This window comes from Salvia miltiorrhiza, chromosome 1, assembly GCF_028751815.1.
Source record: "Salvia miltiorrhiza cultivar Shanhuang (shh) chromosome 1, IMPLAD_Smil_shh, whole genome shotgun sequence".
NCBI lineage: Eukaryota > Viridiplantae > Streptophyta > Magnoliopsida > Lamiales > Lamiaceae > Salvia > Salvia miltiorrhiza.
Window position 1 is genome coordinate 37179614 of NC_080387.1, and position 69146 is coordinate 37248759.

Genomic DNA, 69146 nt, shown 5'->3' on the forward strand with positions numbered 1-69146 from the left:
TCTATTAAACTCCACAACGAATACACCCCCCTTAATTAGCGAATTCGACAAAGCTAGCTTGAGAAAACAAAATTTATTAGTAATAAACTTAATTTATCTTATTTGTTATAAGAAAATAATTAGGTTTTTTTTTTGTTAGAACAATAATTTAGATTTTAACAAGAAAAACAAATATCTAAATTTAAATCTATATTCAAAAGCCTCGATTAAACTAGTCTCGATTACAATGCAAATTAAGAGTAGTCGACTTTCCCCAGCCTTCAAGTGGGGGGGAAGGCTAAGTATATGCAAACATCTACTTGAATATCACAGGATCCACTTGACAAACATTAAGCAACAAATGACCAACTCACCATCCAAAAAGGTCCCATTTTATATGATTTATATTTCAATTACAATGATAAGTTCATTCAAGCCACGCATTCATCAACAGAAACTTGAAACTACCATAGAAAAACTACATGAAAGTTGTAATAACACAAAAAGAGAAACCCTGATTAGGGTTCACCAACAATTGATACGACCCCCACATCCACGAACGCAAAACGGACTTACCCCACTCAGTCATCACGCTTAGACTCCAACTCCAGAAGTATCTTTTTTCTTGGACCCTGAAACGTTGATAGCAGAACTTGAGATGAGCAGACAAACTCTAGGGACAAAACATCTCAGAATGCAAAATGGCAGCATAACAAAACAGTATGTAGTGAACATAGCATCTCATGTAATGACCCCAACAGATATTTTCTCACGCATAGGTAGTCAACGTCGACCGAAGAAAGAAGGATCAGAAAACGTATATGATGGTGGCCCTACCCTCCTTTTGAAATGAGTTACTATACCGTCAAATACCTATGGCTTCTAAACTCTAGATTTACAAAGTCATTTAGCTTTTTCTTTCCTTCTAGTTAACTAAACCTTACATAGTTGCAATTCTTACTTCAGCAATGAAGTTTAGACAGATCATGTTATATCATTGTTATGAAAAAAGAACCCAGCAGTGAAGGAATCCTCCTCTGATTCTATCTCATTGATATAGTTATGGCAGCAATATGAAATAATATCTGAAACACACAGAGGGGTGGAAATAAGGAAGTGCGAAGCAATAAGAAAAGCTTAATAGGAAATAATCACCATTGGAATTCCCATAGCTTTAAGATCTTCATCACTCATGTGTACTAGCGCCGCCATATCAACCTGTGAAAATCAAAGCACAATAGCTATCTGAACAAACAAAAAACAGAACCGATAATTACAAAGAAACAGAAATTAAATAATCATACTTCTTCAGCCTGAAAGGTAATCGAATATTTATCAAGACCCAGCGACTGCAGGAAACTTTCCACAGAATCGACCTGCATATAAATAAATAATCGTACTTCTTCAGCCTTGAACAATAATATTCATGTCAAGTTACTAGAAGACGCTATGTGACATACAATCCCTCACACCCTCAGACAGTCAAACGGATAAGATGGTAGTTTTTTACCTTCTGCTGAACCTTTTTCTTTGATACAGAGCTAGAAACCTTGGCTTCTGAGGCAGGGGCTTGCGCTACAACACTCTTCCTGGGTGGTCTACTGGTTTCGGTTGCAGGCTTTGGCCGCACTGCTGGAGGCTTGTACTCAACAGGACGAGAATAGAGTGCACCAGAGAGCTTCTCACGTAAATCCCTTCCACCTCCAGGTCCCCGCCCACTTTGTGAAGCTTGCTCGATACTCTTTCTTTGGAGCTTCAGGCGAAGATCTCTGACACCAACCTTTCGACCTTTACAGGTCATAGATAAAACCACAGCAATATCAGCCAAATCATGACAACACTACAAATATTAACGGGGCTTCAATTAGAATAAGACTCTATACCTGAGACTTGGGGTTCGCTGCCCTCGAAAAGGTCATGTTCCCATTTGTCATCGTCTTCTCTTTGTCTGCATGAAATAATTGAATTTGCTAAATAAAGGGCCTCATTTGCTCCAGGAAAGGAAAAACAGTGATCTTCTAGATACTTCTTCCACAAGAAAAAATGCCCTGCTTCATTCCAATTAAACAGACATTTCACACTTAATCTTACAACATATTATCATGGGCTCTCTACATGCTACCAAATTCACCAATAGATCTGCAGCCTCAAATGTCCTCTACAAGAAAGTGACAATTATATCCAAAAACACCAACCTCAACTCTTAATTTACCAAGAAAACAAGGAAGTTTGGCATCTGAACTTATTAAAATCTACAAACAATTTTTTACACACAAACCCATCAACCTCCCCTAAATTAGTACATAGCATTTTCCAGAACCTAAAGATTCGGCCATTCATAGCCACAAATCATGACGCTTCATACTGCTTCCAATTAAAACTAAAACAGTTGCCCTACCACTGCAACAAACGAGACTTAAATCTGCTCACCACGCAAAACTCAAAAATTCCCCCCGGATACATAAAGGAACGGTAATAAAACCTAACTCGGACGAACTTAGAGGGAGAGTAAGTGGAAGTTAACCTCTTGCCGGAGATAGTTCTGCGGCGGCCGGGACCGGCGGCGGAATTTCCTTCAAGGCGATCCTTGACCGACCTATTAGCTTGAGCCTCAATTTGATCAGCGTACATTGTGTACTAAAATCGCCAAAAAATTTCCAGCTCAAAAACCCTAAGTCCCAACCCAAAATCCCGAATTGGCAAATCAAAAGGGAGAAGGGGGGAAAAAATGTTGCTGCGTGGTTGTGAGAGAAGGAGCGAATGCAATTTTAGGGAAAATGCAGAAAACCCGATACGCCAGCCCTTTTCGGAGTTTTATGGAGTATATGTATATATATATATTTATTGTATTTATTTACAAAATTCTCCAATAAAATATAATGAGCTGATTAAGATTCCATAATATGGAATAAGCATCTTGAATATGAGATATATATTGGTAAAAATTGAATGTGAAATATTAATATCTGTATATTTTTCGAGTAAACAATACAATGAATATTAGTATTTTCTAAAAAAAATATTGAATATTAGTACGGATGTTTTTTTCCCCCTTTGATTGAATATTAGAACGGATTTTATAAGGTGGGTATAATATAAAATACTCTATCTGTCTCATTGATAATGATTTATATTATTGTTCGAAACGAAACTAAGAATATTAATAATGAAAAGATAAAAATTATAGAAAATGATGAGTTCATAATTTTTTTATGAGAGAATTTAATTTTTTTTTCTAAAAAATATTATTTTTAATGGAACAAATAGAAAAGGAAAGTAAATTTTTATCAATACGACGGAATGAGTACTATTTTAAGGTAAATAGTTAATTGCAAGAGGGATTTTCTTTTCTTTTTTGTGAATTGGTAGCAAGTAAAAAAGGTTAGTTGGCAATAACTCATGCGTACGGTCTAGTACTCTTATTCCAAAGTTCACACCTTGATCTAATTCTTTGCTGCTCAAATTTTAAATACCTATTTATTTTTAATTTAAATGTCGTATGATAGTGGATTTAAATTCAAAACTTTAAAAATTTAAAATTAATCATTTTATTATTAGACCAACTCATTACCTTTTCACCACTTAATTACGTTACTATTAGTCATTGTGAAACTGGAATGCTTTGGTTTATATTGTAAAGGGGTCATGGTAAAAAAATACACGAATTTAAAAAAAAATTATAATTTTTACGTGAACTTTCAATTAAGTCAAAATATACATAAATTTATATTTTAGTTGCAATTTTCACTTAAATTTGACTTCCAACCAATTTAGAGCTTAGTTGACCGTCGAAATTAAGTCAAATATATTAATTTTTGTCTTCTTAGACCTTAGAGCTTCTAAATACTCCTCATCATCAGAAGTTAGACCAACATCAGGTGAACTTTTGGCTGCCAACTAAGCTCTAATTTCGTCGGAAGTCGAACTCAGGTGAAAATTGCAACCAAAATATAAATTCATGTATTTTTTTACTTAAGTACATATGAAATTGCATTTTTTAAAAAAAATTATGTATTTTTTTGCCATAACTCCTATTGTAAATTGTTACCTAAGTTTGTATATTTCTTCCATTTTCTTTTTTCTGAAAGAGTAGTTTCTAGGGGTGAGCATTCGGGCGGGTTGGGTTGAAACCGAACCGAAATACCCAACCCGAAACCCAAACCGCCTAAAAAATTTCGAACCAAACCAAACCGTTTGACTGGTCAAAACCGAACCATAAATTTTCGGTTCGGTTTGGCCAAAACCGTTTTTTTTTTTTTTTAAAAAAAAGTTATAAGCAAAAATTAAAGTATTATGAATATGCAAAAATTACCACGTCTAGATAAATCCATTTACTTCTACAATTAAGAGTTTGTAAAAATTAAAGAACAAGCACATAATAAAAATCTTATGTACTTTTGAATTTAATGTAAAGTGTAAAATTCTAAATTTAATTTTTAAATATTTATTAATTAATTATTTAAAAATAAATATTTATTAATTATATTTAAATCGGGCGGGTTCGGTTTATAAACCAAATCGTTTTTCTCAAACCGAACCCGAACCGTTTTCTGGCGGTTTGAAATTTTTCAAACCAAACCGAACCGTTTTCTCTACATAAACCGAACCAAACCGCCCGGTTTGGCGGTTCCGGTTTGGTTTTGCTCAGCCCTAGTAGTTTCTGATGTTTGTGATAAATGGATAATAAATACTCTTACATTTGGGAATTCAAAGAATGCAATTGAAACAATTTAATGCATTTTGCATTAAAAGTTGATACTGCCTATTCAGATTCCGGTTTCATTTTCATCGCTCGGATTTTTGTCTTATTTTCAATTGTATAAGAAGTATTTAAATTTCGAGTGAAAAACAAGGCAAATGTCACATGCATTATTCTAAAATCATTATGTTACTATACACCTATTTATAGCACAATCTGTTCAAATTGGGGAAAAACACTAGAAAATAAAAGAGATTTTAAGCCCAATTTATGCTGAGAAGAGTCCAAAGAAAGGATTTGTCAATGCATTATGCAACTCTGCAGCAGCAGACTTCAACAAGCTTCTGTCAACTCTTTCTCTAGGTAGAAACAGAAAGTTGCCTCCCTCAACTCTCTCAAACCCACAGAGCTCAAGAAACTTCACACCTTCCTCGAATCTGCCGACTCTGTCCTGTTGAATGTCCGGGAAACACAAATCAACGACGTGGGAACTGTTGTCCCTTCTGAAGAGAGGGAAAGGGAAGCATCTCTCATCAAGGGAAAGAGCGTGTTACCTGGAATACAGGATTGCTGATGCGGATCTTTCTGAACTTCCCCTCGTTGGGATCCTTAAAGACGTTTTTAACATAGATCAAGAGAGTTTGAAAAGCTCTTGTGGCTCGGGTATTGTCATCCTAACACATCAGATGCCAATGATGTCACAACAGATACTGGAACAATTCTTTATTGGAAAAGAAAAAACAAGAAATAATGGATATATGGTAAGATTCGAGCTTTTTCTATATTAGGAGAGACTATTACTTCAGACATTTGAAAAAATGAAATAGTTCATATGGGTTGAGATCAGCTACCTTGTTTTGATGTTTGAGATTTCTTAAACATTCTCTCATGTGCTCTCTTGCTGAAGCAGGCGTTTCAGGCAAAACAGCAGGATCGACTGGCTCTGGGTTCTGCACTAGAAATAAATATGTAAGGAGCCACGAGTCCTGCTAAGTAGTAACGAAGGGAGAGTGACGAATTTTGAGGATTTCATACATTTGTTTCTTGTGGCAATCCAGTATTCACAGGTGCAGGAACTTCCCTAGGCAATCCAAGCATCCCGCGTCTTTCTAACTACCATATGAAAGAAAATATGGTATAAGAAATTAGAACGTTCAAAAAGGTAGGAAATGCATAATTTCATAATCTCAGAGGTCAGCCATTTTGTCAGATGACTGATGCAAAGAACACAGAAGTGTTAAGTGAAAATCACAAAGCAAAATCACCACACAATTTAGTACAGTGAGGAGTAGAATTTCTGTGCTAGTGTTCAACATCCCTTTACTTTTTGCCCTTATATTTCTAGCTTCGACAGTATTCAATTATAATGCAACAAACTAGCAGAAGCGAGACATTATTAATTGCAGGGAGCCTGGCATGCAATGATTCAGGTGTACCTTATCCTGCTGCAGTTTCTGACGAATTCTTTCCCGTGCTCTTTTCTCTTCCTCTTTATCTGCTTTCTGTTGTGCTATAAATCTGAAACCGAGTCCAAGAAAATGAAAGAAATATGATAAGCACCAACAGCACAAAAGACAAACGACTAAAGACTGAACGTTTAACAAAATGCAAACCTTTTCCTTTCACTTTCTTCCGCCATCCGTTTAGCCTCTAACAGTTCTTTCCCCATTCGAATTCTTCCCTGCATGTAGCAAAAGTATCTGATGAAAGAATGACAAATAGATTATCTGAACCTGCAAGTCTATACTGGTGATCAGACACGCCAAACATTATAAACTGGCTAAGAATTAAGAAATATGCTAGCAAATTGAACTCAGAGAACATAAGCTAAAAATCAGGACTTCAACTGAAGCAACACGGCATACAATATAGTGCAGATATTACTCAAGAAACACATGAATAAGAACAAATGCAGTATTTATGAGTTCCTTCTATTTTATTGCCTATCTTCCTAGGCATTTCAACAACCGATAAAGGACTCTTGGACCAACAACTTATAATGTTCCAGTACAACATTGAAGGTGACATAAACTAGTCAATGTGCAAGTGCTAAAATTTAGCACCGATGTAAGATATAAAGATAAGTAGTTTGTAGTACCGTCTCCCTTTCTCTATCTAGTTTCTTCTCTTGCTCTGCTCTCCTTTTACGTGCTTGACCCCTAAATTTAGATGGATTCAGAAGATGTGAGATATCAGAAAAGGAAAAACCAATCTTCAAGTAAGAATGTATATATATAATAGTTTTATCAATTTAGATTTGAGCGCATAAAACGAACCTCAGCTCCTGTGCTCTCAACTTAACTTGTTCCGAAATCTGAATGGGGCAAGATGCTTCAATGTTTATGTCTTCGAGAAGCTCAGGTTCCTTGTAATATAAGAAGAAAGAGATGTGAAAATTGAAATGATGCGATAGTGCGCAACATGAAGCGCAGTTCTATAGCAGACAGATTACAGGAATATGTAAAACCACAAGAAGGCAAACTAATCAAGCTCATACAACAACGAACAAAGTCGGCAAAGAAATCTACCACTGAAGGTTCACTTGTAGCATCATCCCCATGATCAACAAGCCAATTAATAGCATCCTCGATACTCGAATTACCTGCAGAAGTTTGAGAGTTACTTTATGATTCAATCATATCCATCCTTCACAAAGAAAATGATAAGTCTGTTAAGAAAGATTCAACATATACGCTTCCATTGATATATTTAGGGTCTCGGTGAAACTGAAAACAAATATACCAGAAGAAGAAAGTGCCTTTGCGGCCAGTTTCTTGGAGAATCCCATTGCTTCGAGTTCGCCCAGCATTCTCTCATCTACTTCCATTTCTAATATACAGAACTACTCCCAAAAACCAAGAAATAAATAAACAACAAATTTTCCATAAACAAAAATGACAACTAACACACAATCAACGCATTGCAAACACACACACACACACACACACACACACACACACAGAGAGATAGAGAGAGATTACTTTTTCCGAATTGCAAGCTCGAGGAAACAATTTTCCGCAGCTCAAAAAAATAGGCGGCAATGGATGGTTTGTGAATAAGGTTTCTGAGAAGTGGCGAATGTTGGAGAAGAGAAGAGTCCGCCATTGGAAGCATTGAGATTCCGATTCCTTGCCCTTAATTCCTAACCCAATTCAACTGCTTTCAGCTTCTTGATTTCTCCGGTCTCTATATTTTTAATTCGAAAATTTGAATTCTTTGCTTTTTATACTTACTTTTGTGAGAGTAACGTGATGCAATAAATCTAAAAATTTTATGATAAAATTGTAGAAGAAGACAAAGATAAATCATTGATTTTATTTTCGCAATTATAATTCTAACCTTAATGATCTTAAAAATTAAAAATTAGTAGCCTTGATATATTAGATTTTTACGTGGAATCACTGTCCCATTTTTGAGTTAGACTTGGGTGCGGGCGCCCGCATGCCATGCGGACCCGCGCCCCAACCCTGACCCAGATCCGCGCCCATTTAATTCGTCGACGCCCTAAATTATTACATTTGCTTATAGTAAATGTTACTTTTAATAAGCATAACATATACATTTATTCACACAAATATATACTTTTGTAAATATAAGTATTTTTCTTCATTTAATATAAAGTATTATATTTTTAAACCCTAAATCCTATAAATTAAATCCTAAACCTTGTAAACTAAACCCTAAAACCTGAACACTAAACCCTAATAGGAGTATTTACTTTTAATAAGCATAGATATACATTTTGTCGCACAAATGTATACTTATGGAAATATAAATATTTACCTTCATTCAATATAAAACATTATACATATCAATAATTACTTTTTCTTAAGATAATAATTATTTGATCAAATAATAATATTATTATTTATATAATATTATTTTTATTTTTTAGCAATAAATAATTATAAATTAATAAAAATTATGGGAAATAAGTTTCCGTCCATCACTAGTTGAATTCGTTGGTAAGTTTTATTAAGATTAAAGTAGTCAGAAAAATTCTCAAAAAAAAAAAAAGTAGTCTGAAAAAACTCTTTTATAGACAGTTCGAGAATCAATTGGAAGTTGTAAGCCAGAGTAGCTCTTACTAAAGCAAAAAAAACTCTCACAAAAATCCAGAAACCAAACTGAAATTCGTGGCGTTTCTCTCAGTAGAAGTCGAAGATGGAAAGAGGAGAGATGATGATAGAGGTGGTGTGCCCGTCCCTATCCAAAGCAATCCAAATAGTTGCAGTAGATGACCAGAAAGTAGACCTCGGCTCCATAGCCCGGCCATTAGGGCTCGACCCGAATACCCTCAAGCTCAACGGCTACTTCATCGCTAGAGGGCCCCATCACATCGCTTCTTCCCTCACCTGGAAATCTATTATTGCCTTCTTCTCCGCCCGTCGCCTGCCCACCGGCGCCGCCGCTTCCGCCGCTCTCCTTGTCGACGGCAAGATTGCCTCCAAAAGTATACCTCTCTCTCTCCTTCGTGTTCATGTAGTAGGGACACAAGATGGAAACTTTTTCTTTTTTAGAGTTAATGAGGGAAACTCAAGTAAAATTTTCGAGGTATAGATTCTTGATAGATTAATTTTGATGTAATTGCACTTAAAGTTAAATATATGCATTTTCATCAAATTTTAATTTTATACATGAAAACATAAAAAAATAATAAAAATTAATTACTTTATTTTTTCACACGAGTATTAATTTTTGGCAAATCTATGCTATCTCACCCACGGAGGTGACAAGGTAATGTCATCATAAGTTCATAACTAGTTAAAATAGCATAGATATCCAGTTATATAAAGATATTTCGACTATTCACATCAACATTAATTTAAGGCAATTAATAACCTGTGAGTTCAGAATAATTAAAATTTTATGTATTTGAAGGTAAAAAATTTAATTTATATGTAAAATCAAATTTATTTTGTTAGATCCATTAATTTATGTGAATTTTTTTATTAGGATGGCCTTGTATAAATTGTGCTATTTATACTGATGCTTATTAGTAACTAAGGAAGTGATGGTATTTTGTTCCTTTTACTGCACTCACAATTACAAATGTTTAGGATCCCACGACGTAGCAAATGTGACCGGAGAAATAGGGTGCTTTAGAGATAGTAAAAGGCCACAGCACGACCACTGCAGTCGCATTCCAGGTAATCTCCACAAATTGATGCTCATGTCGTGTTTCAGTCTCGTATTTCAGTTTGTGACAAGGATTTTTTTGAACATAGTAGGTTTGCACAAAGCTAGTTGGTTGTGTCTGAAGAGAAAGTGTTGGTTAGAAGACGAAGGTCGTGTGAAGAGAGCAAGATTGGATGAAGGCCGGTTTTCCTGCAGTATTATCAGCAAAAACTTGAAACGAATGAGAATTGATGAGATCGTTGCTGCTATGCCTTTGAAGAAACTAAGATAAGTAGAACCTCACACATCTTCCTCACTGTAAAAATGCCTATTGTTTGGTTCTGCTGTAAACTGATGTGTTTGTGTGTGTGTGAGAGAGAGAGAGAGTGCGTGTTATGAAACTATCAGCTTTTCATATGTGACAAAAAATCTGTGGTGCTGGAATACGAATAAATCAAGGATACAAAACTGATCACTAACTGAATTTAGATAAATGTATGAAGTTCAAACCTATCTAGTCCCTCTCTTCATGATACATAATCATACATGGGAGATTGCTTGCTGCTGTCATTGAAAATAGAACTGCCATGCGGCAGCTACACCGGCTACCAACGCAACTTTTGCTATCAGCTTATACTTCGTGGAGGACCTCCCCGGCTCTGATGATGGTTTCGGAGGCTCCCACGGCTTCCCTCGCAACTTAGCAGAGAGTTTAGATATCATCAGCGTTAACGGGCCTGCCTTCCTTGCACCTGCAAGGACAATAGCTCAAGCATGTCGGAAGTGTGCTAAAATGCCAAGAGACTCGAGCAGCAACATATAAGAATAGAACAACATAAGTAGAAGGAAGAATAGAGAACAGCAGAAGTAGACTGTGTCAATGTTGAAGGAAGTAACATGTAATAATTATCCTATGAATTCAAGGGGGTGTTTATTTTGCATGATTAAGTATTTTTTATCTTCAAGACTTGGATTTCTCCAATCTCACCCTTTCAATGGTATATGAATCAAACAAAAATTATCAAAGGCTTTGGGATATCCCAAAGTTCCAATTCAACATAGTAGACAAAGGATTAGCCTTATTATTTTTATAGTGAACTGCATTTTGATCAGGATAACTTTTCACCGTTATTCAATATTACTAGGAGCCTAATTTTTCGAAAAATCTAAACTTAGAAAGGTGACTAGTTACTTGAACAGATCCAGAAGGTGAGTGCACCATTACCTTTTCCGCTGAGAAGCCTTTCTTCCTCGCCCACGCGCCTTCTTAGTGCATTCAGAAGTGATCCAAAGTATAAGGCGAAAACCGTGCATGTAATTGTTATCACATTGTAAGGCATGCTAAAATCTGGAGTTGTCAAAGGCACGAGGAGTACTTCTGTGTACGAGAAGACAGGGACTTCTTCCTAAGAGAAGAAGAAATAAATTATAATAGTGAATCGAAACTAAGTAGAAACACCCTGAATGCATCTAATTGTTTGTATCAGTACCTGTAACTTGGACAATATAGGTACTTGTTTTAAGGAATTATCATGAAAACTCATGTTTGCTACGAAATCAGCAAAGTGTATCACTGCTGATGGAATGTCGAAGCCTTGATTTGCATCTGGAGGATATTCATCGATATGAAGAAACCCCTGTTGGAACAGCAACAAGAATCAAACACTGGAAAAACAAAACTGAAAAAGAGTATCACCAGAGAGAGAGAGCTAAATAAACCCAAATTAAGAAATTAATAGTGGAAATGAGTTTTCACACTTCCAAGGTTCGAAAATAATGAGCCAACACAATTATCTTTGCAATTAGAATTAATTCAAGAGATTGATTGCATTAGAAACTAGTATGAGCATAAAACAAAGAACGGCAAATAGAAGGCACTGCTGCTCCATCCTTCAATGTCTTCAAAAAATTAGATCTCATGCACAAAAAAAGGTAATCTTTACATACAAAATGATTTCTTTAAACTGAGTAGTTAAACTTATATACCTTATCAAACTCCAAAGTCAATGCCGCTGTATTAACACTACAGGGTAATCTCAAGATCATTTCCATCACTCCAGTGGACACCTTGTCTTCAGAAGGCGAAACGAGTATTTTCTCTATGTTTCCCATAGAAGATTGAGGTTCTCCATCTAAAAACAATTTCAACGTATGATAGTAGACCTTGACGTACCAAGGTACCATTTGGAAAACTCCCACTCTGAGCCAGCATTCATTCTCACTATAACCACCAGTTTTTTCTACATTGTTGCTCCTAGTAGATTTCATTGAGATAGCGATAGCTCCCCTTTCGTTCCCACTTCCTAATAAAAACCGGCTAGCCTGTAAGGGTGCCTGCAGACATGACCAGGCTACAGGCACCTTCCAGTTCAATCCCAAATCAAATGGTTTGAGATCATTGGAATCCTCAACTGAGAACTCGTAAAGGATAGAGCCCGCTTTCTGCAAGTTCCCGGATTCTCTTATAACCCTATTTGGAGGCAGTGATAATTCAAATAGAGGAGGGCCCTCCTCACCAACAGAAACAGCATTCTCCGATGCCTCACTATCTACCCTTAATTTATCCCCCTCAGATATTAAATTCTGCTCAAATTGCACATACACATTACTAGAACTAGAAAGAGAGCATTTTCCGCTAACTGACCTGCCAAATAACGAGCTCAAGGACCAACTTGGCTGCAATGTTTTTCCAGAAAAGGTGTCTGGTCGAAGAACAACTGTAAGGGTTTGTTCAAGCACTATTCCAATACTCATCTCAGATGCATCAAATTCATCAGATTTCAAATGGAGCCTCTGGGAATGATAATACCCCCGGTATATTGAAGGCCGGTCCATCAACGAAGAAAGCCCAGCTTTGTCTCTGCAGGGAAGCAACTTCAACCACGGTGTGAGATTCTCTGTGCAAACAGCTTCACGAGGCAATGTGCCATACCGTAATTTGCCTGAAGCCGATCCAAAACTCCACTGAGGTGCAGAGTAGCTAGTCGAATGCTCCAAGAAATTGATTGAGGCACAGAAGAGCCCCGAGAGAGCATGCGTTAGATTCTTCCAGGAATCATCAACTTGATCTTGAGGAACATCAAACTCAGCCCATAGTTCTACACCAGGAGGCTTTGCATTGCTGCTCGAAATCGGGTCAAATCCTCCCCATCTTTCGTAATTCCAACGCCCTTGCGTGAAGGACAGCTCCATCTCTCGAACTTGGAATTTATGAACCTGTTTGTGCAAAAGAATACATCAAACTTCTGCGCTTTTTTTATTCACAACTGATAAAATGGCCAGATTTCGCCAGTTCAAACGATTCAGTGCATCTATGTCTAAGTTTAAGCATTAATGAAACCAAATAATCCAAGACTCCAACACGCACAAAACAAACTCAACTAGGGATAGGTATGACATGATAAACGAACCAACAACACAAACAATTGTCCAGATATTGAATCTAATGCTGAATTAGAAAAAATAGCCTTAACCTAACATTTTTACCAGCTGGTAAATAGATTTAGGGAAGATGTGATGGTGGCGGCCATATCTTTGAGACGGCGGCGCACTGCTTCGGAAGTGGAAATGAGCTAAAACTTTTCGATCGGGAAGCGGCCTCAGCAGCAACGCCTCCGTGAACTCTTCATTCAGTTCTTCTACTTTAATCGATTCAGTGGCCGAAAACAATGCAAGAAACAGCAACAAGCACAATTTCAAAAGCCTCATAATTTGATCCGCGACTCATCAAACTGTTACCGTATAATAAGAATCAATAGATTGTTAATTTGAATGAGGAAGGTATGGTGACAGAGCACTTTCCGCCATGGGAGCTTCGATCATAGCTCGACGAAATTCTCTTTTAACCCGATTTCAAATTGGGAGATCCGGATCTATAGACCCGGTTTATTGCTTGGGCCGGATCCAACCAAATTGGGTTAAGCTTTTTGGGCTTTGATGGTTGTCAAATCCAGCTTATCATGGGCTCGCATCTCTCTAAAGTACTTTTAATTTTTAATTATAATGATATTTACGATAATCAGAAATCTATATAGTCCATATCCATAATATAAAATAGGAATTATTTTACCTCCAAATTTTATCACTCCTTTTAATTTTCCCCACCAAATTTTCTATTTTTTTTTTTGTATTGAATTCTTTTCAAAAAAAAAATCATTAACTTTGAAGCATGAAAACATATTCAATATCAATCTTAAATTAAAGATTACGAAAAGATTTTTAATTCAATGTAAAAATGAAAACGAATAAGTTGATTGTTTAAAGTGTCAACATGATTATTTAATAAGTAGATGTCATTTTTATTCTCTCTAATTCATACTCGATCTTTTTCATACTCGATCTTTTGAAAACGAATAATTTTTTTGAGGCTTCTGAAAACGAATAATTTTTATTCTCTCTTATTCATACTCGATCTTTTTCATTTTGTTTTTGTTTGTTGGTGAAAAAATAAGTAGATGTCATTTTTTTTCCTTTCAAAAAATTTACATGATTATTTAATTATAATTATTTTAAATTTACATATTTTTAAATTATAGTAGTTTTAATGTAATTAAGGAGAAGAAAATTTGTATTAATTTAATATGAATTTGTAAATAAAAAATTAATTATATATCTAAAAATTAGAATTTAAAATATTATATATATTTATTTAATTATGTCTACGGATTATTTACTTATTTATTTATATAAATATATTTGTTGTTATGTTTCTTTTCTATATTATTCTTGCTTTTCTGATTTTTTAATTAATTTTGGGCTACTTAAATATGAACTTTTAATAATAATATAATTTGAACTTTTAAGAGCCCAAAATTGTAATTCAATAACAACTATTAATTTTGTTATATTGGTAGTTTATTGTTATTTGCTCAAAATGAGATTAATTTAAATAATTTACTTTACAATTTATAAATAAATTATTATTATTATTATACAATACTTATTAAATTTAATATTATGCTCATTAAGTAAATATAATATTTATACACTATTTTAAATAAAATATTAATGTTTAAATTATATAATATTTTTGTTACCAATTAATCTAACACATAAATATGACATTTTAACATTTTATATAATTTTTTTTTACATAATCTAACTCATGTATGCAAAAAACTGCATATATATAGATAAACGTTATCATACTTTTTAATTATTATTGTAAGTTTTGAAATGACACAACTCACATGACAAATTGACAATTACAAACCATTTGTGTTGATGAAAATGCCTACGTGGGATATATATAGATAGGGATGTTTTCGTAAAAGTTATACTGTCTCCGTTCTATAAAAGACGGTACAAATTTTAAAAAATTATATAAAATATATTATGAGTGAAAAAAGGATTTCACATTATTAAAATAATAAATAGGATAATTATTATTATAAATAGGTAGGTTGAATTTTAAATTTTATTAAAAAGACGAAAAGATAAAAATCAAAAAACTCATTGAAAACACAAAAATGCTAACAAATGAGCCTGACCTCATCAAACCTTTTCTGAAGAAAATCCAGAAGAAAAAATATCACCAAAGAAAAAAGAGTACCAATTTATAACAAACAAAAGCAGAAAAACAAGAGCCAAAAAACGAACAAGAAACCGAAAGAACAACCCAACCAAAACAGATAAACACTCCAACGGAGCCCAACCAAACTCGAACACGCCAGGACCAAGTATACTAGGAAGTCGGGAACCTCCATCCACTCCAAAAACAACCCGTCAAAGCTCATGTTCGAGAAAAGGCCATGGACACCCAATCAAGCACCACGTGTTCGAAGATCAAACAGCTCCGGCCAACAATCCGTCAAAGCTCCTATAAATGAGGTAGGCATATTTTTATTAGACGAACGAAAAATGAAAGTTATGCATGTTTTTATGGGATATAGGGAGTATTTTATAGTAAAATATAAAAACATTAGTCAACGTGTAAAGTAACTGTATTTGCCCTAAAATCAATTACACGTAGAAAAATAGAATTTTCATCTATTATGAGATTCACATCTCAAGTGATGTTTCATCTATCAAAGTGATGTATTCGCCATAAATTTTAATGATTAAATAGCTGAAGATGCATGGTTCTCACATCTCAATTGAAACAATAGTTATCTTGAACCTCCTTCTATAATATATATATCTATATATAATATAAAATATCAGTACAACGGTAATTTTTTACCGCCAAATTTTCTCTCTCTCATTTTCACTAAATTTAACCAATTTCTCTCACTTCTAACCAACTACCCGTCGCTCACTTTCTCTCTCTCTCTCTCTCTCTCCCTCTATTTTTCTTTTTCTTTGCAAGTTTTCAATTTTTGTTTTCTTTTCTTTAATTTTTTTTACATTTAGAATTTTTGTTTTTCCAAAAATTTATACATTTAAATTAATTAAAAAATTTAATACGCATACCAAATTATATATCATGAAATGAGCTTTAATTTAATTTAATTTATAATACTATATAAAAAAAACTTTAAACTAAAAAGAAGATATTCAAATTAATTTTTTTAAAATTAATCTCTTTCTCTCTCTTATTTTATAAATGAAGTTAGTTTTTCATCTTTTTTGTTATTTGCATAAAATATTTTATGAAATCATGAAAATTACATACATTTTATTATGCAAGACTGCAATTGTTTTTATTACTCTTTTATTTCAAGTTTTTATTTATTTTTTCACTATATCGACGTTTTAAACTTGCATGAGTTTTTCATAATTTCTTTTTGCGTTATACTTATAGGGTTTTTTTTTATTGTTATTAGTGTAGAGAGATAAGGACCATAGTGCATTTAATTATTTTCATATGTTTTGTCGTATGTTTGGATTGCTTCAATAGATTATTTCGTATTGGTTATATATACAAATATGAAATTTAATGATATACAATTGAATTTTACATGAGTTTTAATTATAGTAATATTTTTTTAAAATCCAACTTGGTGTAGGAGTTTATATTGGTTTATTTTAGAATTCTTTAATCTAATAGAAAAAAAAGATAAATTCATAGATTTGTAATTTATTTTTCCTGTAAAAAAAAGTAGAATTGAACATATGATTTATATTTATTTAACTTAACAATAATGTTTTTGGTACTATATATATTTTTAAATGCATTTACTTTATAAATTCAATACAGTATTCTCACATTCTTACAAAAAAAAATATTTTTCACAATAACCAATCCATATATAAACTAGGCATGTGAATAATTTTTCATATAATTTGTGAATCCCCTACTTTATGAAGAATGTGTATTAAAATATTTTTCATAAAATTTAAGGATATTTTTATTTAAAATTTACCAAGCTCCTTAAATCTTTTAGTCTGAATACCTCTTAATTTCGATGTCCGTCGTGCATCGCACGAATGGGCGTGTACTAGTTAACAATAAAAATATAAATAACTACAAAGTTAGGGATGATGTTAGCATACACCTAAAGTTGGTGGAAACATATGTATTTCAGGTAAACTGCCTTCGCAGGAGTAATATTTTATTAGTTTCGAATCATGAGGTACAAATAATAATTCAAGTGCATAATAACTAAGTTATCCATAAAGTAGATTATTGATATTTGATAGTACCTACTTCAAACATTTAGAACACACACACACACACACAATCTATATTTATACTACTATTTTGTATGTACAACAAAGTGTAAATTAACCTTGTCACCGTGAGATTTTGTCTTTTTTTTTTTTTTTTTTTAACGAAACTCGTGATACTTAGATTGATAGCCCTAATATTTGAGGTGAGGCATCCCTTTAATGTGGGAAAGTAGTTATCGGTGAACAAATGTATGATTGATCTTTTTCATATTTTTTGAGGAGTTGTCATAAATTTTATTTCGTTAGGCACTACTTTTTTCCTTTCCTTTATGAATTTTCGGCAGCGTCATTTTCACTATCTATTTCTGCATCCAAGAATTTACACTTGCATTTATTGTCACAACAAATTCTAACTAATAATGTCACCATACCCGTCATCTCCACAAATTGTATTTGGAAAAGCTAAATATTTAATTATATTCACATTGTAGTGATATAATCAAATCATTTCACTTTCACTTTACCTTTCTTCTCAAATAATTATATTCACATTGTACGTAGTGCCGGTTTCATTTTTTTTTTTAATGAGATAAAGTAGTAAGATTTGCAACAATTGCTCATTAAAGAAGAAAGGGATTTACTCATAAAATTACAAATAATAACGAAATTTAATCCATATGCACTTCAAATAGCAGCTGGGGAATTATCATCCTAATCAAAAGGAATATCTAAATGAATTTAATCAAAGTCAAAATGGGTGACATAGCGACAGACATAACTTTGCATCAATGAGGTCGGTAGCTAAACAATAAATGAGAGGTTACATCGCGTATATAGTTGATACACATACACTTGTTCAAAATATCATACTATATGTTTGAGCATTTGATTATACGACACGTAAATTATATTTAAAAAAAATACTTTCACCATCCATAAAATTACTTCCTACTTTTTTTTGAAACGTCCATAAAATAAAATCAACTTATTTTTAAACTATATCCCACTACTTATAATATTCTAATTATCCTTACTTTTCACTACTCTCAATATTATTTACAACACATTTTCACCACTCTCAATACACTTAACAATTTTGTTTTCTCACTCTCAATACATTCAATAATTTTTTAAAAATTTATGTTATTTCCTCCTAGTCAAGAGTTCTTTCATGAACGGAGGGATTATTAAATTTTGACTTTCCTTGCAATCCTCTTTAATATGATAAACTAGTACGTCCATCCGTGCGATGCACGGTAAAATTGAATTAAACGACATGTTTAAATAAATAAATAAATATAAATATTAAAAAGAAACAAAATATAACAAATGAAAAATATGGTTTAAACTTATAAATGCAATTTTCAATTATGTATAAAGTGTAATGATAATTATAGTTATTAAATTATTTTAAATTATTTGATAATGAATATTAATATTACATATTATTATAGAGAATTTCACATAATGATAATAAATAAATATTTTCATACATAAACATAAACAAAAAGTTGTAAATTTTTAACAAAGAAAAAGAAAATAAAGTATTTTGAAATTTTAATAACCTATTCGTTTTAAATTCATTTTTAATAATTTTTATACCATATTAAAGATCTTCTGCCGAACTTAAATTAAGATGCACATTGAATGTTTTTTCATAAAATAAATTTGACGATGTTTAGAAAAGAATTAAAATTATAAATAAAAAGAGAACAAAATAGTAGTAAAAAACTGATAGGAAAAGGGAGAGAAAAATGGAGAGAGAAAATTCCTCTTTTATATATTATATAGATAAGTAGTTTCCTATTCACAATTGTAAATTGTAAAATGAATAAGTAACTTATCGTGTAATCGAACTTGTTTTAAATGACAATAAAAACAATTTAATTAGTAAAATGTTTTTTCTCCAATTAATGGGTTAAGAGCACTCCCAGCAGAAATCCCAAAATTATACTCATATATTCCTCCCGAAAGCTTCCTTATTTAATTTTAGAATCTCGATTTTATAAATGCATACACCAGATTTCCTATTTTCTACATAAAAACAATAATTATAAGCTTAAAATAAATTTAGGGTGGATGTAAATTTAAGATTGAATTTAGGTAGGTGTAAAAAATTTTGTGAGCCCCATCCAATTTAGGGGATCTGCTGGATGCATTTTTTTATCTCATTTTCAATTGTTTTAGCCTAAATTTAGAGTTAGTGATGCATTTAGGTGATCTGGTGGGAGTGCTCTAAGGATTGGAGTCACCTAGTGTGCATGAATATGAGTGTGTGTAAATAATAATAATAATAATAATAATAATAATAATAATAATAATAATAATAATAATAATAATAATAATAATAATAATAATAATAATAATAATAATAATAATAATTGTGTCTTTAAATTGGTGAGCATTGAACCAAACAGCACCAATCATGGACCTATCACATCTTCAATCCAAAATCCAAATTGAACAAATTTATGAGTATTTGATGTTCGATTTCAATTTATAGGCAGTATATTCAATTCTCTTCAACAAATTTCATCCAGCTCAAATGTAAAAAACTGAAATAATAATTTCAAATAATTGCACCCAATTTCCGTAGTTTCTCTATCAAAATATTCAATCGACGTCTACGCTTTCAAAATATTCAATAATGCACAACCTAAAATGGTCCCACAACATTAAAGTTCCAAATTTACAAGAAGAATATACCTTTCATGCCCTTTTTACATTTCAAAATTGACCACAAATATTATGACGACAGTATCTAATTGGGAAAAAAAAAATACAATTTTGGATTCAAAGTATCGACATAGTTTCATTTTTAAACTACACTCAGGATATTTCTAAAAACAGCCTCATAAATCTAACTCGATTTAAATTAACATAGAAATGAAATAAGTCGAAACTTTGAGTTGTTTTAGATTTGAATCGTGTTAAACTTACCAAGTCCGTTTTTCAAAATATCTAAAATTATAATTTTCCAGTCCAATTTGGTGAATTAACTAGTCATCATGAGTTTGTTTTTCATCTTCAAAAAGAGCTAATACAAGTACTAATAATTAATAACATAAGAGCATATGGAGAGCTCCCTTGAGTGCTCAATAGATGTGGTCCTCCACAGTGGGGGGTCTATAAAATTTATTTTTATTTTGTCCAAAATAATGCATTCCAAGATTAAAATAAATATCAAAATGTTTAAATTCAAATTTCAATAAAATTTAAATTCAAATATTACAATAATTTAAAAATAAATAAAAATTACAATAAAAATAAAAATAAAAATTTCATCATCGATGTTGGCAATCTCCTCACACATTTCCCTTATGCATAACTAATTCAGCCGTCCCCATTTTTTATTTATTGAGGAAAAGAATTTGAACATCCGCTAATTTGCATTGCGTCTTTATTGAAATTGTCGAGGTTCTCGATGACCTTTTCCGATACCTTGATGGAGTTCCCTTTATTTGTGGGCGTCGACCATGACTCAAACCTTTTTATAGGGTAAAAGAAGAATTGGGGGAATAGGGAAGAGACCTTTTTTTATGAAAAAAAATGAAAAATAAAAAAAAAATAGTAAAAAATAATTTATTTAAAAAAACAAAAAACAATATGTGTGTATTATATATGCATGTAACCCTCTTCGCACCCGGCTTGCTTGCTTGCGCTCCCTCTCGAGCTGGGGGCTCGGCATTGGCGTTGGAGTTGGGCTCATTGAAGCACGGCTCGAGCCCGTCCAACGAGTCCTGGTGGAGATGCTTTAAGTAGCAACTGATTTTAATCCGTTTGTGAATAATTTATTATTTGTTCTGTTTTATGCCTAGAGTCACAACAAGATTTGAAAATATTGAAAAATCCAATGAATATTAGTATTTTCTTCATTCGTCTCATTACCAATGTCCCACTTTTTATAATGGGATATCCCATTACAAATATCTTATTCATTTTTTTGACCATATATTCTCTCTTTATATCTAATGTATTTAAATAATTTCATCAACTCACTTTATCTACTTTTCTACACATCTACATATTTCTTAATCTTCGTGTTTAAAAGTAATGGAACATTTGTAATAGGACGGAAAAAGTACTAGTATTTTGTTCAATTTTTCCAACAGAAAAGCTATTGCGAGAGTATTTGTTAATTCGTTTGATAATTTTTAATTTCACGTATTTCTCTTTTCTTATTATTGAATGTAAATGTCCCCAAGGGGACACCTAGCGGTGCGACCTCCTGTGTGTGAACAGTGAGATCCCGAGTTCAAACCTCACTACTTTCCCTCCCCAACTCCCCCGAAGTAAAAAAAATATATATATTGAAAGTAAATAATCGCCTCAAAAATATTGAATGTAAATAACAAGCCACTTTCATAACTAAAGGTATGCTTTTAAATACTATTACTTCGCAGTATTTTTTTTGTTTTTAACCATCAATTCAAAGACGAACACAATTTTCCAACACATGTTCAAATATGCAGTAAAAGAAAAAAGATATCCGAATGGTAAAGGTTCTGGTATTCACCACTAAAATTTCACCCAAAACCAAAAAATGAAGGACTAAAAAGAAAAAGAAGAAGAGTGAAAGGAGAGTTTAAAGAAGAAGATGATTTTGGGCAGCAATCTGATGATCAAGAATGCATATCCTCTACAATTAGCATCAAAAGATATCAAGAATTTCGACGATGAAATTATTGCAAAGAGGGCAGTTTCCTCTCTGCACCCAAAGCTCCCGGGAGCACAGCCTGCAAAACGTATGCCCGCAGGGGATAAAAGCCGCCCCCTTATGTCTCACCATGCAAACACAGCAGTTTTCATACTCCACGCCTTTGCCGGAGGTGGAGGTGGAGCCGCCCATTTCCTCCTCATCCATCACGTACGCCGAGCTTTCATACCCCATCTGCCGATCGTTCTCCGCCAGTAGGGCCATCAAGGACATCCTCACCGGCTGCTCCGGCGCCTCTTCCACGGCGTCGATGCGGCGCTCTTCATTTAAATTGCCGTCGGTTGTCGATTGCCTCGAACTCGATGGCTCGAACCTTTCGCTGGCACTCTCAATTGATCGCCTAGGGTTTCTGAGGGGAATTGGAGAAATTGAGTCGGACTGAGTGGACTCGCCCGATTCGGTGATTGAGCTGAACCTGAAAGAATGGTGTTGCGTCGCCGTCTCCGTCGGCCGCTGGTGGTGGTTGTTGGAGTCGGACGACGGGGTGGGGGCGGCGGTCGGCCAGGCGGAGCCGCGAGCTCTGCGGCGGAGGCGGATCTTGTCCTTCAAGTGCCGCCAACTCCTCCGGCCGTCGTCCCGACCGCGGCCGAGACCGCCGGCGGTTTGGTCCTCGCGGATGATGTCTAGCAATGTCCGGTTCGATTCGACGCGCCGCAGCGGCTCCTCGGCCGGCGGAGGCTGGCCGATTTTATCACTGAGAACGGCGCTCAATGTCAGACCGGAGGAGCTGCGGCGGGCTCCGCCGCCGCTACTGGAGGAGGTGCTCTGGTTGAGATTCCTCCAATGATCTTCCTCCTTGATTCTCAGAAAGTCTTGCAGATTCTGAGAGTACAGCTTCTCGCCGCCGCCGCCGCCTCCGCCTCCACCGACGACAATTTCCATTGGCGTATAATCGCCGGTTTCTTGGTCAACGAATCGAGTGAATTTTGGCGGAATCGGCCACTGGCGCCGATTAATAAGGCGCAGGACGCGAAATTTCTAGAGAGAAACAAGAAATGAATACTATTTCCTAGGGAATTTAAGGATGGGAAGCTTCATTCATGGGCAAACGCGACGAGATTTCTCGAAATCCGAACAGCTGCATATAAAAATCAATTCAGCCAAACAAAATCCAAAAAACAAAGAACAAGAAATTTGCAGCAAGATCAAAGCGACAAATAGAGAAGCCTCAGATCTAAGCGAAATATATACAGAAACAAAACCCCACTTTACTGTAGAGGTATAAAATTATAAACATAGGATACCTTGAAAAATCAAAACAGTGAGACAGATCTGAAATGGCGAACAGCTTTTGCATGCTGAGAGGAAAGTACCGAAATTATGATAAAATTGAGAGAGAGTTAGATGAAATTAGTTGCTTGTAATGATGAAGAAATTGAGAGAGAGAGGGGGGGCGAAAGTGAAAATGTATTGAGAGACAAAAATGAAGAACAAAGATATAAATAGGCTAAATAATTGGGAAGAAGAAAAGGAAAAAAAAAAAAAAAGAAGCAGAAGTCAAAAAGACAAGGAGGAGAGAGACAAAGTGTTGATTGAATAGATAGAGAGAGGGATAAGATGGTGATGATGTGATAATTTTTTGTAGCTAAAAAAGTTCTTTATTTTCTTTTTCCTCATTCTTTTTTATTTTTATAATTTTATATTTCGTATCAGTTTGTTTTGTATGGCCTATGATTGGATTAATGGATATGCTCTTTTCTATACATCTTTCAAAAGAAAAATATCGGTTTGTCTCTTTTTGCCTATTGAAAAGATTGATGGTATCTTATGTAATTTTATTTGCACGAAGAATTTAAGGAGGACTTGATGACCCTCTCCCGCAAGGGTGTTTGCATCGGACATGGAGCTTCATCTAGAGAGCATTGTGTCCTATTTTTATTGTGGTGCCGTGTTTAAAAATATTTATTTTATTTGTTTTTGTTTTTTTTACATAAAAAAATATTTATTTTGTTATAATAATTTTTTTACTATTATTCAAAAAAAGTTATTGTTAAGACATAGTATTTGCTAATTAGAAGGCGTTTGCTATTGGATGGAACTGTCTTTATAATGAAGATGAAATTTGACGATTTCACTCTCAGAAAAATCAGAGATGGTTAATCTTTAATGGAAGAAGATCAAATTCAAAAAGATTGTGAATCAAGACATTAAAACAGAAAGGTAAAGGGGCAAATGATGAATGAGAATTGTGTGGGTGCGATCGGAACTGAGGTTCACTTGATAAATTTTGAAAACATTCTAAAGAGCACATATGAGTTTATTTTTTTGAGAACGGAGGGCACATATGGTGTTCCAAAGACTTCAAACTTGTTTTATTGTTTTGATTGGCATTCCTGATGCCTTGATCCATTTTCATTCAATAAAAGTTTTACTTTACTGATCAAAAAAAAAAAAAAAAAAAATATGAGTTATGAGGGAACCATCTTGCAAAATGACAAACAAGTCATTTTCGGTGTTAACATGTGGCAACCGTCCATTTGTACTTCAAATAATATAGTGCTAATGAAATTTAGTTAGGAGGGTATATTTGAAGATATGATGTCAAGCTACATGACTATCATGCACAATACACCCGATGCTCTGAAAAGATGACATTGCCCCTCATAGTAAAGAATAACATACATGAAAAGATGAAACTATTATTCCATGTGCAGAGTTGAAAATACTATTTTACCCCTAACTTAGCAACGTCTATAAAAGGCACCATTCTCTATATAAGCATACACACTATGCAATACTTGTACAGAAACTCTAGCAAATTCGGTACAAGCGCGATTTAAGCAATTGCGAGTATTCTTCGTTCAATTTTTTTTAAAGATCCATCTTCATATTTCGTCTCTCCCCGTTCACCATTACATGTCTAATTTTATGTTTTTTAAATGTAATTTTGATGTTGAGATCGAAATCCAACTCAACACTCTAGTTGAAAATCGAATTCCGCATACATTGTGTACCTTTTGTAGTTGTTTCCAGTTTTAGCTCTTGACGGTTTCGTGGACGATGGACGCATATGCTAAAGATGATGCACATTCACATCATTCGTATCTTTTGAAGGGGACTTTGGTAGCTCATAGAGTGACATCATCTTCTATTTCTGATATCAGTAAATTTGAAATTGAAAGCTTTCATATAAAAGTGGCTTTCCTAAAGAAATTAAGTGCGATATGATAGCAGATTTGAAGGTAAGGCTTGGGATGTTCAAAATCTTGTTTTGAAAATTAAAGGTCGAATGTGGAATTGAAATAAGAATTTTCAAATAGTGGAGTCGAATGTTCCTTTCTCTACGTGGTGCTCTGGTGAGTATACGCTTCCTTTCTTGTATTAGTCGTGGTATTGCTGGTACCTTGGATCTCTTTTAATAAATTTTCTTGATAAAAAAAAATGAGTGGAATATTGTTTATATATTAGAAATAGTGGGTTGTTGACAGAACAAAAGTTTTTCCATTCCGAAAATATTTTATTGTATTTGTTTAGAGTTACTTGCTTATGTCAGGTATTTGAGGTGCAAGTATAACAAACCTTGTCGCCAACTACAAAAAATATTACTAGTAATAATAATTAAATAATTAAGTTTCACTTTGGCTTGACAAATGGAACCACGTAGCATTATATGCGCAATTCAAACCTGCGACCATTATTTATTAATTTTTAATTAGTAATAAAACTTAAATTAAGAGCATCTGCAGCGCTGGGTGCGATGGCCGGATCGAACCCGGCCTATCGCACCCAGCGCCGTTGCTGCACCCGGGAGCGAAGGGAGGGGGGCGATGGGTCGCACTCGGCAATAGTGGGAGCGAAGGAGGGGCGTGTTTACACGCGCCCCTTTTATTGCACTTCTATTGCACCCACTATGGGTGCAAGCGTTGCTGGAGTGGGTGCAAGCGAAGGAGGTGCAAGCGTTGGAGGTGCAATGGAGGTGCAAGCGTTGCTGGAGTGGGTGCAATAGAAGTGGGACCACTTCTATTGCACCCACTATGGGTGCAAGGGCTGCGGATGCTCTAAGTGATCATTCATCCCGTTTGATGCTTAGTATATTATTCCAATAATTCTATCTCTCTGATTATGATATGTGATAACTGATAAGGATAACATTGATGATAGTAATTCAACGACAAACATCATTTTCCTAAATTAGTGATTATGGAAAGAGTTTGAATTAATTCCGTTATTATGTAATGTAATCAGTCAGTCCATCATTAATTATTGGATCGTATAATAATTTCAGTTTCACAATCTCCATAGAGCGTACGTGACTCTAATTATTGTCCTTCACTCTCATCTCATGTCTCGATTTCACATGAACCACAGTTTTTATTATAAATGTAAGCTATACTTATTTTCATTATTCATTAGTTTGAAATGTAATTTTTGAACAATTTAAGAAAGTTTTTGTTGGTTTTTAGTATTTGAAAACATATTTTAGGTTATTTGTAGGCATATTATTAGTTTTGATGTCTGATTTTTGAAGACACACTAATTTAAGTTGGCCGAAAATTTTGATTTAAACTATTAAATGAATAATGAAAATAAGTACTCCCTCCATCCCAACTTAAATGGTACGTATTCATTTTTGAGCCGTTCCAACTAAAATAGTGCGTTTCTATTTTTGGTAATAATTTTACATTATAAATAATATAGCCCCACACACCTTTACACTACAATATATCTTATTCTCTTTAAATTCAGTGTCGAAAAGAAGTGCTCCATTTAAATTGGAACGGAGGGAGTACAAATTATATTTGTACTATTTTTAAATTCAAACTAAAAAATCACCTAGAAATCAGATATAGAGCTATAATTTAACAATAATCTAAATTAATACTATCCACTAACGAACTCAGCAATTCAAAATCTTTGTTAAGTCCAATTAACAATTTCATATATATAAATCCACTTCAATTTGTTGGACCAAATGCAAATTAGAGCAGTCACTGTGGACTTTACAACTGCATAAAATATAAGTGAGAACTAACTATAATAATTTTGGGCATAGTAAGGATGCGACAAATTTGCCTAAAGCGACTAAGCTTGAAATTTCACAAATTGAAACGAGCATCAGTTACCACTTAAGCAATCTTTTTTTTGTTGTTATGACGATAAATCTTAAATTCAATTATCCGAACGTACTAAATGATTCAATATCTCCGACAAATATCATTGAAACTTATTTTCAATATATGAAGCTATCATGTTTTCGACGGATCGAATATATGGCTCTTTGCAAGCAATCTGTAGAGCTAGACTTGTTATATACAAATGTAGGACTGCATATGAACCAATCAGCTCGCGAATTATTTGGGCACGACTTAAAAAATAAATTGTTTGAAATTTGTTCGTCTTCTGAACAAGTTGAATTCGAACCTAAAACCAAGTTCAATAAAATTATCCAGCCAAACTCGAGCTTACATATAAGCTCGCAAACATGTTCGACTCGATATATTCACGAGCCTATTCGCGTATAGTACTGTGAATATGTTAGCGAAATGTTCGTGAATAGGCTCGCGAATATGTTTATTAAATAATAATTTTGTACATTTCATTTGGTAAATATTTTTTAATAATAAAAATAATACTTATAATTAAAAAAATAAGTTGCAACTAATTAATTAAATATTTTATATTTTTACGTGAAGATCACATTAAAATCATTTAAAGTGAAGATCACATTTTTTATACCTTATTTAATTTGAATAATAATATATTTATCCACTTCTCATAAAGTGGTATAAAATTATAATTATACCGTCCTCTTTTAAGCATAAAATTATCTATGTTTCAAAAAAAAAAATCCAAAAATTTATACCATCAATTAATTTTTTTTATTACGTCAAAGCAAATAAAGTATGTAAAGGAAGCCTGTCCCTTTTTTATACCTTGAAACAAACGCATTCTTATAGAATAGTGAAAACTCGTAATCTTTTCCTAAAAAAAAACTCCTAAAATCTCAATTGCAAATTTAGCCTGTTATTTTTGGGCTTTTCCGTTCAAGGTTCAAAACTGTGGGCCTTTAAATCTGAACTAGCAATAGAGACAGCCAGCTTAGGCCCACCGGAAATAAAGCCGAATGCAAAAAGGGCAAAAGAAAGGCAAAGTTGACCAATTTTTTTAAAAAAGGAAATTAAAAAAATGAAAGCAAAGAAATGAAAAAAATGAAAAAACATAGAAGTTCTCGATTCTTCTTCGGAGCGCGAAACAACTGGTTCAGAATCCATCTCCCTCTACTATAAAATCGTTGTATCCATCACAATTCTGCGCTATCCCGAAATTCTTCATTTACCGTCAGCTTCTTCCAATTCTGCGCTCTTCCTCTTATCTGTCCTGCGATCTTCCCCCATTGTTGCGGAATTAAGGTATTATTCTGCTTCGATTTGGCTCTGATTCCTTTTATTTTTTATGATTGAATCCTACTTTTATTTCTGCTATTTTTTTCGTGATTTTCATTTTTTTGGGTATGTTTTGGTGGGCAGGGTGTTTTGTAGAGCCAATTGGTGTTAAGACCATTTGTTTGGCTGTTCGAAGAATCGAGAATGACTCATATCCTCCCGATATGTTTCTCCTCTGATTTTAGATCACTTTTTTTTTTATTATTATTATTTTCATTATTTCTTTTTTGTTGTATGTGTTTTTTTGATCTTGTGTTGATTGATGTTGATGGACAGCAAAGTTAAATTATAAAAATTCGTTCTTTATGTTTTTTTTTTTGGGTTTTATTCCTCTGGCATCAAAGGTTTAAGATTTTCAATCGTAGAAATTAGGTCTGCTTGTTTGGTAGTACTCTTATCATGCTATTAGGGAATGTGGCATATTTTTGGATTTTTTTTTTTTTTTTTTTATCTTGCAAAGAGTATAAGATGATCCCCTCTTGCAAGCTAGATTGTGTGATGTTTATGATTTTATCAAAGGTTTAAGCTGGCCTCTAGTTAGGGATATGGTATTTAACATATGTGACGCATAGATGTGACGAAAAAATTACACAAAATCTCACACCCATCTAGTTTAGATGACACAAAAAATGTGACAGAGAATAGTTTAGGTTTTGTGTGACGTGAAAGGGAGAAACATGAACACGAGCATACATTGTTAGTAGTTGATCTACCGTCTGTTTCTTCTTTGACTTATGCTAACGCGGAAGTCAAAGAGAGCGTGATCGTGTGAGGGCTCAGGCGAGGGCTGGGCAGAAGCCCAGGAACCCGAAGGATGATGGATTAACCCTGGAACAGAGACGAGAGAGGTTTGATATGCAAACTCTTGTCTGAGATTGATTTGATGGCATTGTTGTTGGTTGTGACATTGGTGTGTGGTGTCTGATTTGCAGGGACGCAAAGGCATTGCAAGAAAAGGAGGCGAAGAAGGCAGCAGCAGCAGGAGGGAAGGCAAGTGCAGATCATACTAAAAATCACAATAAGAAATAGATGGTGTTGATTCATCTGCTTCTTTGAGGGGTGGTATTGATGGATCAGATGTGGTTTTAGCTTTGTTGTTGTTCATTTCTGGAACTGAATATTTCGTGTAATCTCCTTGTATCTAATTTTATCAATGCAATCTCCTTTTAGTGTGTCAAATACTATTGTTTCTTGATTGCTGGATGCTTGGTGTGGTGTATCGTGCATTGATAAAATGAAATATGAGACTGAAACATGAATCTGAATGGTTTATCATGTATTGATACAATGAAATACGAGATTGAAACATATGATACCTGACACCGAATAGTGGGCTGGCACGATTCATAAAATGAAATATGAGACTGAAACATGTGCATGGATAAATTGAAATATGCGACCCAAACACGATACTGAATAGTGGACTTGTGCTTTTCTTTTTTTTGTTGTGCATTTATTTACAAATTGAAACATAATACTGCAACATGATACTGAATAGTGGACTTGTGTGTTTATTCTTACGAGTAGAAAAAACGGACATTGCACGTGACGTAATTATTGAGTTTTAATTTACTTTATATAATATTATGCTTAAAATTATCTTTATTTATAATTATCATATTTAATAAAGATACAATTTAGGGTAATTGATGTATAAATACATGAATTTTACTCACTTTTTGATATTTAACATGAACTTTAAAATTTAGTTATAAATATTTTAACTTTAAAATTGAATAAGTTTGAAGTTCATATATACATAACCAAATTTTAAAGTTCATGTTAAATATCAAATAGTTAGTAAAATTCATGTATTTATAAATAGGATTTAAAGTTCATACTTCCTTAGTCCCATAACAAGTGTCCTAGTTTATTTCGGCACGGAAATTTAGGTGAGTGTGATTAAAGAATAAAAAAAATAAAAAGTGGTTGAGCCATTTTTATTTTGTGAGTTGAATAAAATTAACATGAAAATGATTAAAGGTAAAAAGGTAAAATGTGGTGGAGTATTTGTTATGGGACAACTCAAAAAGAAAATTATGACACTTATTATGGGACGAAGTGAGTGTTAAATACCAAAAAGTTAAGTAAAATTCAAAAATATATACACTAATTATTCTTCATTTTATGAAAAGTCAAATATAGAAAAACTTGAAAGCTTAAAAGCTTTAAAATACCTACTCAATTCACAAAAAGTCAAATATTGCTAGTAAATAAAAAAAAAATTAAAAACAAGTATGTCATCTATTAATTACTCTAAACTATTAAATGTGAATCAATATTCACATCAATTTTTTCTATTTTGACTTTGATACAGGAGAAATTTTCTTTCTCTTATTTTTGCTTTTAGACATAAAATTTTCGAATGTTGGATCATCATCATCATCACTTGAAATTCTAATATAATCTTCAACAATTTTTCTTGCGATTTTTTTGATTATCAGTATTAAATAAATAAAGAAATTTAAAGGGCACGCCACATGGATCTTGAATTCAAAGACATTTGATCTTGTACATTAACCTCTTACCGCTTAACCAACACACACACACTTTCTTGCTATTTTTCATTTTTTCTTTCCTTGCATTTCAGGAGACTGCGCTTCTTATTTTTATTGTCCGTCATTCTATTTTGCTTCGTCTTTTTAGGTGATTTTTTTCCTCTCAATTCATTTGCCTTGGCCTTATTATCTTTTTTTTTTCTTGATTTATTTTAGGTGCCTTCTTAACTATTTTTTCACTTCATTCTTCTTAGTTTCTCTTTGATTCTTTAATTGATGGTATCCACGATTTAATTATAGCATTCATCTTGTCACATTATATCTTTTGGATCTTTTGGATTGCACCTTTCCTCTGTCATCGATTTTTACATGCTTTATAGTAATTATAACCCATACTTCTGTTGAATTTTATAAGGTCATGATCACTATTATATTAGCGACAAAAACTGCAACTAAACAATGTAATTGTAGCACGAAAACAGTAAGCAGAATATCGTATCCACAGGGACTGAAATAACGAATTACTCTAAATAATCCTAAAGAAAACTCTAGTAATATTCAGGCAAAGCATATAGATGAAAAGTTTAATAAACAACTAATCTTAAAACAAAGCGAATAAAATTCAAGTAGAAAATCAAATGATAAAACGACTGATCCTATGGAAATAAATTCATTAACCAAATTCACACAATCAATCTATTAATTCTATATACCAGTTTAATCCAGTTATGATGAGAGATCACACATTTAATCAATTACTCTCGTCAGAGCAACAATGATAGTAGATTAATAAATGATCTATCTTCGTCAGGTCTCAAGACAATCTATTAACTCCCAATAACTCCCAAGAATAGCTCCCTATGATCCACCTATCTCCTATCTCCGTCAGGTCTCAAGGTTAAAATCATATCATACATTCTTGAATCCGCTAAACAGTTATCTCCGTCAGGTCTTAAACCGAATAGCTACACATGCAAACTATTGATCAAATAATTCACAATAATTCAAGCACTAGGAATTATGAATCATAAACTGAAAGACAAAAATATATTAGCAAATTAATCACATGAATCTAATTAACTATTTACAAACCCTAGAATCAGATAAAGAACTTAGCCAGGCATAACAAAAGAAAACATAAACATAATTAAACAGACAACAATTTAAAGAACCGTATTATATAAAATTGAAAGAACGATCTTGAATCTTCAATCCTTGCAGAAATCCAATCCAAGCTCTAAAAACTGGAAAACAATGAAAACTAAAAGCTATATAACTGAAAACTAAAGTTGGGAACCCCAAATCGGTCAAATAAAAGACCTTTATATAGGCACATGAGAAAAATACATTCCAGAGCTCGAAAAACACTGAAAAACGCATAAAAATAAGGTTTCCCGGACGCGCGGAAGGCACGCGGCGGTCTCACGGCGGTTACGACGTCCTTTGTAAATTTCCTTCATGGCGCGGCGGTCACCACGGCGGGCGCCGTGAGAGTGCCACCAACGCCGAATACTCGGCGGTTTGCACGGCAGTCGCCGCCGTCTTCACATAAATCCTCCTATTGGTAGCGGTCGCCGCGGTGATCGCCGTTGTTTCGCTATTGCACGCGACTTTCTTGCTTCGGTCATATCTCCCTAATCCGAACTCCGATTTGCAATCCGTTTGCGCTCCCGAACTTGTATCGAGACGAACTAAAACTTATATTTCAGACCGTTTTTCCAAATTCAAACTCAATAATCCTGTAAATTTTTTCAAACTTCGAGCAAGTATCATGTTTCACAAGATAGAACAATATAAGCACAAAACAATCATTTAATACTCAATTTTCTATAGAATTGACATCATATGAACACTAAAAAGTAAAAAACCATGGAAAAGTGTATGTTATCATGTCATACTTGTATAATATGCAAAATCGTTTTCATCATGAGGAAATTAGATTTTAAAATTTGATTACAAAATTGATAGTTGTCATTTTGACAAACAACTATTGATGAAAAAATAAACATTTTTAAATATGTTTTATCCACCTAAAATTTTTGGACGAAATTATCTATATCTCCATTGAGCATTATATCTCCAATTTGAACACCCTGCAAAGATCATAAAAATATACTCCCTCAGTCCCAAACGAAATGTCCTGTTTTCCTTTTTGGGCTGTCCCAAACGAAATGTACTGTTTCCTTTTTTGGCAATACATTTTCTCTTTATACTTAATATTTAAATGATTTCCATCAATCTACTTTATACACATTTCTTAATCTCCGTGCCGAAAAGAAATAGGCCATTTCGTTTGGGACGGAGGGAGTATTTAACATACAATTACAATAAATTTGTAAGTTTAAAATTTTGCATAGCACTTACGGCTTGCCCAATCCGTAAAACCTTGTACTTAAGTTAGTTCCACAAATTATGCCATGCCCAATCCGTAAAACCTTCAATCGTATTGAGGAGAATCTTGATTTGTGTGTAAAGTTTTTATTGATTGTGTTGAATCGATCGATATAATTAATTAGTATAAAATTAATATGTCTATGACTAATCTCTAACACTATAATATATGGATTTCTTGAAATCACAAAAATAAAGACAATCTGTGACTGAAAAGTTACAAATTAAAAATTCTAAATTTAGTTTTTAATTTATAATAAAATTATTGATCTTTATGCTTAGGAGGCTATATAGAGCCTATGTATAAATCAGAAATTAATTTCAAATTGTATAAAATCATCTTTAATAATAGTAAATAAACATCATAAGAGGTTAAATCCTTATATATATATATATATAAGGGCGCGCTCCAGTGAGACCCTCTATTTTTCGTGTAACATGAGTACAATGAATAAGACATATAATACTAATGAACAAGACATATATCTAACTAACAAGATGTATATACTGATGAAAAACAAAATTTAAAAAATTGGTAATGAATAAGACATATATACTGATGAACAAGGCAGTATATACTGATGAACAATGCAGTATATACTGATGAATAACAAAATTTAAAATATTCTGCTCCCTCCAAGATTCGAACCCTGCGAAAAAAAATCACCCTCCAGATACAATATCAGCCATAGGATTGATAAAATAAACGCACCAAATCGTGCCCTAGATCTCACTAAAATTAGGGGGTCTCATTGGAGCGGCCCCCTATATATATTTTTTAGATTTTCTCAAAATAGATATATTTTAGATGCATATAGTTTCACACAAAGATGCATAAAGTTTTCACATGAAATGCATGACTTTGAACAGAAATATGCATTTGATTTTTACAGTTTTGGTATTTTCACCACCCCACCCCGCACCACCCCCAACCCACCCCACACCACCCCCCCACCCTCCCCATTACCACCAAAATAGTCATGTTTCACATGCATATAAAATCAAACAAAAGTGCATAAAGATTTTACATAAAAATTCATTAAATTATACAAAAAATGCATTTTATTTTAATAAATCTGGTATTTTCGCCACCCCACCTCTGCCCCACCCCCACCCCCCACCCACCCCCACCCCCCACCCACCCCCACCCCCCTCCCCAATTTTTTTTTTCAAAACTAATTTTCTGATTGTTGAGTCGCTGACCCACCCACCCACCCCCCTAAATTTTTTTTTATTTTTTTAAAAACTGATTTTCTGACCGCTAACCCCCCACCCACCCTCCAGCCCAAAAAAATTATATTTTTTTAAAAAATGTAATGCATTTTTGTGTGAAAGTATATGCATTTCTGTGCGAAAGTATACGCATGTAAAACATGTACTCCCTCCGTCCATGAAAAAGAGTCCCATTTGGGACTCGGCACGGGTTTTAAGAAAGTTGTTAAAGTAGGTGTAAGTGGAGAGAGAAATAAATTTATAGGGGTAGTGTTAATATGACTTTTAAAGTCCCTAATTCTCAATTAACTTTTGATGACAATTCATAATTTAAAACCAACATTCCAGAACCAAATTCAACGAAAATTACAGAACCACAATTCAACAAAAATCAACAAATTTCAGAACAAATTCATTAAAATCAACAAATTCAAGAACCAAATTCAGATATCCAAGAACGAAATTCAAGACCAAAATCAACAAATTCAAGAACTAAATTTGATTCACTATTCAGATTTGCTATAGCTACATTTCAAATGAAAATTCAGTTTTACCACTCAAATTCAGGACAAAATCAGTAAATGAACAAAATCAGTAAATGAACATCTAGGAAAAAGATCTGAGGTTGGGGTTGTCGTCTCTCCGAACGGTGACAGAGAGTCAAGGCTGGGGGCGGAAATGGTTGCCGGAATTTTAGAGACAACGAGGGGTTGTCGTTGTTACCTGAGAACGAAATGGGTGATTTCTAGGCCTGGAATGAGGCGTGAAGGGCGATGGCGGTGGCAGCGGGTCCTCCTGCAGCTGCTGATTGATGCGTCGCAGAGAGAGGCAGTCGGTGGTGGCGCTTCTCGCCGGAGAAGAGAGGCGGCAGCGGGTCCTCCTGTGCATGTGGCTCCTCACCTTGAAGGAGGCATCGTTTTAGGGTGAATAAGAAGGAGCGAAGCGAAGCGTCAGTGAGGCGGCAAGTTTAAGGGAGGCGACACACCTTTACAGAGGCGGTGATTAAGAAGAGAGGCGGCGCCTGAGGGAGGCGATTTAGAGGGAAGATTTAGGGTTCATCGAAGATGAAAAATGAAGAAGGCAGAAAGATGGCGATTAAGAGTTTTAGGCTCAGAGGGAGGCGACGATTGGGGTTTCAGGCTCAGATGGAGGCGGCGCTTTGAGGGGATCGGCGATTTTTGGACGATGAAGAAGGGAGGCGGCGCTTCGGAGATGGTAACACCAGAGGGGGTGCAAATATTGTTTCACCCAAAAAGGGGAGAAATGATTTTAATTTGACTGAATTTGGATTTAATTAAGCAATAGATTAGAATTTAAGTAGGGTATTTAGCATTTATTGTTGTGGGTCCATGAGTGGCAAATCAAGTAAATAGATAAGTCAAGAAAGGGTAAAATGGTCTAAAAAGTGAAACAGGACTCTTTTTCGTGGACAAAAAAAAGAGGGGAAATGGGACTCTTTTTCGTGGACGGAGGGAGTAATTTTTTTATGCATGTAAAAATCAGTTTTTCAAAAAAAAAAAAAAAATTGGGGGGTGGGGGGTCAGTTGTCAGAAAATCAGTTTTTGAGAAAAAAAAAAATTTGGTGGGGGGTGGGGGGTAGGGGTGGGTCAGTGGTCAGAAAATCAGTTTTTAAAAAAATAATTTTTTTTTTGGGTGGGGGGTGGGTGGGTGGGTGGGTGGGTGGTAGGGGTGGGTCAGTGGTCAGAAAATCAGTTAAAAAAAAAAACAAATTTTTTGGGGGGGTGGGGGTGGGGTTCAGGGGTGTGGGGGGGTGGGGTTGGGGTGGGGTGAAATCTTATGCATTTTTATATGAAAGTTCATGCATTCTCGTATGAAACTTTATGCATCTAAAATATACCTATTTTGAGAAAATCTATTTTTTTTTAATTTCGAAAATTACATTCCAATTTTACCCCTCTCCAGATTTTGCCTTGAAATGCCTTGCCACGTGTCACCATCTTGATGCGCCACATGTCATAAATGTGTGGTTTAGATTTGGATCTACGGATCTATTATAAGCATAGGGATCCACATGAACCTAACCCTATATATATATATATATATATATATATGGATGGGATATCTTTACTTTCTCCCCATCATTATTATTTTTAAAATTAATTTATATTTGGTGCATTGAGATTGATCATGCTATAATATTGGCATTATATTTGAAGGGGTAATTGCCTGTAAATCCATAACGTTTCTACGGAATTGGTTTTTGCTCCTATTTTGAAAAATCAGCCCCTAAATACATAACCTTTCATTTGTGACTGATTTTGCTCCCGTCACCGATTTTTTCTTTCACCGGCGCCGGAAATTATACGTTGGCAGCCGGAATCGCTGAATTGGCAGCCGAAAATTGACACATAGTGTATTATTGACACATGAAATTTTAAAAAAAAAGTAAAAAAAAAAAATTAAAAAAATCCATGTCATCATCTTCCTCCATCCCCAAACTCACAAACCCTAGTTTTCCCTCCCCCCTACTCGTCGCCGCCACTACCCTCCCGCCGCTGCCACCGCCGCCCCCTCCCCTTCCCCCACCCTTCGCCGTTGCCACCTCGCCCAACCCCAACCCTGCCGTCGAGCTTTGCTGTCTTCGGCGTCAGCGCCATAGAGAAGCCCTGACTGAACGACGATCGGGATGACTCTATTGACGAGAAGCCCCCACCCCCTCCCACACTCCTCGACAAGCTCAACGACGCCATCGACGTTGCCCCTCGCACCTGGGATGAAGTGAGCAAGGCGCTCGAATCAGCCCCACCATCGGCGACCCTGAATCCAATTGGGCACATCGCCTGCATCAGCGCCCCAGGCGATGCGTAAGAAGGAGCGGAGGGTGGATCTAGGCTTCAGATCTATCGGGGACCGGAGGGTGGATCTTCTCACCTGGGACGAAGTTTCAAAGCGTCTGGGCTTCAGATCTATCGCTGTCTCCATGTTCTGTGCGATTGGGGGAGGTGGCAGCAGCGGAGGGTGGGGGAAGGAGAGGGGGCAGCAGCGGGAGGGTGGGTGGATCTGGGCTTCAGATCTATCGGGGATCGGAGGGTGGATCTTCTCACTTGGGATGAAGTTTCAAAGCGCCTAGGCTTCAGATCTATCGTCGTCTCCATGTTCTGTGCGATTGGGGTAGGTGGCAGCGGCGGAGGGTGGGGGAAGGGGAAGGGGAGGGGGCAGCAGCGGGAGGGTGGCGGCGGCTGGTAGGGAGGGAGGGGAAACTAGGGTTTGGGGGTTGGGGGTGGAGGAAGATGATGACATGGAATCATTTATTTATTTATTTTAATTCCACATGTTAATAATACACTATGTGTCAATTTCCGGCTGCCAATTCAGTGATTCCGGCTGCCAACGTGTAATTTCCGGCACCGGTGAAAGAAAAAACCGGCGACGGGAGCAAAACCAGACACAAATGAAAGGTTATGTATTTAGGGGCTGATTTTTCAAAATATGAGCAAAAACCAATTCCGTCGAAACGTTATGGATTTACAGGCAATTACTCTTATATTGAATAAAAAGATTTATTTGAAGGTGAGTATGATTTGAAGAACAATTGTGAGTACTCATACTTCAGAATCAAGAAGAAAAATAATAATTAAAAAAATCTGTAATATTGAAATTTGGATCATAATCGATTAAAAACAAAGTTGGTGAAAAAATAAAATAGAATTAATCTAACGTTTGGGATGATCAGAAATTGGATGGGAAAAATATGTTTATCTCCAAGAAAAAAAGAGAGAATTTTGTACAACTTGCTTAAGGTAGGATCGAAACACCCATTTTCACTAACCATTTTTTTTTTTTGAAAAATTCACTAACCACTTTTTAATTGTTCAAAAGTTTAGATAGGCAAATTGAAAGATACCATAAGATTATTGAATTGTATTCTTAATTACAATCTCCATTAATTCCATTCAGTCTCTATATCAATCACAAATTATTGTTTTTGGTTCTCACGTTTATATGACTGACAAGATTTGAAATTGGCTATAAATAGAACAATAGAGAATCAACACCAACAAATCTAAACTAATTACAAGTAAACAAAGAAGCCAATGAACACAGATTTTACATGGTTAGGTATTACGAAAGATAGTATAGATCTCTTATTGATGATGATAATGGCAGTTACAAACAATAAGCTTCGACCTCCATGATCACTATTTTTATAACAACGAAAAAAATTACAATTAACACGGTACAATTGTAGTATAAATAACAAATTGAGTATCGTATCCACATGAGCTGATAAACGAAAATACTCAAACTAATCATAATAAATTCTACAGCAATATCAGGCAAGCACAAAAATGTGATCGTGAATAAAAACTAGACTCAAAACAAAATAAATAAAAATAAGAGAAAAAATTAATAATAAAGACACTAATTCTAGTGAATATATTGACATTAATTAAATTTAAACCTATGTATTTAATCCATTGACTCAATTACCCATTTAATCTAACGCTGATGAAAGATCACAACCATATTCATAACCTTCTTTAACGAACAACTATGAAAGTTGATTAATAAATTCACTATCACATTGAAGTCTCAAGAGAATAAATTAACTCCCAAAAGCACACAAATGATAGCTTTTTATAGTCCACCTATCACATTCAAGTCTCAAGGTAAAAATTATATCATGCAATCCTGAATCGGCTGAACCATTCAAATCTCAAATTGAACAACTAGACATGCAAATTATTGATCAGGTAATTCACAATAAATCAAGCACTTAGAATCATGAATCACAAGTTAGGGAGTAAAATTGATATTAATAAATTAAATACACATATTCAATCAACTACGTACATTCCCCAGAATCAGAAAAAGAAACTAGTCAGGCATAGAAACATAAATCAAACACATAATAGTAAAAAAAAAATTGAAATAGATAAAATCCGGAAAGAATACTGAAGGAAGAATTGTATCTTGAATCTTGTAGAAAAAATAAATCTAGTATATAAAAACTCTAAAATTCCTAAGACTAAAACTGAAAAATATAAAAAGAAAGAGAAAAAAAATGTAGAGAGGTGTCTAATAGGTCAACAAAAGAACATATATATAAGCACAAAGGATAAATACAGTATAGAACTCGAAAATTTTCCAAAATCCCGTAAATCCCGTCGGCCACTTATTCACTGTTGCACACGACTTTCTTGTTTCAGTCATATCTTTCTCGTCTGAACTCCGATTTGTAATCCGTTTGCGCTCACAAACTCGTCTCGCGACGATCTACAACTTTCATTATAATAATACTTCCAAATTCAAATTTAGGTATTTTGTAAAATTTATCAAAATACGAGCAAATATCATATTTCACAAAATAAAATAATTTAAGCACAAAATAATCATCAAACACTCAATTCTCTATAAAATTGACATTATAAGAACATTAAAAACCATGAAAAAATCATGAGTTTTATCACTCCACAAAACATAGCTGCGCTTAGCCCACTTTGTATCACACACTTTTCTTCTCAGTTCACTCACTCTCTTTACATGGAATGAATTGCTAACCGCATGCAAGAGGAAATGTAGATACATATATACTCTTGCATAACTCTGGCTAATCATGATGAACAGTCAAGATTTTGGCTGAGCTTATAAGTTCTTCAAAACAGCTTATAAGCTCCTCCAAAGTGTTTGGCAAAATAAGCTCCCAAACAGCTTATAAGCTCTAAGAGCTTATAAACTCCTTAAAAAATAAGTTCATCTACCCCAACTTATTTTTTTATAATCTCATATGCAATAATCATTTTACAAATATTTTTCAACTATAATTTATTATTTTCATTATATATCATTCAAGTTCATTTTTCTTCAATTTTCTCTCTATAAAAAAATATTTTCTCTCTCTAACAAAAAAATCTCTCTTTAGCTTATAAGCTCAATTATCCAAACACTTTGACAATAAGCTCTTAAAAATTATATCTTATAAGCTATTGAAACATCTTATAAGCTCTCTTTAAAATAAGTTTAGCCAAACACCTCTAAGTTGACAGCTAACTAATCTGCTATGGTTGTAACCCCTTTAAACGATCATGCATGTACAGCTCATGTATACATAAGAGCATCACCAACGCTGGGTGCGAAGGCCGGATCGAACCCGGCCTATCGCACCCAGCGCCGTTGCTGCACCCGGGTGCGAAGGGAGGGGGCGATGGAACGCACTCGGGGCTTTGCTGGAGCGAAGGAAATGGGTGAAAAGCACGTGCCCATTTCCGTAATAAAAAAAAATCGAATTAAAAAAAAAATTAAACGGTCATTTGACCGTTGGCTTCAACGGTCTTCTCGGCCATTTTTTTTCTTCTTTTTTTTTCTTTTTCACCTATATATATCCCCTTCCTCAATCACAACACTACATCAAACCACTCATTTTCTCTTCAATTCTTAAAGAAAATGTCTTCATCCACCAATTCTTCCAACAATAATTCTTCCTCAAATTCTTCATCCGACGAAGAAGTTCATGTTGATCCCGCACAACTTCCTCCTCTTCCCGATCCTACTCAAGCACCCGATTTATTTTTTATGAGATGTGCTGTGAATTTTATGACAGTGGCAAGTTCATATCGTTTCGATCCACCTCCACCACGCCCGAGGAAGAAGCAGACAGTGGTTCGTCGTGACCGTGAAGGTGGAGCCGAGCGCCTCCATCGCGATTATTTTTCTGTCGAGCCTGTTTATGGGCCACAATTCTTTCGCCATCGATTTCGCATGAGCCGGGAGTTGTTTCTACGCATTGTCAATGCGCTAGAAGTCGATCCTTACTTCCAACAACGTCCGGATGCTATTGGCCGCTTAAGCTTCTCCCCGATCCAGAAGTGCACTGCCGCTGTTCGACAATTGGCATACGGAACTGCTGTTGATTGTTGTGACGAATATCTCCGTATAGGAGAGACGACGGCGTTGGAATGCTTGAAGAAATTCTGCAAGGCCGTCGTTCGTATCTTTGGCGGCACGTATTTGAGGCGGCCAACAACTGCCGATGTGCAACGCATCACTGCAATGCACGAAGCCCGCAATGGGTTCCCGGGAATGTTGGGGAACCTAGACTGCATGCATTGGGGGTGGAAGAATTGCCCCGTGGCTTGGCACGGCGCCTACACTCGAGGGGATCAAGGCGAGCCAACAATTATATTAGAGGCCGTTGCTTCACAAGATTTGTGGATCTGGCATGCATTCTTTGGAGTCGCTGGGTCCAACAACGACATCAACGTGCTCCACCAGTCCACGCTATTCAACGGTGTTTTAGCGGGGCATGAAGCGGCTGTGCACTTCCTCGCCAACAATTCTCACCACACTCGATGATACTACTTAACAGACGACATCTATCCGGACTGGCCGGTGTTCGTGAAGAGCTTCTAGTTTTCGAACGATGAGAAGAAGCGGAGGTTCAAGGTGATGCAAGAAGCTGCAAGGAAGGATGTGGAACGAGCTTTCGGTGTTCTTCAGGCTCGGTTGGGTATAATTAGAGGACCGTCGCGTTTGTGGAAGGCAGAGCAAATGAGTTCGATCATGTTTGCATGCATCATATTGCACAACATAATCATTGAGGATGAAGGTGGAAATGCAAGTAATTTTGACGGTGACGACGGCGAGGGACCAAGTTCTACTCCTCAAACACAATTCAATTCCGGAGCACCACCGGAGTTCGCCGCCTATTTGGCACGGAATGCAAGCTTGAAGGATGCACGATTGCATGCTCGCCTCCGCGATGATTTGGTTGAGCATATATGGGCACGCTTTGGTCCGGTTGACCCGTAGTTCGACGGCTTTAAATTTTTCGAAAATTGGATGTTTTAAATATTTGTTGTTTTTTTTTTATTTGTAATGTTTGGATTTTTCGTTGAATGAATTTTATGTTGTTAAAATTGAAGTTGTTTAATTTATATTGAAAAAAGAATAAAAGTAAAGAGAAAATGAAATTAAAATCTATTGAACCCGGACGGGTGCAATACCATTGTTGGAGTGGGTGCAATAGAAGTGGGACCATGGCTATTGCACCCACTATGGGTGCAAGGGTTGTTGATGCTCTAAGATGTGAACATATCAGTCTTAGATCATTGTACTTTCACCAATTCTTATTTGCAGTTTAGTCCTCCAATTCTTAGGTTTTGTAGACACATAGTCAATTGAAGATTAGTTTGCGAAAAGCAAATCAAAATCTAAGCTTCAATGCAACTATAACTCAAGCCTATATTTTTTTAATTCGCAAACCACTATATAATTAAGCAAAACGATTAAGCGATAATATATGAAGAGATTGTTCAAATAAAATCACAAATCAACAGTAGCTAATTTTCGATAAATTTTGAAAAGCGATAATTTACGAATAAATTGTTCAAATAAAACAACAAATCAACAACAGCTAATTTTTGAAGCAATACAAATAAAATATGAAAATAGCTATTTTGGATTTCTCACAACATAATTTAACGGAAGTAGAAGAGTACACATACCTACATTGACTTTATTTAATTTGTGAATATATATTTTTTTATTTGATGGAGGTAAATGAAAATTCTGAATGAAATTTCCAAAACGAAAACATAATTTGTTAATTGATTGTTTGTTTTGAATATAAAGTAATTTTGAAGAATTTAAACCTATTTAGAATTATGATTAGTGTGGAATTCTTGTATAATAACAATAATAACTAATTAGATTTAAAAATAGGGCCATAATAGACACACCAAAGTAAAGACTCTTTTATAGATGTATTGATAAAGTAAAATATGAGTGTGAATATAATAGAGGGCTTGTACGATCATTGTTGGATAAACTGGGCTAGTTAGTTTCATGATCTTAAGGTAGATCAAGATTTGATTGATCTAACTAAGTGATCAAGATTGGTTTGGTGCGACCCTCCATCTTCAAATTCTCTCTCACATATCTTCTGCAATTCTCTTGCATTTCTAGTAAGCTCTTCCCTGGTTGCACTCTCCAAATCCATAAACCTCTTCACAATCCCAGCAATTTCATCCCTCTTCTTCAAGTCTCTCTCATCAAACTCCCTCTCCAAGAACCTCCATCCAACTCTCCAGTCTTGGACAATCGCCTTCGCATCGGACAGCTGATCCATCATTAGAGGGAAAGTGAGCACCGGCACGCTAGCCAGTATTGCCTCCTTAGTCGAGTTCCATCCACAGTGCGACAAGAATCCTCCCACGGAAGGGTGCCCGAGCACCCTCAGCTGATCACACCACTCCACCACTAGGCCCTTATCCCCGGACATCGCTTGCAAACGAGACGCCTCCCGTCTAGCCACCCACAAGAACCTAACGCCACTCCCCTGCAGCCCAGCAGCGATCTCCTCCATCTGGGCTGCAGGGATGTGCAAGAAACTGCCTAGCGAGATGTACAAAACCGAGCTCGGTGGCTGATGGTCGAGCCATCTCAAGTAGTCGTTGGTAGTGGTGGTGGTGGTGGAGCTACTCATTTTGATGTCTCTGAGCCTGTAATATACGGCGGCAGGGCCAATGGTGTAGATCGACAGTGAAGATTTCTGCTTGAGAGCGTCGATGACTTGGGCTTCTAGCTCGTGAAAAGAAGTGAAAATTAGATGCTTTGCGTTGGAATCTTTGGGTAATATTTGTATGAGTTTTGGCATAGATTCTTGCTCTCTAACGATTAATGGAAGATCAGCAACGCAAACAGGTGGGAGCCCAGGTATATAGTCCACAACGGCATCTCCATTAGCTGTCAAAAATACCGAGTTAAATCATGTCATTTTATACATATGGTTTTTTTGGGTCGTAATTATATACTGTATTTCATTTCAAATATAACAGTTAATTTATATTTAGGCATGCTTATTATGTGTAGTCTCTTTTACTATATATGCGCCCATAACAATTGTCACATTTATTTAAAACAACTCATTTTTATGTATAAGGACCGGATTTTATTCATAACTACTATTACTATTCATAGTTAATACTTCCTCCGCTCAAGAAAAGTATACACTTTCACGGAAGTGCTATACTTTTCGTGAACAGGGAGAGTAGCTAGATGTTAATTTTATTCAAAATAATTGTACTAGCAGAATAAATATTACTTTATTTATAGGAATTATCATTTTTTATGTGAACAGTGAAAGCACTCATAATTTTTTTGTCAATTATATTATCGTAATAATCTATTTTGACGTGGGTTTGGAGAAATTTCATGGGATGTGATATAAACCCTATATTAAAAAAAATAAGAAAAGGGAGACTATAGTATTGACTTGGATTGCTAGACAAATCAAAGCAAAATTCTCTTGCTAATTAATTCATTTTCATCATTCTTGCTAGACAATTTATTTTTTTTTATTTATTTTATAAATTTTTAACTTTTTAACATTCATTTGTAATATACTGTTACAGTCTGAGCTTCTACATCCGAAAGTATGTTTATTTTCTATTCTGCAACACTCGTATAACCTATAACAAAGCATTTGAATATAGACATGAAATGATAGTAATGATAAATTAAATTCAATTGAAAAAGTTATGATATACATAGAAATAAAACTAATTTTAATTACCTGACAAATCAACGGGGTAGTGGCCGTTCTGAACGAGAAGGTCAAAATGGTAAAACACAGTGTACACCGCTGCCGACATGGTCCACAGGTGAGCCGACGGAATATTCCGTTTTCCGGCGACTTCATGAATCCAGGACATAAACGCGTCGCCTATGATGAAATCCGGCGGCGGAAGCGATCCGCCGTCGAGAAGCTGCTCGAACGGTGTCTGCATTTTGGTGAGAACCGCCGCGACGAAGGCCGGGAGGTCGTCGCCGCGGGCCTTCTCCGGCGGCACGACGTTGGGGATGGTGGCGAAGGCAACGTTCGGCGGCTTTTTCTCGGAGGCGAGCAAGCCGAGCCACTCCTCCGTCAGGACGACGGTTATGCGCACGTCGGAGCTCCGATCGGCCACGGCAGCGCAGAGGCTGAGCATGGGGTTGATGTGGCCGCGACCGGGGTACGGCATCGCCACCACGTGGCGGCACGGGGTTGGCTGATCGTGGAGAGGAGTCATGGCGGCTTGGTGTCAAGCAATTTGGTTGGCTAAGACTAGTAAGGAGTGGTGGAATTTAGAGGCGAAATTAAATGGTTAACACTTATAAACAATTGCTAAGCAGATGAGATCCTCTGTTCCACAATTTAGTGTGTACCATTCTTAATTTCTTATAATTATTAATTATATTTTTTTTTATTTTTAATTTGTTATGCTTTAATATAATAAAAAGATACTCCCTCCGTCCACCAATTTAAGGCCTACTTGCTTTTTTGGGACGTCCACAAAAACAAGGCCTACCTATTTTTGGTAAGTTTTTATTCATTATTTAATCAAAAAAGTCAAAGATTCTTTACAAAAAAGTGGGACCATTTCTCTACTCAACTAATAAAAATATAATTTTTCTTAAAAAGTGGGACCATTTCTCCACTCAACTAATAAAAATACACTTTTTCTTAAAACCCGTGTTTTTCCCCTAGGCCTTTAATTGGTGGACGGAGGGAGTAATTAACAATGGTTCACTCATCCAATTATGGTTTAAAATTATTTTTTTATATTTATTTGAATTAATAATTGATTATTTGGGTTAATTAATTCAAAGTTAGAGTATATATTTTTTAAAAATTTTAATTTTTAATGATAGATATTAATTAGATTTCATAATATAATAATATTTTTTATTTTTATAACAAACAATTATAAAATAGACAAATTAAGAATGGTACATGGTGGTACAAACTAAATTGTGGGACAGAGGATCCCATCTGATTACCAAGTCGAGTTCTCCGTTTTACATCTCCTCTGTCCCACTATTAAGCACCTTCTCATTTTGTGATTTGGACTTGTACAACGCTGAGAGCTATCTATTTGTTTTTATATTTCTTTATTAACTTGTTTGGCAAGTATATGCTTGGACTCAAATTTCTCCTTTGACGGGTGGATGGTTTCAACTTTCAACCCAATAACATATTTTTTCTCCCACTGGCCCATAAATACTTTTTTAATGACAAAAAATTGATTATAGAACTTGGTGTTGTACCCCGTGTATTGACAAAATGACACATGAGATTGAAAAACCAAAGTGTACGCCATCACTTGACTTTCTATTTAATTTTTGGCGTTTCAATTTATTTTTCTTTTTATTATTTATGGCACACTTATCTAATTAAGGTTTATAATCATTTTTTAATATTTATCTTGCAATTTTTTAAATACTTTACTACTATTAGAGTTAATTAATCTAAAATTAAAAGCTATTTTTATTATAAATTTTATAAAATAGTAAAATCAATGATGTGATACGGTTACATATTGTATGAATTTTTTTTTTTTTTTTTTTGATCAGACAAAGTCATGTTAGATGTTAGTAGTTAGTTCCCCATCCACTCCAAGAACCACCTTATCTCTCCATTCACCAAACTCCACCTTATATCTCCAATCACCAATTCGTTCCCAAGAGGAATCGAACCCGGGTCACTTCACTTAAGTGAGGACCCGGTGGCCAGTGGGCTAAGCCCCCTGGTTCATATTGTATGAACTTCTAGTCATACAAATTACATAATATCGTAAGCGTGCGTTTATTTTGGTTGTAAAATTTTTATTTGGAAAATGATAGATAAGAAAAGATGAGAAAATATTATATTTTTCTTCTTTTTGTATCATATGTTTAGTATAGATGAAAAGATGAGAAAATGTTGAAAAATATTTTCGCATCTCTACCATAGGATAATATTATCCAAAATTTGAGAGAAAATGAGTGAAAGTAAGCTGTCCGATTAAATATACCATCATGCTCAGAGAAAATTTTCCATGTAAACATGTGAAAATAGTGGAAAATATGTGAAAATATATATTTTTTTCTCATTTTCCATCAAAGTAAACACACCCTAAATGGCTACTCCGAATATTACCCATTCGCTATGGAAGTTTATAAACATATAAAGATCGATACTGAAACATATCATATCATTGGATCAATAAGTTGATTTATCAACCTTTTAGCCAAAAGGAATAATCTCTCTTGATAAAGTCAGTAGAGCAGGGTAAAAACCATGCATATCCCTAAAACACAAGAAATTGTGCGACATATATAAAATCTTATATGATACACAATTATCGCTGCATGCATAAATTAATTGGTGAATCAAGATTTGATTAATCTAACAAAGTGATCAAGATTGGTTTGGTGCGACTCTCCTTCTCCAAATTCTTTCTCGCATATCTTCCGCAATTCCCTAGCATTTCGGCTAAGCTCTTTCCTCTCCACACTCTCCAAATCCATAAACCCTTTCAAAGTCTTAGCAATTTCATCCCTCTTCAAATTTCTCAAATCAAACCCGGCCCTCTCGGAGAACCTCCATCCAACTCTCCAATCCTCGACAATCGCCTTCGCATTGGACGACTGATCCATTATCAAAGGAAAAGAAAGCACTGGCACGCCAGCTAGCAGTGCTTCTTTAGTCGAGTTCCATCCACAGTGCGTCAAGAAACCCCCCACGGAAGGGTGGGCCAGCACCCTCAGCTGGTCGCACCACTCCACCACTAGGCCCTCATTCCCGGATGTCTCCTGCAAACGAGAGGCGTCTCGTCTAGCCACCCACAAGAATCTTACACCACTCCCCTGCAGCCCAGAAGCGATCTCGTCCATCTGGGCTGCAGGGATGTGCAAGAAACTGCCTAGTGAGATGTACAAAACCGAGCTCGGTGGCTGATGGTCTAGCCATCTCAAGTAATCATTAGTGGAGCTCGTTTTGATGTCTCTTAGCCTCGAATATATAGAGGCGGGGCCGATGGTGTAGATTGACATTGAAGATTTTTGCTTGAGAGCATCGATAACTTGGGCTTCTAGTTCGTAGAAAGATGTGAAAATTAGATGTTTTGTGTTGGAATCATTGGGAAATAATTGCATGAGTTTAGGCAGGGATTCTTGGTCTCGAATGAGTAATGGAAGATCAGCAACACCAACTGGTGGGAGCCCGGGAATATAGTCCACTATGGCTTCTTCGTTAGCTGCCAAAAATACAAGAGTTAAATGATGTTATTTTGTACTCCATCTATCTGTCCCATTATAAATGTCTCATTTTTTATAATAGAATGTCTTATCACAAATGTTTCATTCCTTTTTTGGCAACATATTATCTCTCTCTATACCTAATATTTAAACAATTTTCAACCATTCACTTTATCTACTAATTACATACTCCCTCCGTCTCACAAAAACATGAACGTTTTTCCATTTTTGGGTGTCTCACAAAAACATGAACATTTCCATTTTAGTACATCATGACCCACCACTACTTTTCCTTAATTAATTCATTACTCTCACAACAACTTTTAAAGTGGGACCCATTTTTCATTTACTTTAACTCTCAACTAACATTTCTTAAAACCCGTGCATTTCTCTTTGTTCATGTTTTTGTGAGACGGATGGAGTATTTTTTAATCTCTGTGTCCAAAATTAATGGGACATTTATAATGGGACGGATGAAGTAATTTTGTAGTATATATCTAATTTTGTTTGCGATTTAAGTTTATTTATGAAAATAACCACTTTTATATTGTTAAGATTAGAAATAACCAATACAAAAAAAAAATAGTTATTTTTTTTACTTGAAGTATCATTTTGTCTTCAATTGACAAATTCAAGACTGAATTCACATTACAAATCTAGTGTTTTTTTTATTGTGAATTGCTATAGGATATAATTCATAACGGGGAATAAGTTTAGTTGTAAATAATCTTATTGAAAAAGCAATTCACAATTAAATTTATTCTTGATCATGAATTGATGGATAAAATAGTAAAAATTGCTATTTTTAAAATCTTTTTCACATGAATGGCTAAATTTTATCTATACTATTTTAATATTGCTATCTTATTAGTCTAATACTCTCTCCGTCCCAGCTGAAATGTCCTCCTTCTTTTGGGCACGCTTATTAAGGATGCATTATCTACTTAATCTAGTAGAATATTAAGGAAATTTCAATTTCTACTAGATTAGGCAGCATATAAGATTCAATGACATTTCATGGCATAATTTCAGTTTCTACTAGATTAGGGAGATAATGCATCCTTAATAAGCGTGCCCAAAAGAAGGAGGACATTTCAGCTGGGACGGAGGGAGTACTATTTTGTTTGTTATATTATTATTATCGTCAAATCTAATTTGTTTGGAGAAATTTCAGCCCCGACCTAAGACCGTGCATATATATATAGAGGAGACCGGCCCTTATACTAATACATTGCGAGCTTCCAAATTCCTAAAATATGTTTATTTTCGATTTCTGCAACTACGCCCATATATAAGCTTAAGCTATATGTCAATAGCATTTCAATATACACATGAAATCATCGTAATAAGAAATAAAATTAATTCATTCGAAAAATATAAATAGAAAAACGAATAAACAAATAATTTAAATTACCTGACAAATCGAGGGGGTAGTGGCCGTTCTGCACCAGAAGGTCAAAGTGGTAAAACACAGTGTACACCGCCGCCGACATGGTCCACAGGTGAGCCGACGGAATATTCCTTTGGCCGGCGACTTCAAAGACCCACGACAGAAACGCGTCGCCTATAATGAAATCCGGCGGCGGCAGCGATCCGCCATCGAGGAGCTGCTCGAACGGCGCCTGCATTTTAGTGAGAACCGCCACGAAGAAGGCCTGGAGGTCGTCGCCGCGGACCTTCTCCGACGGCACGACGTTGGGGATGGCGGCGAAGGCCACGTTGGGCGGTTTCTCCATGGAATGGAGCAAGCCGAGCCACTCCTCCGTTAGGACGACGGTTATGTGCACGTCGGAGCTCCGGTCGGCCACGGCGGCGCAGAGGCTGAGCATGGGGTTGATGTGGCCGCGGCCAGGGTACGGCATCGCCACCACGTGGATCGGAGCCATGGCGGTTTGGTATCAACCTAAAAAGACAGATGAGTTTAATTTTAATTGTGTAAGCAAAACTGTTGTTTTATATTGGCGATCGAATCCCCGTCAACATTTAGACTTCACTTGTCTTAAGCTCTCTTTTTAATATCTCTTCTCAAAACTCAGTTTCTCTTTAAGGTCTTTAGAAGCTGAGTATTTAATTACTATATAATAAATCATTCTGCTATGACTATTGACTTACATGAAAGTATATTTGAATAATTTAAAGAATAATTTAGGTATTAATACTCCCTCCTTAATTACTATATAATAAATCATTCTGCTATGACTATTGACTTACATGAAAGTCTATTTGAATAATTTAAAGAATAATTTAAGTATTAATACTTCCTCCGTCCTAATTCAATAGGCAATGTTTTCTTATTTGGACGTCTCATTTCAATATGTCACTTCCTAAAATAAAAAGTCAATACATGTATTTGATCTTAACATTTTAAAAACCTTAGATGACGAGGAACTAAGAACATTTTATTTAAACCTTGAGATTTATTTAAAATTGAAAAAACATTCAGATTTTAATGAACTCGATTTATTTTCAAAGCTAGAAATCCCAAAATTATGCTCCTATATTCCTCCCTAAAGCTTCCCTATTTAATTTTAGGATCTCGATTTTATAAATGCATACACCAGATTTTCTATTTTCTACATAAAAATAATAATTATGTGTGGGTCCTACTAATTACAAGCTTAAAATAAATTTAGGGTGAGTGTAAATTTAAGATTGAATTTAGGTAGGTGTAAAAATTTTTGTGGGCCCCATCTAATTTAGGGGATCTGCTCGATGCATTTTTTATTTCATTTTCAATTGTTTTAGCCTAAATTTAAAGTCAGTGATGCATTTAGGTGATCTGCTGAAAGTGCTCTAAGAGTGCTGAGAGAAATATTAACGTAAAAACAAATCGACCATTAGATGTATTAATTAAATTAGACATATTAAAAAAATTGTTTAAAAATTGTTTTTATATACTTGTAACAAAAAAATTGGAAATTTTGTTACTGACAGGGATGTTTGAATTTTCAACACAATAAGCTTTTCCTTCCACGGCTGGCCGCTGCTACAAATGCTTTTATAATGGCAAAAACTTGACTATAACTTGGTACCTGATGGAAGTTTGAATCTTGGGTATCTAGTTTCAAGCTTTTGGAAAAATCAATCACAGAATTTTGTCGTTTTAGCCCGAATGATATGCATGGTTATTCCATTCAAATAGCGCCATTAAATTATGTTATAGAGTCTAAAATCTTGTATTCCCTCATTTTCAAAAAATAGTCCTAAAATGACATGATACAGATTTTAATATATATATATAGATAATGGTTTTATGAAAAATATTACTCCCTCCGTCCCACGAAGCATGACACAGTTTCCTTTTTGGTCTGTCCCACGAAGCATGACACGTTTCTAAAAATGGCAAAAAATTTACCCTTTATTCACATTTTCACTTTTTCACCTACTACACTTAACACACAAAATACCAATTTCTTAATTCCCGTGCCGAAAAGAAGTGTGTCATGCTTCATGGGACGGAGGGAGTATTCTCTTTGTCCTAATAATAAAGACACACTTTTTTTATTGAATTGTCCCAATAATATAGAGTCATAGACACATTTCTAAAAGTAGATAAAATTAGAGTATAATTAAAACTTACTAATCTAACACCTAATTTTGGTATTAAACCCTAATTTATTCTTTCATTCTCTCCACTCTCTCCACCTCCCACACCCAACCTCTGTCACTCAGATCCGCCAAACCACCAGAAATTTCGGCGACAGCAGTGGCGCCCTCTCCCATGCCCTTTTTCTGCCACACAGATCTACCGGACCACCAGAAATTTCAGCGACAGCACCCCCTCCAGGCCCGACCCTGCTGTATATTTGATGGGGCAATTGCCCCCGACCCCTAATTTTTTGGGCCCCCATAATATTGGCATAACCAAAAATCTATAGTTATTTGATCATTTTTTTTAGTTTATTACACTTTATAGTTAATGTTACAGGTGCACAGCTATCTCAAATTTGCTACAACTTCTCCAAGCTTGGTTTATTAGGGGCCCCTTTTTTTCTTCTTGGCCCAGGGCCTTCGAAATGTCAGAGCCGGCCCTGGCCCCCTCCCACGCCCTTCCTCTGCCACCCAGATCCACCAAACCACCACCGCCCTAAGCCGCCGAACCACCACCACGCGGCTCTGTCCTCACTCTCTCTCTCTCTCTCTCTCCCCGATGGCAGCAGCCATCGCACAACGCCTAATCATTTCTCCTTATCCCGAAAACCTAGATCCCCAAGTTTCCCTTCAAGATTCAGCCCTCATTTCAGAAACATCGATTGCCGACGCTGCGTCCTCACCGACTCCCTCTCCTTCTCTCCTTGCCGGATGGACAGTAGCTTTATGTCGTCGTCGTCCACTGTCCACGGCCGGCGTCGCCGCTGTTACAACCACTACCACCTCATTTGCTCATCCAGTCCTCATCGGCCGTCTATGGTGGAAAATCGAGAAGGGAGAAAAAAAAGTGACGAAGACGCTGAGGGACGGTCCTCGTGAGGGAGATAGAAGGACGTTGGAGGTGGTGTCCGGCGACGATTCTGCCGAGAAAGGGAGGCGGCAGCGAATTAGAGGGAAGAAAATGAGATAAAGACGTTGAGAGAGAAGCTGAGAGAGAAGTTACCCCTATTCTTTGATGTTACAAATGTTGTCAACAGTAGAAAACATATTTAAAATTTAGATTAAACTCTCTAATCTATCCCTCCTTAATTCCCGTGCCCAAAAACATTGTGTCTTTATTACTGGAACGGGGGGAGTATATGTTGAGAGCGTGAAGAATTAATCTTGAACCTTGATTTTAATAGATCTAACAGATGTGATTTTAACTACTTTTATGATATGTATTTAATATAAAATGATAGATTAATAATTTGATTTTATTAGTAGCCCATTTTTTGCTATAATTATGGTAGATGAGATCATTTTATTTTTAAAAGATTTTATTCAGATTTTGCTATAATTATGGAGTTATTGCGGCAAAAAAAGAATCCATTGCGGAAAAATTGTGAATGGAAAATAACAAATTAACCCTACCTCAAATATACGTTGTCGCTGAACATGAAGTTGCGAGAGTGGTGGGATTCGAAAAGGAAGGGTAATTATTTGGGTGAAAATTTACAGTATTAATCCTCCGTGAATTTACAATAATTTTTTAATTATTTTCTAGCTTTTAATTTGACCTTTTGCTTGACTAAGACTAAGGGGGGTGTATTAGTTCAAGACTTATGTAGATTTTAAAAGTCCGTGGATTTTAAAAGTCTTTAGAATTCTCACGGATTCTTCATGATTTTGAATGAATTCTTGGTCGGATTTTTAATGAATTAGCAAGAATTTGTCGTGATTTTCTCGAAGTTGAAATCCACAAAGCCAGCGGGCGTGGAGACCTCGCGAGCGCTGCAGGCCCCGCAAGCGCTTGAGGCCAAGCGCTCGCTGAAGCCCAACGATCGCTGGATACTTGAAATTTCAATACCCAGCGAAATGAACAAACGCAGGAGACTGTTAAACCTTCTGAACTGCTAGGACCCAGCGATCGCTAAGTCCCAGCGAGCGCTGGACACCCAGCGCTCGGTGAGTCCCAGTGCTCGCTGAGTCCCAGCGAGCGCTGGAGTTGTTGACAACGAGCGCTGGGTCCACCGGCCGCTGCCTTCTTGGCCGCGGGCGCTGGCACCCAACGGCCGCTGGACCCAGCAAGCGCGGGGATTTTGCAAGATTTGTGAATTCTCATGGTCTGTCTACGGATTTGTTCATGCCTATTTTTTCAACGAAATCAATGAAAGTCGTTCCAACTTTAAAGTCCATAGATTAACGAATACACCCAGATTTTCATAGACTTTTAAAAGTCTTGAACGAATACACTCAGATTTTTATAGACTTTTAAAAGTCTTGAACTAATACACCTAGACTTTAAAAGACTTTTAAAAGTCTTGAACTAATACACCCAAACTTTAAAAGTCTGCAGAAATCTATTAAAGTCTTAAACGAATACACCCCCCTAAGTCTGACTGTTTGTTTGTCAAAAATGGATGAACATGAATGATTCTTAATTTTTACTCCCTCCGTCCTAATACTCTTGTTTTTCTTTTTGGGACGTCCCGCTAGAATAGTCTCATTTGTATTTTAGAAATAATATATTAGGCATTACTAATCTGTCAATTAACGGAGGATATACCCCTAATTACACCAAACTCTAATCATTCACTTATTTAACCTATCATTTCCGATTCCCTCACTTGTTTCTCTCAATTGAAATCTGTCGCCACCTCCGAATTCCGGTGACAGGTGCGGCCCTCAGCCTCCAGTTCTCCTTCTCAGGTTCGTCGCATCTAACTCTCTCAATCTCACTGAATTCGCTCAGGCCCATCTCGATTCTTACAAAAGCTTCGTTTGCTCTCTCTGACTTCGGCGACCGCGACGACAAGGCTGCCTTCTCGCCTCTCCCTCAACCCTCTTCCCTCTTTCTCTCAGATTTCAGGGTACCGAATGGTGGTTCATATCTAGAGTTCAGATAGATGAAACTTTTTTCGCTGATTTGCATTTGTATTTTTAAAATTTTCTCGTTGTTCATATTTTTTTTTTATCAGTAAAATTAAAATTTTTTTTGAGATGAAAAGCAAGGCACCAGGGATGCCAATCAAAACAAGAAGGAAAGATTGAAATCCTTTGAGCACCACATGGTGAAAGGGATTCTCAACTCCAAAACTTTATAAACCTCATTCCAACTCCAAAGTCTACCCTTGATCTGTAAAACAAGTCTCTCAATATCCCAAATCTTTCCTTGAAAACGACTCTCGTTTCTTTTTTCCCATAGCGTCCAAACCATTCCCACCCATAACGCATTTAGCAATCTTCTTCCTTTCTTCTTTTTGGCAGCAGAGATGAATGAAGTGTAGTGATGAAGAGTACCTCTTGAATTTGCCGTTTTGATGTGTAACCATTGGAAGATTTGGTCCCACACCGCCGCAGCTTTCGGGCAATGAAGAAACAGATGTTCCGTCGTCTCCTCTCCAGCACCGCAGGCGTTGCATCCTCTCTCTTCCCAGCTAATTTGAATTTGTCGTCTTCTCAAGTTGTCACAGGTAGCCAAACGATTTCTAAGACATCTCCACGCCGTCACCTTGGCTTTGTGCGATGTTGGAGCCTCCCAAACCATAGCCATCTCAGCCGGTTGAGTTTGTTGCGCCTCTCTGGAAGCCGCCACCAAATCATAAGCCGACTTTGTTGAGAATTTACCGTCCGTAGTTGCCCTCCAACTCCATCCATCAGTTAAACCTGTAGAAGGGACAAAAGCAGCAACAAGTCTCAAAAGTTCCTCCACCTGTCCAGTCTCCCTTTCCCTCAAATCCCTCCTCCAATTCACCGACCACACCCACTCTTCTCCTTCCCAAAACCCACTCTCTCCGACGAGGCCTTTCTTATTCGAACACAAGTTATACAATCTCGGGAAAAAGAACTTGAGAGGTTTGTTAACAGCCCACACGTCCTCCCAGAACATTGTATTCATCCCATCCCCGAGACGGTGTTGAAGGTGATCAATGAACCATCTAGCGTCCCTTCCTTTCTCCACAATTTTCGCCCACCACCCCAACTGCCCACTTCTTCCCAACACCGAGCAATCCCACTCTTCGCCCCAGACAAGTTCCCCATAAATAGATTTGATTACTCTCGCCTACAAAGCTCCCCCATCCACCATAAACCTTCAGATGAATTACTTCTTCGTTGATGATTTTTTTTTTTCGTTGAAGATTAATTACTTTTTGGTTAGGAAATTTTTTCGTTGATGATGAATTACTTCATCGTAGATTTGCATCTACATTTGAAGCACCCAAGATCCCTTTTTCCGTTGTTCATATCTAGAGTTCAGCAGGAAATTCAAATTAATATTGATAGCCAATTAAAATTGTCATATTCAGTTATTAGTGTAAAATGAACTAACTCAATGAAGAGGATTAATCAAAAATTAGGAGTGTAGTTAAATGGCTAAATTTAAAGTTGACAACACCACTTTACATACAAAAAATAAGCTTTTTATTCTCGTGCCGAAAAGAAATAGGACTATTAGACCGGGATGGAGGGAGTAATATATAGAGGATTCTCAATTGAACCCTTCCCTATATATATTTTGTGAGTGGAGAAAGAGCCTAGTGTTAATAATAATAAGTAATTGTATTATATATAATTAAATAGAGTATGTTCCATCATGTAATAGAATATATAAGTAAATAACTTTATATATATATTGAAACCAATATTTTATGGAATAGTGTCTATAAGATTATTTTCTATGAATGTATCAAAATAACAAAAATAAATTATTTTTGAGAGACTGATGAAATACGGCATAGGATTAGTGAATTTTTTGCTCTGAACGAACTAAATCTGAATAAATTATCACAGTTGGAGTATCAATATCTCTGTTAATACAATTAAAGTCGAAATACTCCATGTTGAATACTCTGTGGCACAATATTCTTGGGGACATTTGCAAAAATGCCCACATCCTTATAAAAACTTGTAAAATTGCCCACTTTCATAAACAAAAGTGGGCAATTTTACAAGTTTTTATAAGAAGGGGGCATTTTTCCCTATTAACACATATTCTTGTGCCTATTAATACAAACAAGGCACGGAGTAGGCCATCTAATTGTGTCCAACATTCAACATCACATGAGTCGATGTGAATCCTCATGTCTGAGCGACACGATGTCATTCAGCAGAGAAGCGAGGTTCGCCGCAGACGAACCTCCGTCTGCAACCGCTCGTCGAGTTGCGTCTTGAAACTCTCTCGCTCTTCTATCCATCTCTTTCCTCTCGACGCTCTCTAAATCCATGAATTTCTTCACAAGCTCAGCAATTTCCTCGCTCCTGAGTAATTCCCCTAGTGCCAAGCCTTTCTGGGCATCCACTCCGATCTTCCAATCCTCAACCACATGTTTCCGGATCGTGGTTTGATCCATAATTATTGGAAAACAGATCATCGGGACTCCACTAATGATACATTCCATAGTCGAATTCCACCCACAGTGCGTCCAGAATCCCCCTACAGAAGGATGGCACAGCACCTTGAGCTGCTCGCACCAGGGCACGACTCTCCCAGCCTCCCCACACCGTTCTTGCAGCCTCTCCGCCTCCCCACGAGCCACCCACAAGAACCTCATGCCACTCGCCCGTAGTCCGTCCGCGATCTCGTCCATTTGGGCACGAGAAACGGAGAGAAAACTCCCCAACGAGACGTACAAAACCGAGCAGGGTGGCTGGGAATTCAGCCACTCAAAGTAGTGGGGATGATCACTTTGGTTGTTTGAGAAAGATATAAGATTTTCAAGATCGAGGTAAGGTATAGGTGGGCCAAAAGTGTATATTGGAAATGAGAATTCTTGGTTTAGGGCTTGTATGACTTGGGATTCCAGCTCGTAGATAGAAGAAAGTAATAGGTATTGAGCCTTCGATATGTTGGAGAAAACTCCAAGGGCATAACCAAGAAGACGTTCATCTTTCATGGAGGCGATTGATGGGATGTCTGCAAGGCGAATCGACGCGATCCCAGGGACGTAATCTATTCGTTCATCCCCTCTTTCTATCTCACATCAACAACAAATAATCACTAATATTAGACAATGCAAAATATAATACACATCTCATTAACTATCATGTCCAATAAAAATCCACGATGAAGTCGAATTTGAAAACTCATGCATTAACCACTAACCTTATATACCGTGTTTCCATATTTTTATTTTAAGGAGACTATATCAATGATTCCATATATGTATTATGAGTATATATATAGTATCAAAACTATTTGTTTGTCCCTTAATCTCACATCACGTGCAACAACATATAATCAGCAATCGTTTTCACAAACTACCATTGACTCCCTCGGAGAGAAGCTTGAACAATTTCTCTTTGACACAGATTTTAAAGGGTAAGCATTTTGTTTATTAAGTGTGATAGGTGAAAAAGTGAAAGGTGAATAAAGAGAATTTTTTTTGTCATATAAGTAAAGTGTTTATGCTTTGTGGGACAACATGAGAATGAATACTGCTCAAACTTCGCTGGACGGAGGGAGTATTTGATGAAGTTATTTCAGTAAAAGAATGCTTTAATATAATTTTAATTAAAAATTAAACTAAATTTTGGGACATTCCAAATTAGGGCTGTCTAAATGGTTATCGGGTTTCGGGTATCCAATTAACCGAACCGAAATTCCCGGGTTTGGGTATCCAATAACCGAAAATTTCGGGTAATGGATCGGTTTCGGTTATTGTTTTTTTAAAAATTTCGGTTATCGGTTAACCCGAAAAACCGATCGGGTTAACCGAATAACCGAAAATTATTTTATTAATTATTTAATATATATATTATCAATATAATATATATTTATTATATATATATATTATATATAATATATTTGTAAATTATATTTGTAAATTTACATATATATTAGTATATATTTACAAATATATTATATATATAATATATATTATATATTTACAAATATATTATATATTTACAAATAATTTACATATATATTATAATATATTACAAATATATTATATATTTGTAAATATATATTATATATTATATATTTGTAAATTATTTAATATATATATTATATATTTGTAAATATATATTATATATTTGTAATTTCTTTAAGAGTAGATAGAGCAAAATTATTTGAATTTTATTTTTTAAATGGGTATTTCGGATATCCAAATAACCCAATTGGTTAACCGAAGCGGGTATTGGGTAACCGAACTTCTAAAATGGTTCGGGAACGATTATTGAAATTTGGCAATTTCGGGTTCGGGTAACCGAAAATTCGGGTACGGGTAACCGAACCCGAACCGATCGACAGCCCTATTCCAAATATAAATAATAAAGCGAGTTTATGAATTTGAAACGACAAAACAAAAATGGAGTATATGATAATATCAAGCGCAAAAGTAGCAGTTTGTGTAGAAAGCGAATCTCGGTAGACGATAAAGATGCTTTTATGGAAATTTACTAAAACGGACTCACCGGATAAGTGAAAGGGGTAATGAGCATTGCGTTTGAGGAGGTCAAAATGGTAAAACAGCGAGAAGACGGAAGCCGGCATCGGCCAGAGCGACGCCACCGGAATATTCCTCCGGTTCCCGAAGTCAACCGCCCAGAGCAAAAACGTATCCGCAATTATTAAATGGATGGGCTCGATGAGGCGGTCCATGAGCCGCTCGAACGGCTCCCCCATCTTAGTCTGCGTCGCCCCGACGAAACTGGGCATGTCGGCGGCGCGCTCCAGCTCCGACGGGAGCACGTTGGGGATGGTGGCGAAGCGGATGCTCGGCGGCTTCTCCTCGGCGCCGATCAAGCCGAGCCACTCCTCCGTGAGGACGATGGTGATGAGGAGATCCGGCTTGGAAGTCGCGAGCAGCTTGCACAGATTCATCATAGGGTTGATGTGGCCTCTGCCCGGATACGGCACGGCCACCACGTGCCGCTCATTCATTGCCTCGCTATTCGCCGCCTGCGTCATGAGCTGTTTCACTTTCTCGACTATATTATCCGTATTGATACAATCCCCCGGCCCGCAATTATCATCACTCACCAACCCCATTTCGGTATTTTTTTAAGTTTTTCTTATACTAATTTTTATTTTTTAAATTTAAATACACAAATTTTGTATTCTTTCAACTTTTCTCAAATTGCTTTCGTGTTCGCCTAGCTGCCAATGTGGAATGATCGATCGACATTCTTAATTAGATTTTTGAATCATATATAGACGAACTATCATATTTTCTAATTTTTCCCGTGAACTTCACGTTTACCTAATTTTTCGTACGAAATTTATTTTTTCACATGAAATTCATTTTTTCTATATTTATCACTCATTGATAGAATTTTTTGATGCAAAGAATATATTGAAGCTTTCTAATTTATCCACACAATAAGAAATTTGAATTAATAATTTTAACTATAACTAATTAAGTTGTACATGTTCAGAAATATGTCATGATTGAATTTTTGAATCCAATGATCATATTAAAACATTCAAATTTTTCGACACAATATACAAATTTGAACTACCATTTTAACTATAACCAATTGCAACACAAACTAATTGAGAAATGTGAGGAAAAAAAGATAAATTTTGTGGGAAAAATCATAAAAGTTCATGAAAAAAACTAAAAATTGATGAAAATTCGTGTATTTACACCTTAATGATCTAAATTAAAATTTGAAACACATACTTCATATAGGCAATAATGCCCAAAGCCTGAGGTCCTGAGTTCGAGTCCACCGTGGTGCAGTCTTCAATTTTTTTCATTACTTTTGTAATTTATCCAAAAAAATATAGAAAATAATATATTTAGTAAAAGTCAAATCAATTATAATTTAATCATAATTGCTTATCATCGAAAGAATCATACGAGCACAAAATTAGTATATTTAAATTTTAAGAATTATGAAAAAAATTAAAAAATATTACTAATTTGTATACTTAAAGGCAAATAAGCTTTGTTCAACAAAAAAAATGCAGATAACCCGATTTTCTTTTTCACAAAATCTTGAGTACATTTAGGTGTACCGTACAACCGGGTTGACTCGTACCCAGAATAGAATTATTTATATGGGTTAGGTCAGGATATGAGTTCAAATCAGAGTGCAGATCAAAGTTTAAGTGGCAGTATAATCCGGTTATATGGTACACCCGAATATACCCAAGATCACCTCTCTTTTTTTTAATTAAATCTTTTGTTTAGTAGATGATGACTTTTGACACGAGATACGCAAATCTAAAATTTATGTTTTCTCGAAGTAGTGTATACTATCATTTCGACTTGATAAATAACAATTATACATTTTTTTTATAATTAAAATTACGTGAGATATCTAAATATAATTAAATAAGCAATTCGCAGGCAAGTGTAATATATACATCAAATAAAAGTGAAAAAATAACTGTAAGCATATGAAATCACTACTCACAAAGATGAAAATACTATTAACATAAAAGTGGAAAAATTATACCGCACATAAAATTGAACTAAATTTTCTCAAAAAATAAATTTTTTGAGTGTCTCAACTTTATTATTTGAGTTAAGTCTCGTTAACACAAATATAAATTTTAACTGGACATGTCTGTAGTTTACGGTTTTTGGATTCTTATATCGTTCTTTTTATCACGTTGACGTTGAAGCCACTTTCGGCGTTCACGCCACTTCTACTATAATTACTCCAAATTAATTATGTGCCAATTTTTTTTGCATTTATTTTAATTAAATTTATCTTCAATGCCATGTAAAATAATAAATATGATTAAAATAATATATGTATGTATATAACTAAATTAGAATAAAAAAAATCTAAATGAACATATTAACAAAAAATATTTAATTTTATACATATTTATACTTGCACTACAAAAAAAATACTATTACATTAACAAAATTTCGAAAATGAATAATTGCAAATGAACGTAATATTTATAATTTATGCCTTCTTGCAATATATTTAAATAGGAGCGTGCTCCAGTGAGACCCCCTATTTTTCGTGTAACATGAGTACAATGAATAAGACATATAATACTAATGAACAAAACACATATCTAATGAACAAGATGTATATACTGATGAAAAATAAAATTTAAAAAATTCGTAATGAATAAGACATATATACTGATGAACAGGGCCGTATATACTGATGAACAACACAGTATATACTGATGAGTAACAAAATTTAAAATATTTTGCTCCCTCCAGGATTCGAACCCTGCGAAAAAAAAATCACCCTCCAGATACAATATCAGCCATAGGATTGACAAAATAAACGCAACAGATCGTGCCCTAGATCTCACTAAAATTAGGGAGTCTCATTGGAACGGCACCCTATTTAAATAAAAGTATGTAAATTTATGATTAGTGAGCTTCTTCCTTGCAAAATTATTAATGATATCTTTCTTTAAAAATTAAAAGATTAATTAGTGGTGGTTAATTATGAGACTAATGGACAGTTAATTTAGTATCATGTATTTTTAAATTAAAATTAATTTAAATATTACAATACGTCAATTATGATCTTGAGTTGTTTTTATTAACTAATATCATGTATATGAATATTAATAGATGTACATATATGGATCTCTTTGAGGATGTATTTTTTTAATTATATGATGTTCCTACGAGGACATCATTTCAAGTACTTATCCACCCTACTCAACAATATCCATCTAATATTCGCTAACGACAGTGACGGATCCAGGATTTTTAAATTGGGGGTACGAAAAAATAGTCTCATAAACATAAATACAAAAAATACTTAATTTAATGTTAAGAATTGTGTGTTCCAAAATATTGTTAGAACAAGACAAATAAATTACATAACTATCACTCTCCGTCTAATTCTTTTGTGTGATTCTTAAGCCGCCACCATTTTTTAATTTTAGTTGGGCCTAAAGCCCAAACTAAATTAATTGACTTGAGTGACTTGGCTGGTGGGAAGTGGGAACTTGGGGGTACAAATACAAGTCAAATACATATTAATCCCCTAAATGCATAATACTACTAGTATAAATTTTCTTTTTTGGGGGGTACAACTGTACCCCCACCGCCCTTGCCTAGATCCGCTACTGGCTGACGACAGTAGGGGTGTAATTGAACCGAGCCGAACCGAATATATTTTTCAAGCTGAATCACTTGACGAACATGTTCACGAGCTAACGAGCCGAATACTACTAAACTCAAGTTTGGTTTGTTTATTTATCGAGCTTCTCTAAACGAACTTGAACGAACTTTTTTCGAGCCGAGCTCCTAATAGTTCGCGAGCGGCTTGGTTTGTTTATAGCCCTAGACGACAGTATGCTCTTTTGTCGTGCCTCCATTGTGGAATGCAACACATTGAAGGACGTCTTGATTAACTATGAGAAATGCTCGGGCCAAGCGATTGATTTTTAGAAGTCTGGCATATTTTTTAGCAAGAATGTAACAGAGGTGGTGAAGCATAGCATCTTGGAACTTTTTGGCGTTTCCCAACCTTTAAATACTGGAAGGTACCTGGGATTGGCCTCGTTGATTGGCAGGGATAAGAAGGCAATGATCTTCGATTTCTTGAGGGAAAGACTATGGCAACGCATTCAGAGTTGGCAAGGGAAGAAACTCTCTAAAGCCGGAAAAGAGGTGTTGGGTATCTTCGCCTAGCTAGGGTTCACCACTTGGTTCTCGACCGTCCTGCCGCCTTCACACGTTGCTCAAGCAACAACAAGTCTCTTCACTGCGTGCTTCTTCCTCTTCCTTCTTTTTACACCTAAACCTGCAAAATCAGAGGAAGTGCAAGTAAAAGGGAAAAAGAACAGAAAACAACAGGAAGAAGAAAAGAAAGTCAGAGAAGGTTCGAGGTGGGAAAAGTGTGTCCTTGAGGACACTTTGGCTCAGATTTTCCCACAGTAGGCAAAAGGCTCTTCCAGCAGCTCAATGATCACGGCAAAGGGGAGATGGAATAACAGATCAGCGCACAAATCTCGTATGCACAACCACCAAGATCAGGAATCCGATGGTCAGGATTCCGGTGGCTAACACACCCACAGAGTATCACCAAGCAGGAAACCGATGGACAGGAATCCGGCGATACAAGCACTCAATCGAAGTGAAGTTCACACCCACAGTCACCAATCAGGAAACCACGAACAGGAATCCGGCGACACTTCAGGAAGGAATAGCAGAGCCTTCCAAGAGAAATGGTGTGAAAAACTTACTTCGATCAAAGGCTTACAGCGGGGATAAAAAGGAGTAGTAAGGAGTAAAGGTTTTTGGGAACACAAGGAGCGGCAGCCATTAATTGGGGGGGAGAGCTCGAGGGATCAGCAGACCAGGAGTCGGGTGAGATGAAGGGTTTCGGGGAGAGAGAGAGATCAGAGCGGCGCAGGGTAGTGAGGATGAGAGGTGGGCTGAGTGAGATGAGGTAAATTAGATGTGGTAGTGGGCTAGGGTTTGGGAAATGGGCTGGGGAAGTGATTTGGGCCAGAGGGGTTAATGAGAATTGGGCTAACTCTTCACAAGAGGCAATGATAAAATCTGTTGCTCAAGCCATCCCGGCTTATTGCATGTCGATGTTCCTCCTACCTGTTACACTCACAGAAGAGTGCTAAATTCCTTTTGGTGGGGTAGCGGTGATAGGTGGAATTCGGTGGATGAATGCATTAGTAAGGAATTGGGATTTAGAAATTTCCAACTCTTCAATATTGCGATGCTTGGGAAAATGGGTTGGCGACTTATATCTGACCCTAACGCCTTGGTTTGTCAGGTTCTTAAAGCCAAATATTTCCCAGAAAGTGATTTCTTGGATGCCAAGGTTGGGCACAATCCGAGCTTTACATGGACAACTATTCATTCATCCCAAGATCTCTTGCGTAGCTGGAAATCGTTAACTAGTGGCTGAAGCATTGCTGTCTTTTGGGGAAGATAGCTCCGAGTTAGGAGATATCATTCATTGCTGCTCCAAAACTCAAGGTTAGTAGCATCAGAAGAGCGTCTATTGAAGCAGCACATAGACTCGTTAGAAGTGCAGAAAATGTAATTGATACGTATGTTTGGGAAGAACCCCCAACTATTGTGGAGGCTCTTCTTCATACACTACAAAAAAAAAAGTGATTACCGGCGGCATTTCCCGTCGGTAAAAAGGGACGGCCGCCGGCGATTCAATTACCGGCGGCATTACCGGCGGCAAGTTGCCGCCGGTATATATCTCGTCGGAGATGTGAATCCCGGCGGCGAAGCTCAGCCGCCGGAGATTGGCGGCGGCCCTACCGCCGGTGGAGTTTCTCGGGAAGCTCAGGTGATTTCCCGAATGTTTACCGGCGGTCATTGCCGCCGGTAATCAGCGGCGGCTATATGCAGCCGGTAATCAGCGGCGGTACCATTGCCGCCGGTGATCACCACCACTACACCGATGGTCGTCGATGTTTGGGGATTACCGGCGGCCCTTTGCCACCGCCAATTACCGGCGGGATATTGCCGCCGGTAATTAATTAATTATTTAAATTATTTATTTATTTAAATTATTTATTTTATTTATTTTATTTATTTTATTTATTTTATTTATTTTATTTTCGTATTTATACAATATTTCAAACCTTAGGCGAACTTCCCAGTGGGTCACCCATCTTAGTTGTGCTCTAAGTCAAGCACGCTTAACCTTGAAGTTCCTTTTGAATTGTCCCCAGTAGAGAACACTCGTATAATTGATATATCTATTGCCTATTAAATCATTTAAAGGCTATTTCAATATACAATATATATCATATATTCATAACATTTGAATATGAGGAGATTATATCCAAGTAATGTTAATTACGGACCAGTCTCGTGCCGCCCGTATTTTTATGACAAATAAATATTTATTTTTTAATTTATTTTTTAATTTTTTTTTAATTTTTTTTTAATTTTTTTTAAAAATTTTTTTAAATTATTTTTATCAATATAGTTTATTAATCATAAGTATTTTAATTTGATAGTTTTAATGTATTTTTGAATTCATTTGCATATATGTCTTTATTTTTATGTCGAAACAATATATCTATTTATTAATCAATATGTTATTAATTTTTTTTTATCAATCTACGTTATAGAATATAAGTATTTTCATTTTGTAATTATAATATATTTTGAATTCATTTGCATACCTTGAATTCACTCACAATAAATAGAACGATTTGAAAACATAAAACAATTAAATTGTTCAACAAAACACAAATGTTAAACAAAGTTCAAGTGTAATTGTGTTTATTCAGAAACATAACATAAAAAAAAAGTTCAACATGATATAGATACATAGAAGTGATCATGCTCAAGGTAGCTGACCCGACCGCCTCAGTATCTCCTCTAACTGACTCATCCGCTGCTCAAGGGCCTCACGTGCTGCTTGTTCGGCCTCACGTGCTGCTTCCTGGGCCGCCCTATCCTCCTCAGCATTTTGGAGACGCTCCTCCAGTGTGGAGATCCGAGTCTCATACATCCGCTGAGACATCTGGGAAGAGCATGTACTGTTGGTAGACCCCCTACTGAACTGGCTCACACCAGCACTTCCAGTGCCGTACAGTCGTGACCTACCGGGACGTACGAGCTCCAAGTAGACCTCATCGAGTCGGTCCTCTCGTCCTGTCTCAGCAGCAACACGATGAATCTCCGCCTAATTCATACATAACAATACACAATTATTATAAAATAAATACATTTTACTATGTATTACTAATATTTGTTCAAACTTAAACATTTACATCAAGGTTGGCATCCTTTTCTGACACAAAAGTTCCATCTGCGTACATGTGTAGGAAGAGGAAAGTGCTGTAGTTAGATGCAGTTGGGGGGACTTCACCATCCACGAGCTGTTCATGCATTTATATAAGAAAAATAAGGTAATATATATATATATATATATATATATATATATATATATATATATATATATATTTATATTTATTAGATAAATACTTAATCGATAATTACTAACCAGACTCTGCTGCAGAATACGACTCGACTGAGACCCTCCAACGTGCCGACTGATCCCTGTACCAACTCCATCTGGCTCAGAGTATCGGTTCTCACGTGCGCGCCTAGAAACGGCCTTAACCTCATCTTGATCCCAGTATGCCTTGAGTCCCGTCCAAAAGGTGTCGGACATGCCCAGCGGTGTCTCCATCATCTCCCCTGCCTCGGTCTTCTGCTTGAGCAGTCTCTTATACTCGCTCATGTTGTCACTGTACCTTTTGCGGGCCTTTTCTAACCACATTTTTTTCACATCAGCCTCATCCTCAGGGTCCCAAGTAAACTCTTTCTGTTGAATATATTGGTGAAATTAATATAACATTTTAACAATATATAATGCTAAATTTATATATAGTAGAAATTCATTTACCTTGAATTCCTCAAAATACAACTCCTGCACCGTTGGCGGAGTTAACTTCCACGTGTACCCGCCTGGGTTCGGAATCCTCTTAAACGAGTTCGTGCAGCAGGTGGAGATCCCCGGGGGCTCGATCAACTTACTGTACCAATATATCAAAATAATTTAAAGAATTACTTGATATAGACAAATAATGATTTAAATAAAAATACTCACCCAACAGTATTCCTCTGAAAGAGGATCCTCCCGTCGCGCCTAACACACTCAGCCCTAATCTGCGCCACTGATTTGCCTTTGGGCCTTCTAGACCCAGATGCAGCAGCGCTCTGTGGAGGGGAACCAGACTCTGGAGTAGCGGAAATATACGGCCCAGAGCCTGAGGAGGACTGTGCCTCAGGCCTAGAAGACCGACTACCAAACCCCAACAATCCTCTACGATGAGACATGGTACCTATTTCAAATAGATTCAAATAAGTATAGACACAACCTGTATACAGTGATCAAAATAACACTCATGTCACAGAAATTGATTAAGATAAGTATAGACAGTCTGTAAATTGCAGGAAGTTTCTAATCACACATGAATAACAAGTATAAACAAATACATTGCCAAATAACCTCAACTACTGTCATCATCATTACTGGCGTCGTCATCATTACTGGCGTCATCAGATGTCAACGATTGGTCGTCGTCTTCTGGGTCATCGTCATCTTCAATGTCAACGATTCCACCGAGGGGATGAACAAGAATTGGTGGGTCAATGTCCACAGTACTGTTGGTAGATGTAATAGTAACAACCTCTTCTTGAAACGGTTGATCTAATGTTGAGTTAGATGCGGCAGTGGAGACTTCAACCTTTGATCTTGCGTTGACTTTGCATGCTGACAACCAGTTTTTCTTTGCTTGGTTCGTACTGGGATAGGGACAGTAAAACACTTGAACCGCCTGACTCGCTAAAACAAATGGATCATACTTCTGATATTTTCTTGTCTGGTTCACTGATACCAACTTGAAGTATGTATCAATAGAAGTTCCCCGAGCAGACAAGTCAAACCATTCACATTTGAACAAGACTGTCTTCTTAATTGGATACCCCCCATACTCCAGCACACACACCTCTTGTAGACGCCCATAAAAGTCTTGCACATCTCTACCATAGGCCGAGCCTTTTATGCACACGCCACTGTTCACAGTTGCGCGCTCTCCATCAAGATCAGTCGTGTGAAATCTATAGCCATTCACAAAATACCCGGAGTATGTCTCAATCTCAGTTAAAGGCCCGGCTGCAAGCGACTTGATATACGGGTTCAAATCATTGTTAGAAGGGCGAATCACCTGTTCCATACAATCTTTTAGGTTTGCAACCCCATTTTTAGTCAAGTAAATGTATATTGAACATAAATTTATCACATCTTACATAATGGCCAAACCACAACATAAAATCCTTGTCGAAAGCACTCTCTAACTCGGCTTCGGTTAGTGAAGGATTTACGTAGCGCATTTCGTCCTCGAAGATCCTAAGATATAACGAAAAAAGTTATAAGTTACGTACGTCGAGAATTGATATACATAAATTGAGGCAACAATACTCACTTGATATATGTGTTTGCAACCTCCGCACAATTGCTCAAAATATACATATGCGCAGCCATGTATTCTTTAGGATCCATGTATCTCTTTGTCATTCGCCCAATCGGACGTCCAACTGGTTTGAAGATTAAGAGTTGATTAG

At 35.9% G+C, this 69146-nt stretch overlaps 11 protein-coding genes and 1 long non-coding RNA gene across 17 annotated transcripts in view; 4 read left to right on the top strand and 8 right to left on the bottom strand.

Annotated features, from left to right (window-relative positions):
* Positions 1-349: 349 nt before the first annotated feature.
* On the bottom strand, positions 350-2816 carry LOC131023499 (uncharacterized). Its single transcript, XM_057953044.1, has 6 exons — positions 2504-2816; positions 1863-1927; positions 1490-1767; positions 1284-1355; positions 1135-1197; positions 350-611 (listed from the first exon to the last, which is right to left on the bottom strand). Exons 1-6 carry the CDS (start codon positions 2608-2610, stop codon positions 561-563), a joined length of 636 nt encoding a protein of 211 aa, XP_057809027.1. The 5' UTR covers positions 2611-2816; the 3' UTR covers positions 350-560.
* A 2005-nt stretch (positions 2817-4821) lies between these two features.
* LOC131023507 (uncharacterized) lies at positions 4822-7904 on the bottom strand. Of its 3 annotated transcripts, none has more exons than XM_057953058.1 (11): positions 7660-7894; positions 7421-7520; positions 7207-7280; positions 6955-7043; positions 6777-6837; positions 6292-6359; positions 6115-6196; positions 5714-5791; positions 5530-5628; positions 5233-5352; positions 4822-5129 (listed from the first exon to the last, which is right to left on the bottom strand). In XM_057953058.1, the coding sequence occupies exons 2-11, from the start codon at positions 7503-7505 to the stop codon at positions 4947-4949; spliced, it is 939 nt and encodes a 312-aa protein (XP_057809041.1). In that variant the 5' UTR covers positions 7506-7520; positions 7660-7894; the 3' UTR covers positions 4822-4946. The 3 variants fall into 3 exon arrangements, with proteins under 3 accessions (XP_057809041.1, XP_057809044.1, XP_057809036.1); XM_057953061.1 differs by lacking the exon at positions 7660-7894 and adding an exon at positions 7587-7609; XM_057953053.1 differs by lacking the exon at positions 7421-7520 and having other exon boundaries at positions 7660-7904.
* Positions 7905-8647: 743 nt separating this feature from the next.
* On the top strand, positions 8648-10307 carry LOC131023531 (uncharacterized). Of its 2 annotated transcripts, none has more exons than XM_057953078.1 (3): positions 8648-9131; positions 9739-9828; positions 9907-10307. In XM_057953078.1, the coding sequence occupies exons 1-3, from the start codon at positions 8843-8845 to the stop codon at positions 10086-10088; spliced, it is 561 nt and encodes a 186-aa protein (XP_057809061.1). In that variant the 5' UTR covers positions 8648-8842; the 3' UTR covers positions 10089-10307. The 2 variants fall into 2 exon arrangements, with proteins under 2 accessions (XP_057809061.1, XP_057809067.1); XM_057953084.1 differs by having other exon boundaries at positions 8649-9131; positions 9910-10307.
* On the bottom strand, positions 10188-13650 carry LOC131023522 (uncharacterized). The gene is made up of 5 exons (XM_057953069.1): positions 13283-13650; positions 11783-13012; positions 11287-11433; positions 11022-11202; positions 10188-10548 (listed from the first exon to the last, which is right to left on the bottom strand). Exons 1-5 carry the CDS (start codon positions 13502-13504, stop codon positions 10364-10366), a joined length of 1965 nt encoding a protein of 654 aa, XP_057809052.1. The 5' UTR covers positions 13505-13650; the 3' UTR covers positions 10188-10363.
* An 8183-nt stretch (positions 13651-21833) lies between these two features.
* On the bottom strand, positions 21834-23632 carry LOC131023541 (uncharacterized). The gene is made up of 2 exons (XM_057953088.1): positions 23309-23632; positions 21834-23142 (listed from the first exon to the last, which is right to left on the bottom strand). The coding sequence occupies exon 2, from the start codon at positions 22944-22946 to the stop codon at positions 21999-22001; it is 948 nt and encodes a 315-aa protein (XP_057809071.1). The 5' UTR covers positions 22947-23142; positions 23309-23632; the 3' UTR covers positions 21834-21998.
* Positions 23633-28200: 4568 nt separating this feature from the next.
* On the top strand, positions 28201-29626 carry LOC131023547 (uncharacterized). Its single transcript, XR_009101450.1, has 3 exons — positions 28201-28414; positions 28532-29295; positions 29380-29626. It is a non-coding gene; the product is annotated as an uncharacterized LOC131023547 (long non-coding RNA).
* Positions 29627-41103: 11477 nt separating this feature from the next.
* LOC131007574 (uncharacterized) lies at positions 41104-41862 on the top strand. The gene has a single exon (XM_057934482.1). The coding sequence runs from the start codon at positions 41104-41106 to the stop codon at positions 41860-41862; it is 759 nt and encodes a 252-aa protein (XP_057790465.1).
* Positions 41863-41955: 93 nt separating this feature from the next.
* LOC131007580 (uncharacterized) lies at positions 41956-42318 on the top strand. The gene has a single exon (XM_057934487.1). The coding sequence runs from the start codon at positions 41956-41958 to the stop codon at positions 42316-42318; it is 363 nt and encodes a 120-aa protein (XP_057790470.1).
* Positions 42319-43240: 922 nt separating this feature from the next.
* Positions 43241-45695, bottom strand: LOC131023549 (UDP-glycosyltransferase 87A2-like). The gene is made up of 2 exons (XM_057953096.1): positions 45083-45695; positions 43241-44253 (listed from the first exon to the last, which is right to left on the bottom strand). The coding sequence occupies exons 1-2, from the start codon at positions 45576-45578 to the stop codon at positions 43370-43372; spliced, it is 1380 nt and encodes a 459-aa protein (XP_057809079.1). The 5' UTR covers positions 45579-45695; the 3' UTR covers positions 43241-43369.
* A 1857-nt stretch (positions 45696-47552) lies between these two features.
* On the bottom strand, positions 47553-50601 carry LOC131023557 (UDP-glycosyltransferase 87A2-like). The gene is made up of 2 exons (XM_057953104.1): positions 49982-50601; positions 47553-48566 (listed from the first exon to the last, which is right to left on the bottom strand). The coding sequence occupies exons 1-2, from the start codon at positions 50451-50453 to the stop codon at positions 47701-47703; spliced, it is 1338 nt and encodes a 445-aa protein (XP_057809087.1). The 5' UTR covers positions 50454-50601; the 3' UTR covers positions 47553-47700.
* A 6359-nt stretch (positions 50602-56960) lies between these two features.
* Positions 56961-60267, bottom strand: LOC131023566 (UDP-glycosyltransferase 87A1-like). 2 transcript variants are annotated; one of them, XR_009101451.1, is made up of 3 exons: positions 59557-60267; positions 57130-58111; positions 56961-57000 (listed from the first exon to the last, which is right to left on the bottom strand). XR_009101451.1 is itself a non-coding variant. In XM_057953110.1 (2 exons), the coding sequence occupies exons 1-2, from the start codon at positions 60131-60133 to the stop codon at positions 57198-57200; spliced, it is 1491 nt and encodes a 496-aa protein (XP_057809093.1). In that variant the 5' UTR covers positions 60134-60140; the 3' UTR covers positions 56961-57197. The 2 variants fall into 2 exon arrangements, 1 of the variants encoding a protein (XP_057809093.1); XM_057953110.1 differs by having other exon boundaries at positions 56961-58111; positions 59557-60140.
* Positions 60268-66232: 5965 nt separating this feature from the next.
* Positions 66233-69146, bottom strand: part of LOC131023574 (uncharacterized) — a 5922-nt gene continuing 3008 nt past the window's right edge. Inside the window, exons 1-6 of one of the 2 annotated variants that reach the window (XM_057953125.1) lie at positions 68032-68170; positions 67630-67864; positions 67426-67555; positions 67021-67344; positions 66788-66895; positions 66233-66699 (exon numbers count right to left, since the gene is read on the bottom strand). In XM_057953125.1, coding sequence (XP_057809108.1) covers positions 66358-66699; positions 66788-66895; positions 67021-67344; positions 67426-67555; positions 67630-67859 — 1134 coding nt within the window. In that variant the 5' untranslated portion in view covers positions 67860-67864; positions 68032-68170 and the 3' untranslated portion in view covers positions 66233-66357. Of the gene's footprint in view, positions 66700-66787; positions 66896-67020; positions 67345-67425; positions 67556-67629; positions 67865-68031; positions 68750-68831; positions 68932-69007 lie in introns of those variants that run through there. The other variant, XM_057953120.1, reaches the window with a different exon arrangement.

What these genes read in the sequence shown, in the direction of transcription:
- LOC131023541 (XM_057953088.1), bottom strand. Translation starts at nt 22,946, where the DNA reads ATGGAAATTGTCGTCGGTGGAGGCGGAGGCGGCGGCGGCGGCGAGAAG.
- LOC131023566 (XM_057953110.1), bottom strand. Translation starts at nt 60,133, where the DNA reads ATGGGGTTGGTGAGTGATGATAATTGCGGGCCGGGGGATTGTATCAAT. An exon ending in TTACCCCTTTCACTTATCCG is followed by an intron (nt 58,112 to 59,556) that starts GTGAGTCCGTTT and finishes GATGTGAGATAG; the next exon opens with AAAGAGGGGATGAACGAATA.
- LOC131023499 (XM_057953044.1), bottom strand. Translation starts at nt 2,610, where the DNA reads ATGTACGCTGATCAAATTGAGGCTCAAGCTAATAGGTCGGTCAAGGAT. An exon ending in CAGCGAACCCCAAGTCTCAG is followed by an intron (nt 1,768 to 1,862) that starts GTATAGAGTCTT and finishes TGACCTGTAAAG; the next exon opens with GTCGAAAGGTTGGTGTCAGA. An exon ending in AGAAAAAGGTTCAGCAGAAG is followed by an intron (nt 1,356 to 1,489) that starts GTAAAAAACTAC and finishes ATTTATATGCAG; the next exon opens with GTCGATTCTGTGGAAAGTTT.
- LOC131007574 (XM_057934482.1), top strand. Translation starts at nt 41,104, where the DNA reads ATGACAGTGGCAAGTTCATATCGTTTCGATCCACCTCCACCACGCCCG.
- LOC131023549 (XM_057953096.1), bottom strand. Translation starts at nt 45,578, where the DNA reads ATGACTCCTCTCCACGATCAGCCAACCCCGTGCCGCCACGTGGTGGCG. An exon ending in CTACCCCGTTGATTTGTCAG is followed by an intron (nt 44,254 to 45,082) that starts GTAATTAAAATT and finishes TATTTTTGACAG; the next exon opens with CTAATGGAGATGCCGTTGTG.
- LOC131023557 (XM_057953104.1), bottom strand. Translation starts at nt 50,453, where the DNA reads ATGGCTCCGATCCACGTGGTGGCGATGCCGTACCCTGGCCGCGGCCAC. An exon ending in CTACCCCCTCGATTTGTCAG is followed by an intron (nt 48,567 to 49,981) that starts GTAATTTAAATT and finishes TATTTTTGGCAG; the next exon opens with CTAACGAAGAAGCCATAGTG.
- LOC131023507 (XM_057953053.1), bottom strand. Translation starts at nt 7,792, where the DNA reads ATGCTTCCAATGGCGGACTCTTCTCTTCTCCAACATTCGCCACTTCTC. An exon ending in GAGCTTGCAATTCGGAAAAA is followed by an intron (nt 7,281 to 7,659) that starts GTAATCTCTCTC and finishes AAACTTCTGCAG; the next exon opens with GTAATTCGAGTATCGAGGAT. An exon ending in GATTGCCACAAGAAACAAAT is followed by an intron (nt 5,629 to 5,713) that starts GTATGAAATCCT and finishes TTTCTAGTGCAG; the next exon opens with AACCCAGAGCCAGTCGATCC.
- LOC131007580 (XM_057934487.1), top strand. Translation starts at nt 41,956, where the DNA reads ATGCAAGAAGCTGCAAGGAAGGATGTGGAACGAGCTTTCGGTGTTCTT.
- LOC131023531 (XM_057953078.1), top strand. Translation starts at nt 8,843, where the DNA reads ATGGAAAGAGGAGAGATGATGATAGAGGTGGTGTGCCCGTCCCTATCC. An exon ending in CGGCAAGATTGCCTCCAAAA is followed by an intron (nt 9,132 to 9,738) that starts GTATACCTCTCT and finishes ACAAATGTTTAG; the next exon opens with GATCCCACGACGTAGCAAAT. An exon ending in CCACTGCAGTCGCATTCCAG is followed by an intron (nt 9,829 to 9,906) that starts GTAATCTCCACA and finishes TTTTGAACATAG; the next exon opens with TAGGTTTGCACAAAGCTAGT.
- LOC131023522 (XM_057953069.1), bottom strand. Translation starts at nt 13,504, where the DNA reads ATGAGGCTTTTGAAATTGTGCTTGTTGCTGTTTCTTGCATTGTTTTCG. An exon ending in CTAAATCTATTTACCAGCTG is followed by an intron (nt 13,013 to 13,282) that starts GTAAAAATGTTA and finishes TTGCACAAACAG; the next exon opens with GTTCATAAATTCCAAGTTCG. An exon ending in AAGGCTTCTCAGCGGAAAAG is followed by an intron (nt 10,549 to 11,021) that starts GTAATGGTGCAC and finishes TTGTCCTTGCAG; the next exon opens with GTGCAAGGAAGGCAGGCCCG.